The sequence below is a fragment of the Nicotiana tabacum genome, chromosome 9 (genome assembly GCF_000715075.1).
Source record: "Nicotiana tabacum cultivar K326 chromosome 9, ASM71507v2, whole genome shotgun sequence".
In the NCBI taxonomy this organism is placed as follows: domain Eukaryota; kingdom Viridiplantae; phylum Streptophyta; class Magnoliopsida; order Solanales; family Solanaceae; genus Nicotiana; species Nicotiana tabacum.
Window position 1 is genome coordinate 91,296,073 of NC_134088.1, and position 72,089 is coordinate 91,368,161.

The 72,089-nt window shown below is 34.9% G+C and overlaps 6 protein-coding genes and 1 long non-coding RNA gene across 9 annotated transcripts; 2 read left to right on the forward strand and 5 right to left on the reverse strand.

Moving 5' to 3' along the window:
• Positions 1 to 5,542: 5,542 nt before the first annotated feature.
• LOC142164024 (uncharacterized) lies at positions 5,543 to 8,937 on the reverse strand. Its single transcript, XM_075221187.1, has 3 exons — positions 8,791 to 8,937; positions 8,222 to 8,590; positions 5,543 to 5,581 (listed from the first exon to the last, which is right to left on the reverse strand). The coding sequence occupies exons 1-3, from the start codon at positions 8,935 to 8,937 to the stop codon at positions 5,543 to 5,545; spliced, it is 555 nt and encodes a 184-aa protein (XP_075077288.1).
• Positions 8,938 to 9,285: 348 nt separating this feature from the next.
• Positions 9,286 to 9,773, reverse strand: LOC142164025 (uncharacterized). The gene is made up of 2 exons (XM_075221188.1): positions 9,452 to 9,773; positions 9,286 to 9,341 (listed from the first exon to the last, which is right to left on the reverse strand). The coding sequence occupies exons 1-2, from the start codon at positions 9,771 to 9,773 to the stop codon at positions 9,286 to 9,288; spliced, it is 378 nt and encodes a 125-aa protein (XP_075077289.1).
• Positions 9,774 to 12,283: 2,510 nt separating this feature from the next.
• LOC107812114 (cytokinin hydroxylase) lies at positions 12,284 to 16,395 on the forward strand. The gene is made up of 4 exons (XM_016637145.2): positions 12,284 to 12,640; positions 13,137 to 13,366; positions 14,836 to 15,462; positions 15,718 to 16,395. The coding sequence occupies exons 1-4, from the start codon at positions 12,355 to 12,357 to the stop codon at positions 16,144 to 16,146; spliced, it is 1,572 nt and encodes a 523-aa protein (XP_016492631.1). The 5' UTR covers positions 12,284 to 12,354; the 3' UTR covers positions 16,147 to 16,395.
• Positions 16,396 to 16,715: 320 nt separating this feature from the next.
• Positions 16,716 to 23,877, reverse strand: LOC107812113 (uncharacterized). 3 transcript variants are annotated; one of them, XM_016637142.2, is made up of 15 exons: positions 23,709 to 23,877; positions 23,519 to 23,618; positions 23,307 to 23,417; positions 22,901 to 22,998; positions 22,369 to 22,452; positions 21,826 to 21,959; positions 21,646 to 21,718; positions 21,513 to 21,558; positions 21,273 to 21,382; positions 21,056 to 21,163; positions 20,929 to 20,988; positions 19,945 to 20,006; positions 18,626 to 18,941; positions 17,193 to 17,679; positions 16,716 to 17,061 (listed from the first exon to the last, which is right to left on the reverse strand). In XM_016637142.2, the coding sequence occupies exons 1-14, from the start codon at positions 23,787 to 23,789 to the stop codon at positions 17,479 to 17,481; spliced, it is 1,584 nt and encodes a 527-aa protein (XP_016492628.1). In that variant the 5' UTR covers positions 23,790 to 23,877; the 3' UTR covers positions 16,716 to 17,061; positions 17,193 to 17,478. The 3 variants fall into 3 exon arrangements, with proteins under 3 accessions (XP_016492628.1, XP_075077947.1, XP_016492630.1); XM_075221846.1 differs by having other exon boundaries at positions 16,716 to 17,088; positions 17,173 to 17,679; XM_016637144.2 differs by lacking the exon at positions 21,056 to 21,163.
• A 3,263-nt stretch (positions 23,878 to 27,140) lies between these two features.
• Positions 27,141 to 27,695, reverse strand: LOC107812111 (uncharacterized). Its single transcript, XM_016637141.1, has one exon. It carries the CDS (start codon positions 27,693 to 27,695, stop codon positions 27,141 to 27,143), a length of 555 nt encoding a protein of 184 aa, XP_016492627.1.
• A 15,249-nt stretch (positions 27,696 to 42,944) lies between these two features.
• On the forward strand, positions 42,945 to 46,227 carry LOC107812112 (uncharacterized). The gene is made up of 5 exons (XR_001654072.1): positions 42,945 to 43,179; positions 43,287 to 43,412; positions 43,770 to 43,864; positions 45,045 to 45,164; positions 45,918 to 46,227. It is a non-coding gene; the product is annotated as an uncharacterized LOC107812112 (long non-coding RNA).
• Positions 46,228 to 56,145: 9,918 nt separating this feature from the next.
• Positions 56,146 to 65,045, reverse strand: LOC107827282 (uncharacterized). The gene is made up of 4 exons (XM_075221847.1): positions 63,833 to 65,045; positions 63,653 to 63,703; positions 63,444 to 63,516; positions 56,146 to 56,689 (listed from the first exon to the last, which is right to left on the reverse strand). The coding sequence occupies exons 1-4, from the start codon at positions 64,603 to 64,605 to the stop codon at positions 56,537 to 56,539; spliced, it is 1,050 nt and encodes a 349-aa protein (XP_075077948.1). The 5' UTR covers positions 64,606 to 65,045; the 3' UTR covers positions 56,146 to 56,536.
• Between the last annotated feature and the right edge of the window lie 7,044 nt (positions 65,046 to 72,089).

The following is a 72,089-nucleotide window of genomic DNA, read 5'->3' on the forward strand; positions in this document are numbered from 1 at the left end:
AAAAATGTGTTACTGACCCTATTAACATTCAGTGGTTGGTCGGTGAGATACCCTAGCAAAAAGAGGGATCACTGTATGAAAAAATTATTTTTTCTTCTATCTATTTAACAGATTTTATTTTACAATGAATGCTTAATCTTTTCCCTTAATTATTTTGCAGTGACTGTGGTGTATACGTGGCTGCATTTGCAGAATATGTCAGCATTGGAGAGCTAGCAGTTTCAAAGGAAGACCTTTGTGATATTGATCAACATTGTAAACGCTATGGAGCGCTACTTTGGGATTATGCTAGGAAGAAGCAAGATACTGGTGTAATTAGTGAGAGCGAGGTGACTGGAAGATTAGGAAGAATAAAAGGTGCACCAGTTGTGAACGAGAGAACACAAGTCCAGAAAAAGAAGAATTAGTTGCCATTTTCTGTAGAAAAATTATAGTTAGATTGTTTAGTTGTAGCTGTTTTGTAGTAAAGTTGTAGACAAATTGTTATCTAAGAACAAGTTAGTTGAAGTTTATTTGTAGCAGATTTGTGCTACAATTGTTTTACCCTATGCTTTGTTATTTTATCTAGGATACTACTACTTAGAATAGGAAACATCTGTTATTTTATTTTTTTGATTGAAAGTTGTTAGTACTTGATATCGTTATTGTTAGCATATAATTTCTTTACAATTTAACTATAATTATGTATTATACATACAAAAAATACATAATCCAATCAAGTTATGAAAGGCTGAAATTAATACACTCAGTAATTAAACAAAACAAATACAAACCAACTGCATTAAGAGCTGAAAATATTTCATTATAGGAGACAGTCTTTATTCAATTTATCAACACAATTACACCTCAACTATAATTCTCCAGAACACCTCAACACAATTTATCAAAAAACTCTTGTGACTTTATCAAATTTTATTTTCTCTTGGGAGCATTCTTACAAGATCTTATATTATGCCCTTCTAGTCCGCAGTTGTCACATGAAATGTCACGACCCAAAATCTCACATGTCGTGATGGCGCCTATCTCAATACTAAGCAAGCCAAAAATCCCAATAAACCACCATTTCTTTAAATTTAAAAACAAAATAATTAAATTCAGCAGAAAAAATCTCAAAATTTTAAATATATCACTCTCAAACCCGATGTCACTAAGTAGATGAGCATCTAATATGAATACAATATCTGACTAATAAAAACCACTGTCTAAAAATATAGAACAGTATAATAACTGAAGGAAAGAGAAACAAGGTCAGTGGACGCCAAGCAGCTACCTTAAAAGTCTTCAACTGATAGTACTCTGAAATCTAACAATCTCCGTGTCCGAAAGCACCTGGATCTGCACACGAGGTGTAGAGTGTAGTATGAGTACAACTAACTCAATAAGTAACAAGACTAACCTCTGGACTGAAAGCAATGACGAGCTCCGCAGATACAATCCAGTATAAATAATGGTATAAAACGTAGATATGCTTTCAAATTTAACAATTAAACTCAGTACAAATGAAATAAATCAATACTGCATGATATGAAGAATATGACATCTTTGTATCTACATGCCAATGTACATACTGTATGTGGTGCACCTTAGTGAAAACTCCATATACTCATAATCTAAAATACTCAATTACTCAGTGCTGTATATGACCAATCCAGCCCAGGGAAGATCCATCCCAAATATATATATATATATGTATATCCATCAACTGACATTCAGTCAATCAGTATTGTATAAGGCCAATCCAGCCCATGGAAGATCCATCTCAAATATATATATGTATATCCATCAACTGACAGTCAGTCACTCAGTACTGTATAAGGCCAATCTAACCCAGGGAAGATCCATCCCAAATATATATGTATATCCATCAACTGACAGTCAGTCACTCAGTACTGTATAAGGCCAATCCAGCCCAGGGGAAGATCCATCCCCAAATATCAATGATTCGGACAAGATCCATGTCCAGGGAAAATCCATCCCTCAATATAAATGCTTCGGGTAAGATCCATACCCAGGGAAGATCCATCCCTCAATATAAATGCTTCGGGCAAGATCCATACCCAAGAAAGATCCATCTCTCAATATATATAATCATTCGTGCTCACTATGGGTGTGTGCATACCCTAAACCATTCTTAATGCACCTCATACATATATTATCATGATCAATTGCTATCACTCAAATTACCAGTCTTGTTCATACCCGAATTGATATAATTAGCACCCACCAATCTTCTTAATGGTCTTAAAATACTTTAAAAAAATTCTGGGGTGTTACATTCTCCCCCACTTAAGAACATCCGTCCTCGAATGTTGTACAAGTAATTATTAGGCACAATATTATCCTTCTTTCACATTAACCATCATCTTTACTCATTCTTGACTCCATATAGATCTTAGATATTCTTCCAACATTTCAACTTCCTTAAGTCCCCAAAATTTGGCTAACTCCTAAATTTTTCAGAAATTTCGGCAGAGTGTCCTCTGCAATTGGGCCTAACCACCTGCCAGAGAATCACCAAAACCAGTCCTAACAACATATACATGAACCAACGATGCAACGTAACATTAAAACAATGTTAATCTTGGCCTTACGAGCAGTATACTGCCAAAAAGGAACACCTTTAACATCAACTATACAATTGATACATAATTCATAGAAGGTAACTCTTAGCATTTTCGTATATCACCACTTTATAAATACATGACTATTCAAACAAATGAGGGTACTTCTTCTTCATTTCTTCCTCGACTTCCCAATATACCGTAATAAAAATCTGATAGTACCCATTCTAGGTCCAATGACCATATATTATTAAACACAACTATCCCACAAGCATGCCACACCAATCTAATTCAAGCCGCAAACTGCGCAATCCGTATACTCTAAAATAAAAAAAAATTCAAAGAAGAGAACCGTTTTCGCAAGTTCAACAAGCACTTCTACAACTAAAATGCTATGAGCTCACCATACATGGTAAAACCAAGACATACGAATCTAATAACGGTAACCAGCTCTCCTAGAGTTCACATTAAGATCAACCCGCACGGACATCTCACGTGCCATCGTATCTATATCTGGACCCTCACGGGTAACTCACGTGCCAATAATATCAGTATATGGATCCGCACGGACAACTCACGTGCCAATAACATAATCCTCCTGGCATGGTCACAGGCCTTCAGTCCAATCATATCATGGAGGAGCAATCAAATAAGTACACATGTATATGATAAATGAAATAAGATTCAAATGCTCCTGGACTGGTATAAATAACACGTCATAGCGTAAGCATGTGCAAAGTCTGTTATCAACCTTCAAATTGGCAAATTAACACAAAAATAGTAACTACCCCATTTATTCAGGAGAATTAGCCTCTTTGTAACCTGAAATGTAGCCCAGAAGTTTTCAACAAAGGTACGAACATGAGAAACGTTATAACTTTACGCTTAACAGTCAACTCTAGGTATATCATAGCCTAAGCATTCTTTCGAGTATGAGTACTTGCCCCTATGCCCACACATTGGATCAAGCCTCAAATATATACACACTTATAGCGCGTAGCTATCACAAATAATTAACGCAACTAGTGCCTCCACTGAGTTAAAATAAAATACTCACCTCAAACAGGCCGCAACCCGAAACAATATACTTCTGAGAACTCCCAGTTTCCAAAATCATCAAACACATGAATCAAGCAATTAGAACTAAATTCCTCTAACTCGACCAAACCATGTAGTCACCAAAATCTAAGAATATTGCCACCAAAACATCTGTAGAGTCTCACCACATCATAATTACCCCTATAAATACCACAACTGAATCACCCACTCTGAAAATACCTTATTTGAGTCTAAGACCGTTTCATTCACCTTCCATAATGATATATAAAAATTCCACAAGTCTCGACACCATCCAAGTTAAATCTCAGATTTTAGCCATAAACAAATCCACCAAAAATTCGCAATTGTTACATTTTAATCTCGAATCCATTAGAACTTTCTCGAGAGTCATCCCCTTTGTTCAAATCCACATTACACCGCCCAAATGGGCCAAAATCCACGTGCCCCATTAGTACAACAACACTCAAAGAAGTAACCCTGCCTTAATACTACCAATCAAATTCATACTTCGTGTGCACTACATCTTTTAAATAACAACTTAATCATTCCATAATTTTTTTATATATACTCATAAAGTGCAATATAACTTGTATTCGGGAATTTCTTTACCCGAGTCATCCTCGATCTCAATCTCTGCAAGTCATAACCGATTCACATGTATGCCTCAAACTGAAACCAGTACAACACATAATCATGAAATCAAATCATCAATAGTAGGCTCCCCCACTTGGCTCAAAGCCATAGAACAAAATATTTCATAACTCACAATATCCATACTCTATTACTGCCATAATATTGCAGCCAGTTCAACGAATCTTCTTCATAAGCTCAGGTAACACAAACCATAAAATACCCCAATCATCCGCTAAGTTCGCATTCATTCTCTTGACACTCAAGTCAACCTTCTCAACCAGATTCAAATTCAAATCTCAACACATACACTCCACTGGTAGAAAAGAAACTCTCCACTCAACATTATAATGAGCACACCTACGTAGATTACTCTGTAAGAGATAACCCACTTGCTTAGCCTCAAATTGGCATCTCGTTATACCCTTTTCGTAGCTGCAATTACTACGCAATCACTTAATCTTTATGAGTCCAAACTCATTAACAAGACATGAGAATTTAATTTGTCCCACAATTTAACTGAAAGATCCTTCAAATCATTCATACTCGAGATTGTACGTCACATCAAAACGAAAATCAAGCACCTAATAGCCCTTTTTACATTTCAAGGAAATACTTCTCATCACATTCAAATCATCTTAAAATATTCCGCAGTCACATCATACTCATCACAAAGCCATTCCACCACTCATCGAGCCACAAATTCCACCCGTAGAGACATTATCGGACATATGAGACCAAATGTACACATTACAACTGAAGCTACTGAGCTTAAGCCGCAGTCTAACCCTGGCCTCAAGTCCTCCAGACTGGCCCAAAACCAAAATACAGAATACACATCTCGAACCTCGTTCATGGAATCACAAGCCAGTGATGCACAGCTGATACTGAGCGCTCATATGCGCACACGAATGCGTGGAAGGAATTCAAAAAGTTATGTTTCAAGCCGAATCAATTCCGCACGATAGAATACTTGAAAGTGAAATTTTTCCTAAGGGTTCGGCAGCCTCTCGAATATAAGTACAAACGCCTCCGTACCGATCCGCAAGACTCTACTAAACCTGCTCATGACTCGTGAGACCTATGTTACCTAGAGCTCTGATACCAACTTGTCACGACTCAAAATCTCACCTATCATGATGGCGCCTATCTCAATACTAGGCAAGCCAAAATTCCCAATAAACCACCATTTCTTTTAAATTTAAAAACAAAATAATTAAATTCAGCAGAAGACATCTCAAAATTTCAAATATATCACTCTCAAAATCCGGTGTCACTAAGTAGATGAGCATCTAATATGAATATAATGTCTGACTAATAAAAATCACTGTCTGAAAATATAGAACAGTACAATAACTGAAGGAAAGAGAAACAAGGTCAGTGGACGCCAAACAGCTACCTTGATAGTCTTCAACTGATAGTACTCTGAAATCTAACAATCTCCGTGTCCGAAAGCACCTGGATCTGCACACGAGGTGCAGAGTGTAGTATGAGTACAACTAACTCAATAAGTAACAAGACTAACCTCTGGACTGAAAGCAATGACGAGCTCCGCAGATACAATCCAGTATAAATAATGGTATAAAATGTAGATATACTTTCAAATTTAACAATTAAACTCAGTACAAATGAAATAAATCAATACTGCATGATATGAAGAATATGACATATTTGTATCTACATGCCAATGTACATACTGTATGTGGTGCACCTTAGTGAAAACTCCATATACTCATAATCTAAAATACTCAATTACTCAGTGCTGTATATGACCAATCCAGCCCAGGGAAGATCCATCCCAAATATATATATGTATATCCATCAACTGACACTCAGTCAATCAGTATTGTATAAGGCCAATCCAGCCCATGGAAGATCCATCTCAAATATATATGTATATCCATCAACTGACAGTCAGTCACTCAGTACTGTATAAGGCCAATCTAACCCAGGGAAGATCCATCCCAAATATATATGTATATCCATCAACTGACAGTCAGTCACTCAGTACTGTATAAGGCCAATCCAGCCCAGGGGAAGATCCATCCCCAAATATCAATGATTCGGACAAGATCCATGTCCAGGAAAAATTCATCCCTCAATATAAATGCTTCGGGCAAGATCCATACCCAGGGAAGATCCATCCCTCAATATAAAGGCTTCGGATAAGATCCATACCCGAGGAAGATCCATCCCTCAATATATATATAATCATTCGTTCTCACTGGGGGTGTGTGCAGACTCCGCAGGGGCTTCTTCAGCCCAAGCGTCGTATATCAACCGCGCTCACTAGGGGTGTGTGCAGACTCTCGGAGGGGCTCCTTCATCCCAAGCGCTATATAAAGGCTGATATGGCCTACTACAGGCGGGCAGTCCCGATCTGTATAATAATAAAGCATATAAGGCGTGTTGCAGGCAGTCAGCCCCGATCCATATAATACTAATGTATAAAGCCAATATGGCTTGCTGCGTCGCGCAACTCAATCCCATAAATATCCTCACAATGGACAAATATTACTGAGTGTGAAAAGTATATTTTTGAAATAATTAATTCAACAGCAACACGACCCCATGGGTCACAAAATATTGGCACATAGCCTAAACACGATAATTAATAAGAGTCTCAGCTCAATTTCCTAACATGAGGAGAATATTTGGATATTAACATGATTCATTAATTTTACAACTGCATAGGATTTATTCAAGACACGATTTATATGGTGCACGTCTACATGCTCATCACCTATCGTATGTGTCACCTCCAAACAATTTATATCATACCAAATTTCGGGGATTCATACCCTCAGAACCAAGTTTAGAAGTGTTACTTACCTCAATCCGAGCAATTCTTTATTTCAAAAAGCTTTTTCCTCGCGATTCGGCCTCCGAACGCCTCGAATCTTAGTCAAAATAATTCGATACAATCAACACGAGGTATAGGAATCAATTCCATATGAAAATGCTAAATTTCACAATAAAAATTTGAAATTAACTCAAAATTCAATAGTGGAGCCCTCGTCTCGGAACCCGACAAAAGTTACAAAATATGAATGCCCATCCAACCACGAGTCCAACCATAGAAATTTCACCAAATTCCGACATCAACTCGGCCCTCAAATCTTCAATTAAAGTCTATGAAGATTTCTACCATTTTCAACCCAATCTTTACCCATTTGAACTCAATAATCTTTCCATAAACCTTATTGGTATATGTATGTATATATAATACTCTAACACTCAAGAATCATACTTTTAATTATCCATTTTTACTCCAAACCCGAAATTGAAGAATTGGGGAAAGAAATTCTTACCTCTTTGAAGCCCTAGCAAGATCCTTGTGAAATCTTCAAACCTTGAACAAGAATTGATGGATAAATGACTAAGTCTTCACTTTCTCTCTCTAAAATGCTCTCGCCTCTCTCTATAATGTCAGATTTTAGCTCAAAATGATTTAACCCTTCTCCCTACCCGACCTTGGGGTATTAAATGAGCTCCTACGTGCACGGTCACGCATTGGCCGTGCACCTGAGGCAGAAACTCTCAAATATGCGCGGCCGTGCATCTGGGCGCGCATATGACGCAGGTCCAGTAAAATGGCCATAACCTTCTGTATACATATCCAAATAATGAACGGTTTGATGCGTTGCAAACTAGACTCAAAGGGCATTAATTTTATAGGTTATACACCGTATAAAGCTTCATATATTGAGAGTTATGCTTGTTTGAAAGTAAATCCTGTGCAAACTCACTTGAAACTTTATCCCATCATATAATTTTCAACTTGACTTAGCCTTAGGGATCTTCTTAGACCCTAAACCATTATTAATGCACCTCATACATATATTATCATGATCAATTGATATTATTATATTACCAGTCTTGTTCATACTCGAATTGATATAATTAGCACCCGCCAATCTTCTTAATGGTCTTAAAATACTTAGAAATATTTTCGGGGTGTTACATGAAACCTTGTATTTCTTTGCATTTACTTCATCATATGGTTTGTATATTTGTTTTTGAGGTCTTCCTGGCTGTCTTTTCCCGGTAGGTGGCATTACAACTTCTTCAGCTATATGTTGTGGCACATTCCATTTGCTTTCATCAGGCAACGAGTCTACTGGTATTTCATAAGTATGCAAGAGGCTCTCCCTCGTGTAATAAGGAGAACAATAGTTTTCATAAGACTCATTCCTATGCGTTAAAGCCACCAAAGCATGTGCACAAGGAAGTTCATCAAGCTGGAATTGTCCACAACTACATCTCTTGTTTTGAAGACAAACAATATAGCGCTTCACACCATCTATCACTGTATGGATGTGATCTGTTGAAGCCCTCACCTACAATTTCATTACAAACACACAACAACTTGTCAGAAACATATACAAAATAACTACAATTATTCAACATTTTATCTACAATGACTGTATGTATTTAGTTTGATGGAATAATTGATCCGATGTTATTGGATATAGCTTACTCTCAGCTTCTACGATAATGTCATGTTGTCCTCCAACTCTTTGTTGTATTTTTTTCCAACGTATGTGAATGTACCCTTTGCTTTCAATAACTTTTCATTAATCCAATGTTCAAGAAGAGTCCTCATGTACTCTAATAGTTCTACTATCGGCAGCTCTCTTGCATCTCTTGTTACCGTATTCAATGACTCTGCAATGTTTGATGACATCGTCCAAGTTTTGTTCACCGTAGCATGTACTCGAGACCATCTGTGATAGCCAATATCGTATAGGTATGCTTTAACACATGTGTCGATTTTTTCAATCTTTGACATTCTTTCATTAAATTCATCAAGCGTGTATCATCGTGTTGTGGCAAAGTACAATTCGCTTAACTTTAGATGACCTTTCTTGAACTTTGACCTTATATTTGTCCAAATATTCCACATACAAGCATAATGTGGCATGACGGTATAAATAATAGATGTTGTCTACAATATACTCTCATTCCGGTCTGAAACAACACACATATTTGGTTTTTCACCATATGCATGTTTGAATTGCTCAAAAACCAACTCTCATGATGCGTCATTTTCTAAATCAACAACAGTGTATGCTAGTGGTAATATGATACCTATCATATGTGGCAAAAAACATTCAATTTCCATAATAAAATTGTAGAGGAAAAAAAATACATACAAAAAACAAATTTACAATAATATTTCTACAATAAATCTACAATACCTGCTGCATCCATTGTGCTAGATGTTAGCATTATTCCCCTATATGCCGACTTCAAGAAGGTCCCATCAACTACTACAACTGGCCTACAATATTTCAAACCCTTGATTGACATACTAAGCGCAACAAATGCGTACAAGAAACAGTCATCGTCAGTCTTCTGCAATTTAACTACTGACCCCGGATAAGTCTTCTCCAGAATATACAAATAACTAGGCAATTGACTGTAGGAGTCAACAGGATGACCTCTCAAAAATTTCAAAGCCTTTTTCTTTGCTCTCCAAGCTTGCATGTATGTTAAGTTCACGTCGTGTTCAGACAACATATCAGTTTATATGTTTTTTAGTGTGTAAATTATCTTAGGATCCGCATATTTTGGTATAACCATGCTATCAACTATCATGGCAGTAGGTTTGCGTTGTATGTATGTATTGTCCATCAAAGAGCATGTGTGCAAGCTGTTGAATTTTTGAACCTTGAACAATGCTGAATCATTTATGCTAGTGGACTTGAAGTGCCATGTACAATTGTCCCTAACACATACCAGGCAGTAGCTACAGAATAAAAACAATCTAAAGAATGTTATGAAAAATGTAGCTATAAAAAATAGGTTGTTTAACCATAAAAATCTTATATTTAACAATTTATATACAAAAAAACTACAAATTATCTACAATTTGTATACATTGATATTTCAAACTATAGAAAAAAATACAAATAAACTACAAATTAAACAAAGATATGATTTTTGACCATTGAATTGTTCCTATCTTCTAGCACTAGACCTTTTCACCCTAAATTGGAACTTGCTCATGACAGAATAATGCGTCATTGCACTGGCAATTGTTTGCATGTCTTTTTATACTTGGCCTACTTCAATAACACTTGGCGTATGTTCTGTTATGATGATACTTTCATATTCCACTATCGCCGGAAATGTTGGCATATCAATCAACTTCAGTGTTCCAGATGAACCTGCAATCAATTAAAGCTAACTACAGTTCTGACATATATTGTAGATAGTTTGTAGTAAAATTGTAGAACACGTGAAATTCAATACTTCTATATTTATAACAGTTGAACTACACTTGTTATATAATTTTTTTGTAGCAATATTGTAGAAAAAGTGAAGAATGCATGAAATATAAACAAACATCACCACTGATATAATAGAGCAAACCTGCAATTGTGTTCGAATTAGAGATATTGCATTCCAAATTGAAATCACGCATTGTTATACATAGCGGATACATTCCTAAACTTTTGTTTTTCTTTTTCGTCTCCATGTATACTCGAATTCCCATATCGTTCCGAATTTTCATTGGAGGACAATGGTCGTTGACAATGTATTTGATTTCGATGATTTTTTCTGATGTATCGATCATTAGATGCTCTGCGATTGCAGAATTCAATTTACTATAATTTAAATCTTCGCTGACTACAATTCCGTCAACATTAAAATCTCTGTATCTCCCAAAGCTATCCCAATTATCATTTAGCTAAAGTATAATAGTTATTTTCGACATTATTTCGCGAAATTCAATACAATTGTAGATAATTGATTCGCTTATGGTTGTGAAACCAGAATAGACAGAGAAAAGCAGAGTATTGGAATAGTGAGAAAAACGGCTTAATTGCAAGCTTAATTCATTGCGATTATTGCGTTGCAAAAATCTCGGTAGAATCCTACGCTATCCCAAAATCCCGCTTCTAAAAAAGGAATGCTACTGCAGAAAGGATTCTAGTTTAAATAATTGTATAGAATTTTTAGGCAAAACGTGTTTGGGCCGGGTAATTAAGTAAAGATGAATATTTTTGATAATAAAGTTTCATATAGTGTATAGGAATGAAAAAATCCCAATTTCAAAATCCGTCACACTACAGTTCAATTTGTGACATGATAATTATTCAGCCCAAATTGCAACGAGTCGAATCCTCCCTTTTGTTGCTGGCTCAAGAGTCTCAAGACCATTCACATTTCACCAACGTAACATACATAAATATTAAACCCACTTATTATATACTTCCTTAGCTTCATATTATGTTTAAATTTATTTGAATAAACGCAAAATTTAAGAATAAAAAAAATTAAAACTTATGATCTTAAACATGATTACAGTAATTTTATAGTGCGAGGACATATCATTAAGAATAACAAAATATAGAAATATGTTTCTGATCGACTAAAAAGAAAATAGTATCACAAAAATAAAAATAAAGGAAGTATGTGTTTTCAAGGTATTTGTTTAATTGAAATTTTTATATAGAACTATTGTATGTGGGTTATACCTATATTAATATGGTAAAATCTGATTCAAATGATTCTTATATATTCTGGAAAACTTTGATCAATTCAATTGATATGTGTACCCGAATATCGATTAAATAATAAACAAGAAAAGAAATAGAAAAGGGGTTCCTCATCTTTTAACTTTTTTATACGTATCGCCGCAATATTTGATAGGACAAATATATTCACAAATTAATCGAAAAAAGCATGTAACAGTGCTTGTAAAATATCTTTATAGTAACATATTTTAAGTTATAAACATAGTCAGAGATAAAAAAGAAAAAACTACACTCAGTTCACCCCCAAGTATATCTAAAATGAGCCTCCTTAATATCAATTGTGTGAAAAGATGACAAAGTCAATAGAGAATGTGATCCTCCTTTTGAAGCGCAAAGTTATATCAAGGACAAGCGTATAACGTATAATTACACATGTTCAAAAACATTATGAGTGGCAAAGTTCTTTTGTAAGTCAACTGTTCACACCGCTGAGATTCTTGTGGGCTCTTCAAACTACCCCTTCTATAAATACCCATCAAATTTCTCCGTAATCCATAAAAGGAAAGTTCTATAAATAATTCACCAAACTTAATAACTGAGAGAGAGGGAGAGAGAGAATGGAATTCGTCCAGTTTTCTCAAGTTCTTAGCTTGATAAGCATGGCTGCCATTCTTTTGTTTATGCTAGGGAAAGTAATATATTCTTGTTGGATTTTGCCTAAGCTGAGGTATAGAAAGCTTAGGACAAATGGATTTGACGGACCAGCTCCAATTTTCCCTCTTGGAAATATAAATGACATGAAGAAGGAGTTGAAGAAGACAGTTTCTCCTTCTTTGAGCATTAGCAATCATGACATTCATTCATTTGCATTCCCATACTATGCTCGGTGGCAGAAGTTGCATGGTAAGCTTGCATCATTATTCAACACATTATCTTGATAAAGAATACTCCATAAGTTTCATTTTACATATAGGGAGTGTTTGGTACGTAGGAAATAATTTTCAGTTTTTACATGTTTGATTGGCTTAAATAAAATCATTCTCCTCGTGACCTCATTTTTCTTCAATTGGAGAAAAATGTTTACCCAAAACTCTTTTTTAACCAACCTCACTCTATTCCCCATCCCCATCAACCCCTACTACCCCAACCCACCCCTCAAAAACCACCCCATCCCACCCCCACCCCGAACCACTTAACTCCCAACTCCCACGACCCATTCCTACAAGGTAGGAGCAAAGTCTGCGTGCACACTATCCTTTTCATATTCCACTTGTGGAATTATACTGAATTAGTTATTGTTGTTGTTAGTGTTTGAGTGGACGCAGAATCTAAGTTGTATTTTTTATATTTGCACAGTGTATGACATGTAAATGATCCAATATGCCTTTACTTCTTGTAGGTAACGTATTTATCTACTGGCTAGGAACAGAGCCATTTCTGTACATAGCAGATCCTGAATTTATAAAGAAGATGTCAGCGGTTGTAATGGGCAAAAGTTGGGGAAAGCCAAGAGTATTTAAGAGGGATAGAGACCCCTTGTTTGGGAATGGCCTTGTTATGGTGGAAGGGGATAAGTGGGTTAATCACAGGCATGTTATTAATCCTGCTTTTTCCCCTGCCAGCTTGAAGGTATCTATCTCTCCTCTCCATGTCTCTCTCGTGGCACTTCCTTAGATTCTTAATTAAGAAACTAATCAACAACAATAACACCAAGTTCGTCTCAGTCCCAAACAAAGTTAGAGTTAGCGTATAAAATTTTCACTTCTTTTTTAAAGCTAACTCATATTATTATCATGCTAAAATAAAATTAGAGTGATAGCGAAAATAATTTTTTTAAAATAAAAATAGTAACAATATGTAAAAGTTCTCTAATAAATTTAAAGCCAATTTCTAACTACTAAGTATTAATACATGAATCTTTTTTTTTCATTGTGCCCTATCTTTAGTTAAGTCAACATTGATTCCAAGGATTTATAAGTCTTTTGATACAACTTCCTTCCATCTGATTTTAGGTCCACCTTGTCCCCTCTTAACATCGTCACTCACCATAGTTTCATACCTACGTACCAATGCTTCTATAGGGCGATGGAAGAATGACAAAACCATCTCAAACAACCTTCTCTCATTTTATCCTCAATGAGTGCTGCTTGCACCTTCTAAAAAATGTGATTTAATCTTATCTAAATCTTATATGACCGCACACCCATCTTAGTATCCGTATTTCTGCAACGCTAATTTTGTGGGTATGTAAAATTTTAGCAGCCCAAGATTCATTATCATATGTACCGATCTTATTATTGTTTAATAAAACTTACCTTTCACTTATAGACATTCACTAATCAAGTAGGAAAATTTCATCCAAATTAAAGTCAAATATTTTTAAAACTCGAATTGATTGATGTGACCCAGACATAGCAAGAGGACAATATTGAAAGTGGATGATTGAGTCGCGACTCTCGATCGCGAAGAAAGATCAAAGATTTGTATTGTATAGAGAGATAGGGATTTTCTTTTGGTCTTTTGGTTTTTTTCTCTCACCAATACTCGAGATAATACAGAGGGACTTCGATCCAAAGCCATGCGTTTTGCACCACTGCCTCAGCTGATATGTGATCGTAATGCTAATAATTGAAACAAAAACAAAATACAACGACTTAAAATTCCAAGTAAAAGTTTCTTATTTTAACTTATGAGTTCAATTTTTAAGGTATTTAATATTAAATTTATTGTATTTTTAAAAGTGTGATTCAGATCTATTAGTTGTTGCAAGTTTAATAGTAAATTTTGTACATAAATTTACTCGACGCTGAAAGTACTATATTAAATGACTTAACATTCATCTCTGACTACACGGTATGCGTATCACCGTATCAGTACCTTCTGACACCATTCTCAGGTACTCAGGTAGTATGCTCGTGTGAAATATATTAACATAATTCGGTCATTAAAAAAAACATGATAAATTGCACCCAGTTAAATTATATTGTAATGAGCGTGTTCTTTCAAAATCAAAATTTATTATTCATCATCAAAAATAATATTGTTAAAAGACCATAATATTCACTAACAACATAAGCACCACTAAACATGGTTGACAGGGTATGACAAACTTAATGGCGGAGTCGGCCACAAATATGCTAGACCGGTGGGCGGACCTCATATACTCAGGGAAGAAAGAAATCGAGATCGAAGTCGAAAAGGAAATCACAAGCACAGCGGGTGAAATCATTGCGAAAACAACCTTTGGAATCAACTACGAAAACGGGGGGAAAGTGTTTGATAAATTAAGAACACTGCAAATCGCTCTTTTCAAGTCCATACGTTTTGTTGGAGTACCATATGGGAACCTGATATATCATAAAGAGGCGTTGAAAGCCAAGAAACTCGGGAAAGAGATTGACGCTCTCCTTGTGTCGATCATTGAAGCTCGAAAAAAGATGGACAAAAATCAATATTCTCAACATGATCTTCTGAGTCTGTTAATGCTAGATGAGAGTGCTAATGGCATGGATTGCCGACTTGGAAAGACGTTAAGTACAAGGGAATTGGTGGATGAGTGTAAGACGATTTTCATTGGAGGTCATGAGACCTCTGCCTTGGCACTCACCTGGACTATGTTGCTTCTGGCCTTGCATCCTGAATGGCAAACTCAGCTCAGAGAGGAAATCAAACAAGTGTTTGGAGTAGGTGAAATTGATGTTACAAGGCTTAATGCTCTCAGAAAGGTAATCCCATTGTCCTCTTTTTTTCTCTTTTTGAAACTCAAACGAGCAGCTTTAATAAATTGAATCAGACACCAACAAGTTTACAATAAAACTGGGAGCATGGGACTAGGAATGTTTAAAAACCATCATCTTTAAGAGTATTCCTGGTATTTATCATAAACGAATGGAATAAAGACGTTCATAGTTTGCTTGTTTCAATTATGTAACCTATACTGCATCGCTATTGAACTATTGAAATGTTTGTTAATAATGCAGATGGGATGGGTGATGAACGAAGTGCTAAGACTATATTCACCAGCACCAAATGTACAGAGACAAGCTAAAGATGATATTCAAGTGGACAATAATGTAGTCATTCCTAAAGGAACAAATATATGGATTGATGTGGTGTCAATGCACCACGACAAGCAGCTTTGGGGTGAAGACGTTAACGAATTCAAACCAGAAAGGTTTAAAGATGACGTTTATGGTGGATGCAAACACAAAATGGGATTCTTGCCTTTTGGTTTTGGAGGAAGAATGTGCATTGGCAAGAATTTGTTTCTCATGGAGTACAAGATTGTGTTGTCCTTAATCTTGACTAGGTTCTCTTTCTCCATCTCCCCAAACTATAAGCATTGCCCTTCTATCCTGCTTTCTCTTAGGCCCACACATGGATTGCCTCTTATAATCCGACCCCTTTAAATTAATTACTACAATAATTACTCTTTTCATGATTGCTTACCATCAAAGAAAAAAAAAATACTCCTACTAATAGCCAGCTACACTTTAAGATGTTGAGATATGTTTCTCTCTCAATTTTCTTTATGTTCTCATTTGTACTTTCTTTAGTCGTACTCAAATGGAAAAGTGAGGATTCATATAGCCGATCCCAACTTGTTCGGGATTGGGGCGTAATTGTTGTATGCTTCAAGTCATAATCAAATAAATGTATAATTGAAATAAAAGCGTTTTTGAGGAAAGATTGTTTGGAGAAGATATTGCAAATGGATTATGGAGGACGGCATTTCAGAGGTGAATTCCAACGATATGCGAATAGAGTGGACAGAACAGCACTGTAATGTAAGGATTGATGATTGAACAGCTTTGGTTTGTCTATTAAGAAGAGGAAGAAAAGAAGTGCTTAGCTCAGAAGGAGTTTGTTAGAATAACGTCTCGTTCCATACTCTATGTTGACTACCAAGTGGCCTTCCAGTAAGTTATTACTCAGGCACCCACATTCTTGGTATGTCAGCTACAGCTTACAGCATGTCTTTGTTACTCTCTTTTTTCCTTTTATTCCTCAGCGCTAATTTGCAACATAGTAAAATAACATGTAATAATAAGGCCCATTGGTTTATGTTGCACCAAAAGGCTACAAGAATGGTCTATTAGAAGAATTATACCGGTGACAGAAGAACCTGACTTACTTGAATATACAATGGCATGGAATATATCCAGAAGTGCCTGTTTGCCCCAAACCACCTTCGCATATAACAATGGGCGTGCAACTTATCATTGAATATCACAGCATCATCACTAACATCCCTTCCACAATGAAGGGCTTTTGATCTTTACACCAAAACAAGGTTGCAAACCTCCGACTCCATCTCCAAACAGCTGAATACAAATGAAGTTTACAGAATGCTTTGTAAAATAGAAAGACATTATAAATAAAACATGATTGATCTCATTCTGATTCAGCAACTGTATCAACTAAAAACATAATACAAAGCGGGAAGATCAGTTACCTGGTGAAACTTCCTTGACATGATGTACAACACTGCATGACAACTATCTCACTCAAGAATTGACTGGGATTTTATTGCAGCTCAAGGAACTGACTCAGGCTGCCAACTCGTACACTTACACGCCAGTCAGTCATTAACCAGACCAACTTTAGCATAATCACAAAAGGAATATCACTGACATGCCCAACCTCGTGCAACCATACGTGAAGAATAAATTGAACTAAAAAGAAGTTTCTACTTTGGTAACAAGTTCATGCGAACCTACATAAATGCATCTAGAGATACATTAGTCTTTGAGATGAGAAGGAAACATGGTATCAAAAACAACCCTTGCAAAAATATGTCTAATTTCATGCAATTTTCCTAATGCTAGGGACTCATAATCAATTTTACTGCCTCGTTTTCGTCGAAATCCCTTCTCTTTACCCCTTCTAACACACTCAAATATTGCATCAACCTTTTGTGACAGTGCCCATGGGATAAACACCTGCAAATTGAAACGGAAAGGTGAGAAAAAGCAACATGTAACCATGAATAACCCCAAACAGCTGCTTGAACACATAAAATCACATCAATATTTTTGGAACATCAACTTGAAAACAATCTAACTGTCCTGATACTGGTTGCAGAGATGAAAGGAAACAGGTAAAAATACAAAACTACCCAGCTATGGTGCAGAAAAGACGGGGAACTTGTTGCTGTAATCATTCTTCTTTTGCATTAAAGGTTGAGGCTTAGCGTTCAATGAAATGGGTGAAAACATGAGAAATTATGGTTCAAATCCCAGCACAGGGAAAAAAAAATGCTAGGTGCTTTCTTCCCATCAACTTAAGTCTTGATGGGCAGAGTCACTTGATATCTGTGTTGGTGAGACATAGAAGGTATCCGGAGGAATAATTGGAGATGTGAGCAAGCTGGCCCGGGCTCCAACATAATACAAAAAAAATAGGGGGGGGGGGGGAAGTTGAATAAAAGGTGCAACAAACCTAATATAATCACAAAAGTGGGGTCTGGGGAGAAGTGCAACAAAAGCTAAAATATTTTACACCTTAAAGCAGATTAGCTCATTTCCCTACTCAAGCAAAAATGTTCAGATATCTTGTTGGTAGAAGTACGAAAGCCCACACCAAAACCTCCTTGTCATTTACCTTTCTATTTTACTATTTTGATAAAACTCCTTAGTCTTTACCATTTATTTGGATGTGTTAAACAACAAGAGAATCTCTATGAGATAATGCAAGATATACTACAAAAAACCCAGCCATAGATCATGTACAAGATATCCAAGTTCCGAATGCATGAAGCTGGAAGTTGGAGTGAGATAGGTCGCCTGTATAGAATTATGACATATGCAAGGTAGTCCTTGATTATTTATTTGAAGTAACTAAACCAACAAAGAAAGAAGGGTTTTTATGTAGAAATTTCCTACGAACCAGATCCGACTTTGGCGCTTGAGGATACTCTGTCAGAGCTCGGGAAATAAAATGCTCATCAGTCATCTTTCGTAATGCAGCTTCCACATAAGTGGCAAGATCCATCATCTCATCCAACAATGCTTCATCTGACTCTACAATTCGGAAGTCTAAGAGCTCAGAAAACCTTGTATCATGTGGTTGAGAGATCTTTCTCGCTACTCCTAACACATCTGACAAAGATCCACCACAGTGGACAGCAACGCTAAAGGCAGCAACAACCAAAGGATCTCTAGGTCTGTCCACCAGTGCTTTATGGAATGCTAAGATCGCAATCCTAGAGAATCATTTTTAGTGATCACAGAGTCAGAAAAAGAGAAATTTTAATCTTATAAGCAGATGCAGACAACTTCCATGAGATGCAGTAGATCACCATTAAATCTATAGCCCAAAGGACTCATTGCATGGGCACATATATATATATACACACACACACAAACTGTTCCCCATCCCACCCCCCAAAGCCCACCAACAAACCAAAAACAAACCCTTCCATTTTCCACTTCCTTCCAACCAGCAAAGAAAAGAAAAGTTCTCTTTTTCTGTTCTTTTAGTTTGAAGGAGCCGAGACAAGCACAAGTAGCTGTGAGTTATGAATTATGATAGCCAGGTAATAAAAAGGGAATTTCAACACAAAGGGCATTGCTGTCCATTGTCTCTACATAATGCTACAGGAAAATCCCTTACTCAGAATTCTTTATTCCACGACATATAACATTCCATATCTACAGTTTCATAAAAATAAGTCCTCTCATTCACTGCATTATCTTCAATTTCCATTCACCAAGATAAAAGAATGAAGGTTTAACATTTAAGAGCTGCAAAATTTCATTTTAACCACTTATATTATGTGTGGCCAAACAAATTATCCCATGTTGCCTTGGGCTCCTTCATCAGAAACTGATCTAGTACAGCACAAATCCATGCATTCATCAGTAATTCTCTAGAAAAATATCAGTTAGTTTTCCCCAATCAGCTTTTTATGGAAGCTTCTTATTCTCGACACTATTCAACAAAACGTTTACTACATTTTTCTTTTCTCCTTTAGTTTGGAATTAATTGAACTCTTATAAGTATTACACTTGCCCTGTCTCGACAGAACAAAGAAAAGACTACTTCAGGAATGTAAACAAACAAGAAATATTTGCAACATCATTAAGTTTCTTTTATAGTGACTACATTCTAGATTGCTGCTTCAGATTTTAATTCTGTAGATCATATATGGAATCTGGAAATGGAAGAGGCAAGTAACAAGGTCAAAGGCAGATATATTTTCTCACCATAAACTAGAATGGCAAGGCCTGTCGGGAGCCAGAAGGTTGTCCAATGTTGAAAACAAAGTCTGTAGACACCAACATGAAGACGTGATTGAAATGCTATAATAACCACGTAAGCTATACAACTAGAAACTTCAATCTTACTCCTATTTTAACCTAAGTTGCTCGGACACGGGTGCGGGTGTCCGACACGGGTGCGGATCTAGAGGTCGGATCTTTCAAGATGTAAATTTTAAGATTCGGGGATACGAATCCTAGTACGGATACGTGTGCGGGGATCAGGCTAAAAATAATTTAAAAAAATAAAAATCTCTCTAATTTATGAGAAATTTTGTGGAATACTTACGTATAGCTTGTAAAGCGTGGATTTCCTTTTTATTCTCAAGTTGTAGATAAGTAAAAGATTATTTTCCTAGATAAGATATGCTATTTTCTTCAAATTTACCCTTGTTTTAGTTCTGATTTCGGTAATTAAATTGTATCTCGTCTCGAATTTTTCTATCCGTCGTGGTCAAAGTACCCAAAATTGTTTGACCAGATCCGGTACGGATCCCATACCCACACCCATACTAGTGTCGTGTCGACACGGGTGCGGCACCTAAACTGCCATGTCGGAGCAACTTAGATTTTAACAGTGCAACTACAAATAATTTTAACAAAACTACATTTTCTGGGAGACAATCTTTCATCCCCTTGCTTTATCTTAATTAGTCAATTTGAACAAGAATACATATTTGCTGAATGCATATAAGATACATAAAAAAGGGGCAGCCCGGTGCACAAAGCATCCCGCATTCACCCCGGGGAAGGGCCGCATCCCAATGGAGGTGTAATGTAGACAGCCTACCCTAATGCAAACATTAGTGGCTGATTCCACGGCTCGAACCCCTGACCTATAAGTCACACGGAGACAACTTTACCGTTGCTCCAAGGCTCCCCTTCACATATAAGATACATGTAATGATAAAAATATATATTCCTGTTTACCAGAAGCATATTAGATCTCTTGTCACGCCTTCGAAATCCCTGGGAAATGAAGTAAGAAGCCTGCCAAATAGAGCGATACATCACACTTAGTATAAGTAGCATAAACGAAAAAAATTTACTTTCATACTTGGATTGGTAGAAGAATTTCTAGAAGTCCAAATTTCCATAATAATCTCAATGAAGCTTCTGCAGAACCATATGCCAGCATGTAATTCATTTCCATTAAGATCCTTCCCTATATCATGGGGAAAAAAGTATAGGAACTCAAGAAATTCTTTTTGCTGACTAAAAGTAAAAGAATGTAGCTAATATAATGAAAAATCTTAGAAAATGGAAACTCTAACCTTATCAAGTCTTGATATGGAAGATGCTAATTCTTTTACAAAATGAGCTGTTTCTCTAGAAAAACGAAATCCTAAACGGCCTGCTATCCTCACTCCACGCAAAATGCGAGCTGCAAGAAGCCCACCCAAAGTTAATGCAAAGATTAAATTAATAAACCAATTACAACTGACAGATCCCGCAAAATAAGATCCAACAAGAACTATACAAATGACAACAACACAAAGGATAGTCTAGCTTACCGCAGTCCTCGACGAAAGAAGCACTTGCCGGAATCACACATCTCACCTGCAAATGAAGCTAGGCTCAGCACAATTTACGCTATTAAAGGAGGTTAAACAACAATAACGAAAACTGTAAAAGATACATGCACACTTTAGCCCTTCTAATATCTTCCAGTCCACCCAAGTAGTCATAGACTATCCTTGCAAATGGATCAAACATCAATCTACAATTCAAAATTCTTTATTTAGTTTTTCTATATTGAAATACTGAAAAATTGTCTATAGTTTAGCATATGAAATTGATAATTCAGTCTACATCTGCTTTACATACCCATTGATAGTAAAATCTCTTCCCAAGCAATTTTTCCAGCGAATGAAATCAGCCTCATCGCACGTGGCAGGTCTTCGAACAACATTATAGGAATTCCTCCTAAACCTCCTCCCAGTGGTGTTAAAGCTAGAAACCTGCTTTGGACAAATTGAAAGAAGTATATAGTAGGCGTTCGGACATAACTAATACTATTTGCAAATCAATGTTTGTTTTAAATTTTGTCCATTATTTAAACTTCAAATTGGAATAGAGAATTTTGAAGTTGAAAAACTGGGTTGAGGAGTATTTCAAGTAAAATAATGGTTTCAACTCACAAAACTTCAATTTTTTTCCAAGCAAAACTCATATCCAAACACCAACTTCCAAATACTTTTTTCAACTTCAACTTCAAATGTTCGTGTTTTCAAATTCAACCAAATATTTCCCAAATGGGCCCTTCCAAAAAATAACTTCAAACGTTTCACCAGTCTAAGGAGGTCTACTTTACTAAATAAGGAAAAAAATAGATGTCAAACCAAGAAAAAGATGTTGCCCGAGAAAAACCTCCACAATGGTATCATCGACATGCACGTGGCATATAGGGAACCTCCTTCCAACAATTTCACATCGCTGAAATGTTTTCAGTACCTGCAAATGATTGATTGTATGCCAAATTACCAAAAAATGGCTCCATCATTAAATAACAATGTGTTCAAACCTCCAGAAATCAAAACAGTTTCTACTCAGTACCCATAAAAACAAAAATTGGTTAACAACCCTACTATGCTCATAATTAGTGCCTAATAATTTCCTGGAAACAATAAAAGTCCGGGTTGCCATAAAAGTTACATTAAAAAGATGAAGTGAAGTTTCAATTTTAAACAGAACATGAGAGAATTTCATTACTAGTTAGAAGCACTTAAATTTAAGATAGAAGGTTGAGATGTAAGCCATAAGATGTCATACGAGAATTATTTTGTGACCCAAAAAAAAGGGTATCCTTAGCTACCCCAAATTGATAATTTTTCTTTCCTCTTTTTCCTATCTATAGAACAATCTTCACAAAATTAAAAATTAAAAATGTGGTGCAGCTTACCTCTTTAAGTTCAGCTGACGTTATTATATCAAAATCTTTAGGAGTTTTGTTCAATAAAAGATCTCTAACACAACCTCCTACAAGGTAGACCTCAAACCCTGTGAAAAGAGAGTAAAAAGGTGATAGTAGTAAGAAGGCGAAATAAAAATCATCATGCTACAAAGAGCAAGACACAATTTGCAACAAATTACTACATAAATATATTAATTAATTTATTGGTGGGGATTGCACATACCTAAAAAGTCAAAATTCAAAAATTCTCACATCTTTTTCTACCTTGTGCGATTGGACTAACTTTATATCAAAGAATATCATAAAACCCCAACTAAACAAGTATTACCATTTACTATTTCCAAAAATCAAGATTGTAAGGAGATAATCAAATAATCATTTTTTTAGCACATACCCTTTTTCTTTAGCCCATTCAGAACCACTCTTGTAGGCTTTGCAATCATTGAGGTACTAATTCCAAGTTCTTCTGAACTCAATTTCTTCCATTTAGGTGCATTCTCGTCACCTATTTCAATCAAAATTAACACCCCAAAATGTCAATTCGCTATATGTAACTCAAAGAAGAAAAGAAAAAAACTGGAACTTTAATGTCAAGATTTTTTTTACCCTTTACATCTGAAGTATTATGGGATCGATTCTTTAATACTAATACCGGATCCACCAGCGGTGCAACATCTAGTGCAGCAATAGAACTGCTCCTACGGACCTGAAATCAAGTGAAAGTAGAAAACTTGAAGTGCTAAAAATGAAATTTTGGTTTCATAGAGAGACAAAATATGTGAAAAAAAGTAAGGACCTTGTGAAGGCAGAAGATGAGAGGACGATGAAAATTGAGTCGGGTTCTAAAGACAAGAGCTTGAGCTGCAGGTATTGACATTATAATACGGGGAGAAGAGCTCTCTTCCACTTTTAAGCCATTTTAATATCTTTCAAATAGGGCTTCAATGTCTGTCTTTGAGAGGGAAAGGATATGGATAGGGTTTTAGTATTACCTTTCAAAAATTATTACACCAAAGGTCTTTTTTCTTAAATAAATTTTTAAAAAAAAAACTAATTATGTCAGCTAGTATTTATGCTTAACGGTTCGACTTATCAGTTTATAAATATAGTAATCCGCTAGTCAACCAATAAGATATCGGGCGTATAGCGATTATCGAGTGGTTTATCGACCAAATTAAATAGACAATAAAAAAAAGAAGTAGAAAATTAGAGATAAGATAAAATTTAGGTCGAGATTTATTTATATAATATTTTTAATCTACATGACATGCAATATCCAGTACAAGGGAGAGTAAATAAGTATGCGGTATGGATAAAAAATATATATCGACGACTCAATTGAAAGAAAAAATATCTTTTACGAGCAAAATAATTTAGTTAACTAATGCACAAACAAATATCCTTATCTCGTAGAAAAATCCATGTGACATGCAATCCATGTCTGACCAAATCCATGTTTGAACTTTGAAGAGTTTACTGCTGAGGGAGACGATTGTTGCTAGTGTTAAATTGAGAAAATAGGAATTTAGAATTATTTATTTTTAAGCAAATTCACTAGGCAAGGTGCCTATAGGGCTAGTTTTCATATATATCTAAAATGAAAATAAAAACAAATTAGTGTATTGTCTTACAAAGTGTAGCTAATAAAATTTTGACGATTACATATCCCCTAATATCAAAATTGAGTAAAAGATACTCAACCTTGATAGTACATTTTGAACTAACCGAAGACTGGATAAGAGATCTACTTGAGTAATAATATTCATGAGTAAAAACTAGCCCAATGAATGTAATGGATGCATAATCTATCCACACTGCCCAGTAAAGCAATCTAGGCAGCATTCCTCGCTTAGTGTAGGCACCTATTTGCTCTAGCATTATCCAAAATTATAGTGGTAAGTGGCTCGAGAAACCTCGATCAATATGTCCTCCATGTTGTATATAGGTAGTACACAACCATAGTAGCATACTTGGCACCTCGTATTCACACGCCCATAAAGGTTTTTGCATGACACTCCTGTTACATGTAATAGTTGTCCTCCAAACTTCGGAGCTAATCCTTGGTTGTAACCTTGATGTCCCAGCATATACACCAAGGTATGAAGTCTCCAAGTGTAGATGTAGCTGGTAGTTCTCCCCCAAATAAGTCCAGTGTGGCCGCATTCCTCATTGCTTCTAGTGTCCAACAACTGTGCACGTAAGTGAGCCTGCACTGTTTGGTGTGCAAATCGTATGATTTTCTAGCTGATGAATTCTTTGTTTGGCACCATTTCTGGGATGTAGTATTACTGAAATGCATTGAGGATTTACTCCACAATGCAACTCTTGATCCCTTTTTTGTCTACCAAAAGTCTCAGTCACCCGTGAATGTCTCGATCAAAATTCTGGGAAGTCTTCTCTTGCATCTCTAGTATTGTTTGTCCCTTCTTTGTAATTTCATGTGAGAGTTACTTGTATTAGGGACTGGAGCACTAGGGTGGTTACTATTATTTTACACCCTAGTACACTAAAGGTCCTCCTTACTTCCATGCTTGTGTCTACTATCTATACTCCTTCAAGGGAATGAGCATCAATTGCTAATGCCGCCCATTGAATTTGTATGAAATAGTAAGGCATGGATACAGTAACATCTCCTGCAAAAAAAAAAATATGGTTAGTCAAAAAAATTACCTCCATATTCTCCTCCAAAAGGACTTGAATAAGGTGGATAGTAGTGATGCCCCAAGCCTTCTCCTCCTCTTTTGTACTCCTTTTCTCCATGCCCCCTAACTCCTTGCAACTTTGACTCTCAAGTATGGACATGTAATTTATCCACATTCACAATTCTCTCCCAGTTGTGTCAAGATGATGAAACTCATGACACTCAATATCCCCAAAATCCAGTGCATGATTGGCCAAATGATCCGCCAATTTATTCCCTTCTCTAAAGATATGTGAGATCCTACCATTGCACAACTCCAGCATCTTCCTTATTTCCACAATATGTTCTTTAATAATCCAAGGTGGCTTCCAACTTCCATCAATGACATTTTAAGTAACATTGAGTCTGTTTGTATCCAAATATTGGCTAGATCATGATTAATACAATATCTCAAGGCTTCTTGGATTGCCATTGCCTCCGCTACTGTGTTTGTACCCTCATGTATTTCCTTTCCTCGAGCATATATAATATCACCATATTCATCTCTTAGACAGAAACCAAAGGAACTCATGCCTGGATTACTATTTGCTGCCCCATTCGTGTTAATTTTAATCCACCCTCTACTAGAAAATTTCCAGATTACCTTGTCAACCTTTAACCTGGGAGTGTAATTTTCCATTAACTGAAGCATATAGGGGGGACATTACGCAAGCTTGCTTCCTAAGTTTAATGAGATCTTGAAAAGTAATAGACACTTGATATACCACCCTATTGATAAATACCACCTCACCATGTTTATAAATGTTTATCCTCTTCCATAGCTCCTAAACAATTATGCAATGTAGTGCCGATTGGATTCAGTCTAGGAATTACCTGTGCAGTCCAACATTTAACCGCAGCTTGGTGTAAGCTTAAACCCTCCAATGCAAGACCTGCAAACGAGAAGAAATATGACCAAACCCTTTTAGCTGCATATGATGCGAAGAAGACATGAGACATTGATTCTTGATCTGGGTTCACATATCACCAACACTTAGAAGGCATAAAATATCCCATCCTTCTCCACGCATAATCCAATAGTAGCTTACACTTCCATAATTTCAACATGAAAAAGGATATTTTGAAAGGAAGTCCTTTCACCCACATGTTCTTGTATGAAATTGTTGAATCCCTCCTACTCTTAGAAAATCTAGCCTGACTTTACACTAAAATCTCCTCTAGTTTCTAAGCTCCAACATGGCTTATCAAGAACCTCAAGAATAATTGGAGGTTTGATATTCTCCAAAATGTGAGTAGCTAAGTCTTATGGCAGAACTACTCTCAAAATGTCTTCATTCCACTCCCCCTCGTGTACCACATCATAAACATTATGAATAGATTCATCACAAAAGAAGTCTGGGGGTGTAACAAATTACAGTGCACCTAACCCTGTCTAATTGTCAAACCAGAATAGAGATGATCCCATCTTAGGTTGCTACACGATCTGATGTTCAATAAGATCCTTGCATTCCAACATTTTTCTCCATACATGAGAGCCATCTCTCCAAGGTACAATCAAAGCATTGAACTTTTTAGAATATTTTTAGCTCATGAAAGAGCTCCATAATGAAGGTTTAGTACGAAAGTTCCTCCATAGTTTACAGAATAAGGCCTTAGACACACCATGTAAAGACCTAAACCATACACCTTCTTCTTCATATGGCAGGAAAGGTTGGGCCAAGATGCCCAGTGTCTAGCTCTTCCATCAATTGAATTACTCCAGAAAAATCTGGCAAATAGCTTGAGCGGTTTGTTTATCACAAAGGCTGGTGGATTCACTGCTGAGAGAAGATGAATAGTCATACTTTGTAGCACATGAGAGATCAATACTTCTCTTCCTCCCATGGACATCAATTTACCCTTCCAAGACTGTAGTTGATCCAGAATCTTCTTAATAAGCCCTTCATAGTAATTTATCCTTCTTGTTGAGTAAAATATTGGACAACCAAGATAGGTAAAGGGAAAATCTTGTCTTTGAATCCCAGTGATTCTTTGTACCTTCCTCACCGCGTCATCATTAGTAGAAAGGTGCACATATACTGTTGATTTAGACTTGTTTATCAACTGCCCAGAAGCTACCTCATATGCACTCAACACCTCCATAATTAATTGAAGTAAGGTATCATCTAATGATGAAAAAATGATTGTATCATATACATAAGCTAGATGATTGATCTTAGGACTCCACTTAGGTAAACCAAAGACACAAAAATAAATGTTCAAATGAAGATCATTTAAACCCCTTGATAAAGCTTCTACTGCCAGAATGAATAGAGTGGGAGATAATAGATCACCTTTTTAACTCCTCTAGTGGATTTGAAGAACCCATAAGGCTGGCCATTGAGTAGAACAGAATACTAGTTGTTAGATACAATGCCAAACACCAATCCAATAAATCTTTCACAAAATCCCATCTTCCTCAACACCTTGGTTAAGAATAACCATGATAATCTATCATATGCCTTAGTCATGTCAAGTTTTATCACAACATTAGGCCCTGCATTTGTTCTCAGTCGTATATCAGTGATGATTTCTTGTGTAAGTAAAACATTCTTAACAATACTTCTCCCTTTCACAAAACCTGCTTGCGCATCTGAAATAAGGTTAGGAAGAAGACCAACTAACCTCTCATGCATGACTCTGGAGAACACTTTGTTGATGAAGTTGCTAAGACTAATATGTCTCATATCTGAAAATGTTGTCGCCTCTTTCTTTTTAGGAAGTAACACCAAGTTTGTGTGAGTCACATACCTAGGTAATTCCTGCCCATTGAAGAAATTTTTCACCATTTCGATCACATCTCCTCCAATAATATCCCAAAAAGCCTGAAAGAAGCTACCATTGAACCCATCTGGACCTCCAACACTCTCTCAACTCAAGCCAAATATTGCCCGCCTTACCTCTTCTGCAGAAGGTTGTCTTACTAAGTCTTGATTTTGTTCATCCTCTAGCATGCGTGGTATATGATCAATAATACCAAAAGAAGAAGGGACAATGTCTTCTTTGAATTGTGCCTGAAAGAAATTTACAACCTCCTCAGCTATAGAGGCAGTATCTTCTATCCAATTTCCATCACTATCTTGTATCCTTTTCAATTGAAATCTCTTCATCCTTCCATTAACCTGCACATGAAAGAATTTAGTGTTCCTATCTCTATCTTGAAACCAAGTCATGCCAGCCTTCTGCTTCCAAAATTCCTTCTTTAATGCCAAAATTTTGAATAAGTCAGCTTGTATTTTTTGCAGTCTTTTCCTATTTTGCAGCGTAGGTTTTAGTTCAAACTGAGTTTCATGAACCTTCACAACCTCCTCCAAACTTGATATCTTCTGAAAAATATCACCATATGTTGTTTTGCTCCAAGTTGAGAGTACCTTCTTTGCCTTCTTCAGTTTGTAGTTGAAAAGTGTAAATGGATTAGCAAAAATATCTGCATTCCAATTCTCCCTCACTACATCTTTGAAAGACTCATGCCTGACCCAAAAATGTAGAAACCTAAATGATTTCTTTATATGAGCAGCATTAGGGTTGCATGATATCAGCAGTGGACTATGATCTAAGCCTATTTTGGACAAGTGATCTATCTCTAATCCTGGCCACATTTGTTGTAACTCCATATTGCCCAAGCACCTATCTAATCTCTTGAATATGCAATTGTCACGACCCAAACCGTAGGGCCGCGACGGGCACCCGGTGTCTAACTCAACCGAGTACCAACGTAACGTATATTTCTTATCATATTGTCATAGGTAAATGAACCAAAAAGACCGTCAATAGATAACTAGAATTAAACATAAGAGAATACTTGACATGGGATGATCCAACATGATATAGAAGCTTATGCATGCGACATACGGGCCTATAAGGCCGACATGATCATTTGTATGCTCAAAACATAGGTTGACAACGCCATACAAGTATCCATATACATGACATCTGTCTACAATCCTCTACGAGTATATAAATGTCATAAAGTTCGAGATATGGCCCTGCTATACCAATCAATACATGTCCAAATCATACTGACCAGATAGGCAACTCCGGAGCAAGTGGAGTGCACCAACACCTTCCGTTGAGCTGATAGCCTACTAGGAGGACTCTCAATTTGTCTATCGGGACCTGCGGGCATGAAACACAATATCCCCAGGCAAAAAGGACGTTAGTACAAATAAAGTACCGAGTATGCAAGGCATGATAGTAGTATATAAAAGGCATAAAAGAAACATGGAGTAAAGAACTCAACCTGTAATTCTGAATAGCTATGTGAATCATGAAAATTTTATAATGTCATGCATATGCGTATAAATACCATACCATGCATAGGTATATGCGTACATAACATCATCAAGCCTCTGAGGACATCCTATCATATCATCTCAACCATTGTGGGCGAAATCATCGAGTATACCAGTTGATCAAGTAGTGGTCCGTATATAACGCCATAACCTTTTCCCATATCCCATATATATATATATATATATATATATGTATATATATAATATATACGCGAGTATGCAAGGCATGATAGTAGTATATAAAAGGCATAAAAGAAACATGGAGTAAAGAACTCAACCTGTAATTCTGAATAGCTATGTGAATCATGAAAATTTTATAATGTCATGCATATGCGTATAAATACCATACCATGCATAGGTATATGCGTACATAACATCATCAAGCCTCTGAGGACATCCTATCATATCATCTCAACCATTGTGGGCGAAATCATCGAGTATACCAGTTGATCAAGTAGTGGTCCGTATATAACGCCATAACCTTTTCCCATATCCCATATATATATATATATGTATATATATAATATATACGCGAGTATGCAAGGCATGATAGTAGTATATAAAAGGCATAAAAGAAACATGGAGTAAAGAACTCAACCTGTAATTCTGAATAGCTATGTGAATCATGAAAATTTTATAATGTCATGCATATGCGTATAAATACCATACCATGCATAGGTATATGCGTACATAACATCATCAAGCCTCTGAGGACATCCTATCATATCATCTCAACCATTGTGGGCGAAATCATCGAGTATACCAGTTGATCAAGTAGTGGTCCGTATATAACGCCATAACCTTTTCCCATATCCCGTATATATATATATATATATATATATATATATATATATATATATATATATATATATATATATATATATATATACGCGTATATAATGCCATCTGGTCATGGGTCAATGTACATGTATAAATGAATGAATGCAATGCATAATGAAGTAAGTCAATAAGATTTATCGAAATGTCAATAAGATCAATATACCTTCGGATAAACTTTAGAAACTTACTTATTTTTCTAATACCCATGAACAGAAGATATAATAATAGGACACATGGGGAATCAAGAACATAGGCACCCCTAGTACTTCTATGAATAAAGTCATTTATGAAAGTTCTGTATTTGCATGTTTCGTTTTTATCATATGGATCATGCCAAAAGGAAAGAATGCATATCCTTAACATACCTTAACTCCATTGAGTCCTTAACACCTTCCAAGCAATTCTTCAAACAACACAACTCAATCTACCATAGCATAAGGAGATTCAAAATCAGTGTCGAGTAAAGGCTAAGTCCGCAACTTAAACTAGCAGCTCGTTTATGTAAATTTGGCAGCATCTCCCCTGTAACAAGAGTCTTCTCCAATACCATATACCAACAACAATGACCAGAGAAATCCATTAATACATAATTATCAATAACAAGACACCATATAACAACAACAAGTCACCACTACTTCACTACTAGCTACAAGCCCTATTGGAATCTGTATACCCCATATCAGCCCTTATAGACTTCTTACTTTAACTTACTAGTATCATTAACATGATAATAAAGTCATTCATCAATGATTCTAGCCTTATACCATATATTTATAACAAAGAAAATAATCCACAACTCCAATTATCCTTAATTAGCAACTATATTCACTAATTCATGTCTAGTCCATCCATTTAACTTAATCAATGTCAAGATAACCTTAAGCACATGCAAGAACAAAATATAAATACCTCCTACAGTAGCTTCAAGTCGAAATCTAGGTTATATTTAGCTTACAACAGCCCTCAATGGCAATACAACACCATAGAAGTGACGTACGCTAATCTTCACTTCCAATCTCAAGTTTCGTATGATTCTTTCACCAATTCACTTAATAAACATATAGACATGCATAAAAATAGAAACCATATCATAATCAAGTTATTTTCCCCATTTTCCAGTCATTTATAGTTCATGGAAATAACCTTTCCAAAACAGCCCATTAAAACCCATAACATCTCAAACTATTTCAAGTCTCCTCTTGTAGTATTTTGCTCAAATAATGCAACCAACACACAAACAACTTCAAGTACATGTAGTAGGATTTTATACTCACCTTAAACAGTAGAAACAACATGAAATTTCATCCAATCACAGCCCACAATTATCCCCAATAATACTGCAACACTATAAGTGTTGTATTCTCTTCTTGAATCAACTTTTGGTGTTCAAGTTGATGTGTAAACACTTGTAGTTCGCCTTGAAAATATAATATATATGAAGGAGGGAGTGATTATTACCTTAATTAACAAGAACAACACGAAATCTGAGGTTACTTGCCTTTGAAGAACCCTCCAAAACAGTCAAGAGACGAAGAACTATGATCTAGTAAGCACCGCGGGATTTCTAGCGTTGGATTCATATTTTCATCTTAGGTTCTCACCCTAGAATCACAGAGGAACCATTGGAGAGTGAGTATTTAGGAACTGTTTTGGACCATAAAAATGAGTTAAAACGACGGAGAATTGACTTAAATACAAGCTGGAATTGTTTCCTGACTTTGTGGGTCCCATGGGTACTGCTTGTGCAGTCTCGCAAAAACGTGAATATCTCTCTACTCTGATATCATATCGACTAACGGTTAAATGATTTAGAAACTATACTCAAAGACCTTAAATGTTGTATATAATATGTCTCAAAAAGATATCATAAAGCTTACGAAATGTATTTCTCAAAAAAAGCTTTATTACAAGGCAAATCATTGGTCTGTTTTTCCGCAACTTAAATCTAATTTTCCCAAACTTTATATTTCATATCCAAACATCGTATAGAGTCATATCATGACTTTAAACTCATTTAAATCATTATTAACAAGTCTCATATTCATCTTAACTTACTTAAGACTTCGGTAAACCTTTCTTATCCTTGTAGAAGGATTTTGTCCTTTTTGAGCTTACATTAGATAATCATATAATGACAGTGACGTCTGAAATACGGGGTGTAACAACATGTCCCCTTAGAAATATTTCTCCCCAAATGATAACTCTTAAAGGCCTGCAAAAATGGGACGTAACATCATTAAATCACGTTATATACTTTCAAAGAGGATCTCATTTTCAAGCTTACACCAACTGACTTACGACGTACTTTCACGTTCAAAAACATGGGGTGTAACAGCAATCCTCTTCTGATCTCTCATTCCTCTAAGTATAAATGCTCCCCTTGAATCCAAGATCAAAGATATTATATGTGTTGACATAATGTCTAAAGTCATCAACTTCATTGATATGAACAGGCAGACCCCCAAATTTTTCCTCTCATCCCAAATTACATTGAAGTCTCCACCAACGAGCCATGGTAATGACATCTCTACAGCCAGTACATAGAGGTTATCCCACAACTCAATTCTCTTAATCGCATCACATTTAGCATACACCAAAGTAAGGATGAACTCCTTATGATCTTCAGTATTATATAGCCTCAAAGTTAATTGTTGATCCGTGTCCATCAATATTGTAATATCAAACTTTCATCCACAAATGCCCAGATTTTATTGGAAACATTGAAGATTTCCTGCACAAAACCAATCTTTCTCTTATATTTCTCCAACTTCCTCGATTGTTGCATTGGTTCCATCAAGCGAATAAACTAGAAATTATGTTGTCTATGCATTGAGATGAGCCTCTAAAAAGCTCTTTTAGTATTAACTGATATGGCATTCCAAATCAAGGCATTCATCATTAATTGGTAGATTTGGAAATAGTCCTCCTTGTTTGAACCCCAGTTGTTTGAACTGCTGGGATTTCCTTAGTCTGCTTCTTCCTTCCCCTACCAGTTGATTTGACCTTTTCAATATGCCTAGGAGATAGATCACCTTGTCGTGCAACATTCATAAAGTTCTGGGCATTTGACTCCTCATCTAAATCTCTTCCTCTTCCCAGCTGATTCTCCTCCTCTTCGTTGTGTTGCTCCTGCACTATCATATGGTTTTTGGTAGGCTTAGGGATCATGTTTTTACTTGTATTCTCTATCACACCTTGTCCGGCTACATCAACTGGGCTCTTAGCAGCTCGAACAACACCTCCAGCCTTCTCCATGAACCCTAACTCTCCTTTGTTAACTGGAGGGCTAAGAGGTAACAAGTGCTATTTTTTCTTGACCATTTCATTCATTGTATTATTGGGAAGATCGTTATTAGGTTGTATTCCTCCTACAACATCTCCTGGATCAACCAAATCAATATTAGGTCTTTGAGTAATTGTTGTAGGTGAGCTAGGGTTCACTGTAGCTCTTTGTACATCTTGGCTAGGTTTAGGGCTTTGAATTATAGGATCGACTGGTAGATCATTCTGACTTGGAACATCACTATTATTGGCATCTTTTATCATCTCTAGTTTTTCATTCTTGTCATGAACACTTTGATCTTCCTCACCCTTTTTTTCCTCCTCAGATTCTTCATCATCATTCTCATTATCATCATGGAAATCTCCTTCATCTGAATCATCTTCTATCTGATAACTCCATAACTTACCACCAGAAAAATTCAAATTTTCCTTCAAATTTTCCTGCTCAGCTATGGTCGTTGTATCTAAAGATTGATATGGAACTTCTTGGCACGATTAGTTAGTAGTAACATTACCAACAAAAGTACGATTAACCCACTGTCAGTACATTCCTTCAAGGATGTTTGATTATTATCTTTGCCATTACCTTCACCACCTGCATTAGTAATATCCTTGGTTGCCCTAGTCCTAGGAAAATTGGGCTTTGTAAGGACTCGTACAAATTTTAACCAAAAACTCGGGGTTTTGTGGTGCCAAGATAGATTCCTGCGTTATTCGCGGTTTCAGACTTTTTGGATTGAACAGTACCCTACGGACTGAGAGGAAAATGTTTCACAGAAGAACGTGTTTCTGCGGCCTATTATGCGGCCGTATAATCACTCTGTGGACCACATAATGGCCACAGAGTGAAGCATAAAGTTTGGCCAATTTGAGGTCAGTTTTGCGACCGATTATGCGACCGCATAATCGATATACAGACCGCATATCGGTCGCATAATCCCTCTTGAGTTTTTGCAGAGGGAGTTCTGCGGTGCATTATGCGACTGCAAAATAAGTATGCAGACCGCATACTGGTCGCATACCTAGGCCGAAAGTTCAGTCCCCTGAGGGCTATTTCTGCGGTCACTTTGCGGACCGCATAACGAGCACCCATTTTCTTAATTTAAAACCCGACCCCCATTCCGTTAAAACACCCCTTTAGTCTATTTTGAAGTTCATTTATGATATTTCTAGAGTGGGAGAGAGAGGGTTCTAGAGGGAGGGCCTAATTTTCATCAATTAATCTTCAACCATCACTCAAAGCTTGGAAATATTCAAGTAGAGCACCAAATTCTTCATCTAAAAAGGTAAGACTTCATCACCCCAACTCTTAATTTCAAACATAGCTATAATGTGGTATTAATATGATACTTCATGGGTATGATGGTAGTTCATCTTGCATGCATGTGATAAAGAGTGTGGGAAAAATAAAAAGTGAACTAGAACCATGAATGTTTTCCTAATTTTGGGTTCAATTTGTCTATTGCTAAAATAGATTGAGGTTGCTAAGGGTTCCGAATAATTGTAGAGTCTAAAAAGGTGTTATTGAGGTTTGTATGGCTAACTTTCTTCTTCCTAGAATCGAACTCCTGGTGTCCGAATAATGGGTATAAGTTCCAACTTGATCATACTAGAATTGTTTGCCTTAGTGTATTGTATTGAAAGATTCATGTTCCCTAATTGTTTTAGATTGTTACCATGTCATTATGCTATTTGAGAACGTAATTATGATTTTTCCAAGCTCCTTCCCTTATGTGTGGAATGCCTTATGTGATGGTACTTTTTGACATGAATGATGATGTTATTTGAACGAATAAAAAAGGGAAAGACTCGAATTGTAAAATATTTCCAAGTGCCAAGAACTACTTAATAAATGAGGTTGTTTGTGTCATGTAACGAAAGATGGGAAAGAAATGTAAATTGAGTGAACAATTAAAAGAGGTTATGTCTCAAGTGAGATGGCTTAGCCGATCGAGCCGAGATCGGACACCATGCTGTACACATGGTGGCATTTGTGTTGGAATTATTGATTTATATTGTAGATATGGATATGTCTCACTTGAGATGGCTTAGCCGATCGGGCCGAGACCGAACTCCGTATAAAAATACGGTGGCATTGTGAGTTGTGGCTTTGGCACTAAAGACTATTAATCTAAAAAGATGGAAAGATTGAATTGGAAACTATGTGATTCTTACTTGGTGTTTCTTTGTATTTCTATGAAGTACTTATTGATTATTATGATTGCCTTCTCTTTGTTTCACTGCTCATTCTACTAAGATTGGTGTTTGCCTTACATACTAGTACTATTCGACAGTACTAACGTCCCTTTTGCCGGGGGCACTACATCTTTGAATGGATATAGGTGGTTCCATCGCAGATAGTGCCGATCACAGATAGTGGTGCTGTCTTTCTCTCCTCACAGTAGTCTTGGTGAGTCCCATTTCTCCCAGGGGTCATGTAGTCCTTCTTTTGTATAAATTTTCATATTTTGAGGTATAGTCGGAGCCTTGTTGCCGGCATTGTCATGTTGCTCTTTTGTATCCTTAGAGGCTCTGTAGACATTTATGTGGGTCGTGTATGGGTATCGGAGTGGTCGTTGGATCTAGTTGTATTTTGAAAACTCAACTATGGCATAATGTATATAGGGAAAAATGAACTAGCAACGTTTATATATTTATATAACTGATCTCTCCATTGTTTTACAAATGGTGATGCGTTCCCTTTTGGATTATGAATGAGTCGGATAGGAAAGGTTTAATAGGCTTGCTCGACCGGTTCACTTGGTTGAGCACCAGTCGCACTCCCCGAGGTTGGGCGTGACAGGATTATACACTAGCGCAGCTATATTCAATGATTTCCTAGTAGGAGTTGGATTAGGTCTAGGGCTGAGATGATATGTATTTTGTTCCACCAAAGCTAGTTGATTGTCTTCCTCCTTCTCACCATCTTCCACTTCCAATGCTGCAAATTTAATAGCTGTTTGGACAGTTGTATTCACATCATCGACTAGAACAATCTCTTTTTCAGCTTGTCCTCGATCATCTTCCAGTTGGGGAGTCTTCTTAACACGATTATCACGAACTTCTTTCCATTTTTCAGAAGCATTCCATACCACTTTCCCACTTGTTAAGATCATCAATGGACCTTTGATTTTCTCCTTGTCAGCATCATTATCCTCTACACCTTACTTGTCTTTGTTGTGCACCATTAATTCTAGATGCAATTTACAACAGTCAGTCTCATCATGCCCTTGAAGCTTACAAACCTTACAATACTTAGGTAGGAAATCATATTGGATCTTCACCCACCCCGTCATTATTTCCCAGTAGCCTCATTCTCAATGTACATATACACCTTCTTAGGCAAGTCAGATAAGAGATCAACTAGTACCTTAAGCCTTGCACAACCAGGTCGTGTTTTATTGATTGTAGCCATGTCTAGGTGCAAAGGTTTCCCAACAGCTGAAGCTAATGAAAACAACACATCCTTCACAAAGAAAGTAGGTAACAGACTTGGAAAAGAAATCCAAGCCATCGACATTGGAGTTTCTTCTCCAACTTTAAACTTTGCATCATAGATTAATGGTCGCAATTGATACTCATACCCATCCTTAGCTTTAACATAGTAGGCACTCTTTGACGTAAAATTAATAAAATCTTCCCATAGAGTCAGTCGAATTAGAACATGCATGTCTTTAAGCAGACCTATATTACATTCACCCTTGATTCCATATTGCGCATGAATAATTCTACGAAGTTCTTGCAAGTCTGACCATCCATATGAGAACTTTCCCACGACTGCATATTGTAAACCTTCAATCACGTTCATCATATCGACCTCTGCTTCTGTAAACTTAACGAGGAACTGCCCATGTAAGAAAGTAGCACGACGAATAGGTATGGGTTCAACAGTAGCGGCTAAACTAGGTTTAGCATGCATGGCAATATTTAATATGCTAGGTTTTTGAACTTTTGAATAATCCAACGTCTGGGGAGTGTTTGGATTAGGGTTAATTGATGAGGTAGGGTTAGGAGAAGGCAAAGCGTGGCCATGGGAGCTCTCTCGCGATGAATCGCCTCAGAATCGCCTCCTTTTTGTCAGAGCTTCTCTCTGTAAAATTATAAATATAAATTTTTTTAATGGGTTAACAATTTATCCGATAAGTAAATTGAGTAATACACCCCAAACCATAAAGTCGTTAATTATAAATTTCTATTTGTTCACCAACTATTACCCCGATAACCCGATACCATTAAGCCTATACGCCAATTTTGCGGTTCGATTAACGGTTCAGTTTTGAACAGTCCTAGTTATTACTTAATTATTGTTACTACTCCCTTAATTCCAAATAAAAAAAATTAATAATCATCCTATGAAGCAAACACATTAAATAGAAAAATCGTAAATTTGATTGTCAACTTGAAAGACATGCAATTTTTGGGATTGTTACATAAATTACTTTACTGATGAGCAATTTCATCTTAGAAATTTTATTAACTTCAATTGAAATTCCCAAAAGGTTTTTTAAAATCTCTTGCTTCAGGTTTTGTAATGATCCAACCAGTCGTTTTGAGTATTTGCATTCAGTTTGGCAGTTTGAGGTTATAAGTAGCTTCGTATGGTATATTATGACTTGCGTGTATTGTCGGTTTCGGTTTTCGAGTGGTTTGGGATTGATTTAGAAGGATGATTCTCACTTGAGATGTTTGAAGTTGAAAGAGTTGACCAAATTTGACTTTTGGTATATTTGACCTCGGATAAGAGTTTTGATGGTTCAAGGTCATGTTTTTCTTCTTGTTTGTTATATCCACATCTATGCCATTTCTCATTAGTTGCACCTTCGTATAAGCCTTCTACCATGTTAGTTATTCATGCCTTCTATTTTGTTTAGCTTATAAAGATCATATTTTTATTCTTGTTTGATATATCTACATCTATGCCATTTCTCATTTATTGCACTATTGTATAAGCCTTCCACCAATGTTAGTTAGTGAAATTTATGTTCTTCTATCTTATTTGTTATCATTACTTATATGCCTCACACCTAGTCTGTTGCCGTTGTCCATATGTATTGACTTGTTCGTTATTGATAGTTGTGTATTTCTCACTCTGTCATTACTGTAATTGGAATTTCTTTTACCTGGTTGGTATTATTATACGTATATTTCATAAGGATGAGATAAATGCATGAAGGGTGTTGTCGTGCCATTTGATTGGATATCTTGAGTACACTTCTCATACTATGAAAGCTATGGATTTTCTATCATGGTTTGATGGTCATCGCTTTAAGAAATGGATTGGTTGTGATATTGAGAGATATTGACCTTAATTTCTTATTGTAATCATTTACTACTTCGCATAATTGTTCTCGTACTCTTCTCTGTTATGTTTTAGTATTGTTTTTATTGAAATTCTACTACACATGTTATACTAGTGAGTATATTTTAACTAAAGACCCCCGTCACTACTTTACCGAGGTTAGTCAAAATACTTACTGGGTACGTAGGGTTGGTTGTACTCATACTACACTTCTACACCTTGCGTGTAGATCTTGGAGCTGATGTTGCTGTGTACGACGGGAGCTGGCGTTGAAGACATACCTGCGTTCCGATTATAGCTACCACTTGCCCTTGGTAGCTTTAGATTTGCAAATCTATGTATATTCCGAACAGATGATGTATCTATGTCATACCAGCTTTGTAAATTCTAAACCTTAAAAGCTCATGATTTATACTACTAGCCATTGGGTTATTGTATGGAATTCAGTTATATTATTTATTGATCACTTTTATTTATTAGAACTGTGTTGACTGTTATTGGACTTATCTAACGGGTTGGGTTAGGTGCCATCACGACTAGTTAAATTTTAGGTCGTGACAAGTTAGTATCAGACCACTAGGTTCGTAGGTTCTACGAGTCATGAGCAAGTGTCTAGTAGAGTCTTGTGAATCGGTATGATGACGTCCATACCTATCTTCGAGAAACTACAGGGCATCTAGAAAACTTCACTTCTTTCTTTCCTCATCGTGCAACTTTGTTTCAGCTTGGCGCCTATATCTTTGATTTCTTCCTATTCATTGTATTCGATGTTGCACACTCAATATCAGCTATGCGCCAACGATTTGTGATGTTGTGAATGGATTACACAGGGCTATGGATGCTTGATTATCGTCATGATGTACTGTCTAGTCTTGGGAACAGATGTTGTGATATATCTTTCAATCGTTCATTTGTGGTACGAAGCAGATTCTTATATCTGATTGGTAAGCAGGGACTTAGGAAGACTGATGGTGGCCTTTTATTGTGATTATGTTGGGTTCATGGTAAGGTGTTGATTTAAGTACAACTGGGGTTATATCTTGCGTGATGAGTTTGGATCTTGTGTTTCGTATGAGGTTTCCATTCGGTGGAATGCATATATTATCATTTCAGAGCATTTGGGAGAAATTTGCCTTACTATTGCAAGGATGGGTGTGCACTTGGCAGAGTTTTCGGAGTGTTCTATAACCAGTATTAACCTGAGCTTATGAAGTATTAAGTTGATTTGCGGTGCAGGATCGGGGCAACTATGAAGTTACAGTACTATGGATCACCGACGATGTGTTTTATGGCTTCGAGCTAAGTGGAAGAGTCTACAATCGACGATCGGATTGTAGGATCATAAGTTGTATCAATTTCCAGGCTGAAGGATTGCCTGGTTTTTTCTTTGAATAGTCATGTGCTGGTGAAGCGCGGGTTGCTCGGTACGTATTGGCTATGTATTGGTGATCAGAGTAAGGTGAAAGGCTAACGAGAAAATTTTGATGAGTTCCAGATCATATGTGGCATCTAAGGACTCTTGAATTTGTGTGTAGATAGGGCTTGAGATCGGTAGTGAATGGTGATCGGATCTGTGGTATTTCTACATCGAGAATGATTCTACATAGCAATATTAGAGAGATGCAGGAAACGACTTCAGATTCGCAGAAGGTTCCTTCAGAGCGAGCATATCAGATTGAGTTACTTTTGGGTTGGCAGTCTGCGTGACTCGGTTGGGTTAGATGATATCCGTTATGATGACTTGATTATATTTTAAGGAGTTCCAAAGAATTCACCATGGTTATGGCCACAACCCGGAGTTGATGTTTTCTACAGGTATAAAAGGTATATTGTGTGTGGTGATGTCCTCTTGTACTAGGTTAAATGGAAGTTATCGGTTGATGAGGTGTTCATCCTATTTCTGATTCAGAGTTGATTATGAGATTTTCGTACCTTTCTCGAGTTAGCATGATAGTTGTGGTTCGTCGTGTGGGGTTAAAAGTTGCGAGCACAAGATTGTGGTTTAGTTTCGAAGGGAAGGTCAAGAGTTGTAGACGGCATGGATGATTTCAGGTGTTTAAGAAAGTATTGGCACTATTGGGTATCGCTTGGGAAGGGTGTGCATTTCAGAAGGCACCTTGTATTTTGACTTGCATGTGCTTGACTAGTATTATGATAATCACTTGGTTTTGGGCTGCTAAGGTTCATGTTTTGCTACATGGAGCAAAAGATTTTTGTGGGTATCCTCCGCGAGATGATTGTGCATGAGTGATGTGTTGGCCAATTGAGTAGTAGAGTTAGGATCGAATATGGTGATTTCGTTATTCTAGAGATTTAAAAATTGGACGTTCTCGCTGGTAGACTATTTCTTGGTTATGAATTGTGAAGATATGTTAAGAATTGGATTACTGATGATATGTGTTATGGATAGGTTGTGGACTTTTGGAAGGTTATTTACCTGTTTTGGAGACGATTGGAATTTGGCTTGGGGGCTATTTGTTGGCCTAATGAGAATGTGTATTTTATATCGGATCGGATTTGCTTGCTCTTATGCAATTATTACTACATGTATATCATCGGGAAGAATGGATGTTATTCGCCATGATCTATGTTGTGTGTTTCTCTTTTATGCTATGACGGGTTGTGAGGATTACATGATTATTCGCACGCATATTGTAATTTCGTTTAGACCTTATGGCATTATGGGCGAGATGAACCTCGTGATGTTGATTTGCTTATTGCACCATAGTTGTGCTTGTCTTTTTAAGTATTGCTTGTTGCACCATAGTTGTGCTTGTCTTTCTAAGTATTGCCTATTGCCTAATCATCTTTCCACAGTTATATTTGTGCAGTCTATCGTGCTTGATGTTGACACATATGTGATTAGTGAGCTCGAGCATTATGGCATGATGGGTATCCCTATATGGATTGATATGATTGGATTGGATTGCGCGTCGCAATGGTAGTGTATGGGATCGGGTTGCACGCCACAACAGTACAGTAATGAGATGTAATTCCTTATGCTTATTTTGTGTGTTTTGCTTTTACTTTATGGAAAATAGTTCATAAGAAGATGTTAATATTACCCCGCATGCTTAACTTGCTTGGTAGCCTTCTTATTTAACCTTCTTACTGTTATCGTCATATCTGAATTATTACTTGTTTGGTGTACGGATAGCGTAGTGTGGGGCTCTATATGGCTTTTGGTGTGGCTTGTCGATTGGGTTGCTTGTTGTCACGACCCCAATTTTTCATCTTAGGATGTCGTGATGACATCTAGTCTCTAAAATTAGGTAAGCCTAATATTTAATAATAGCTTAATAGAAATAACCAAATTGAGATACTAAAATAAAACCGATAAGTTCATATTAATTCCCAAATAGAATACCAACATAATTCCCAAAACTAGTGAAACTGAGTCATAAGAATACTCTAAAGCCTCTACTACAATACACATAACGTAGTATTTAACAGTAATATATATATATATATATATATATATATATATATATATATATATATATATATATATATATATTTGATTCAACTTAAGTCCGGTTACGTGGCATGCCTCAATGCACGGGGATTGCCTTTTTCTTTTCTCTCAATTGTTTTTGTGCTTCCTCCTATTTTTTCCCTTTTATATTTGAAAAAGTCAACGGTTAAATTATTTGGGAAACCCAAACGTTTCCTCTTATAATGGTTTCCAACCGTTTCTAACAAACCCTTTATTCTGCTGCTACTCTCTCTTCCATGGGAAAAAAATTATTACTCTTTCCTTTCTTTGCAATTTGGACAACCCTAGCCAATGTCAAAATTGCATCACATGTGGTGATCTGAATTGAGATCCAATAGATGCCATTCAAGTTGGTAATTTAAGCGACAAAAAGGGCTGGTAAATATTTTTGCTTTTTTTAAAATATATCAAAAACTGAAAGTGTATTTTTCAGATTGTTCTTCATTTTTTTTAATTGAAAAAACAATTTTTGATTGTGATTTCAGTAGATGTTGTCACGACAGTTTCAAGCTTTTCGTCACCTGGCCTCACTGTTTTGGTGCTTCAATCACAAAGGACAAAAGAGAAGTATTTTTTTTCAGTAAAAGATCAACCACTATTATCATTATTTGGTAATGTTTTCCTTATCCCCTTTCTCTTGTAAGTTAATTTTTGCACCAAGATCTATTTCTATTTAATTACTGTGTCTACTGCCCGAATTTGCTTCACTTAGATACTAACGTAAACTTGCGAGTAATAGTAGCTATTTTAATGATACATATTTTATCGTTCCCACCCGATGTTTATATCAACGCAAAGAACATCTAATATGTTTCTTTACATAATCTGTTAGCGCTTACTTATATTCGATCAAAATGAATTTTTAGATGGAAAGTAGACAAATGCATATTAATTTTGCTAATTCTTTTGCCGATCTTATTTTATTTGATTTTTGTGATAAATGACAAATGGTGTTGATTTTGTGACAGACAAATAGTGTTGATTTGTGACAAAGTTTAACATTGGAAGCACAAGGTAGACTGGTGGTAGTGATGGTGGCTCTATCCCTACTTCTTCCATTGAGGTTTGTCATTTGGGTAATTTCATAATAAATGATATTTCTGTATTTTCTACTTTTCTTGAATTTATTGGTTGATACTTTTTGGTAGGATTGTATAAGGATCATGTTTTATTTAGGATACCCATTAGAAATAAGCCTTCTGGAGTGTTTTACCTTTCTGAGCAGCTTAATTTTGATAATAATGATTGAAAAACCTGAAACTTTACTTTAAGTGCAGTAAATTGGTTGATATGTCGTTTGTATATACAAATTTTGGAGCCAAATGAAGATACATTATGTACTACTCAAATGGAAATACATTCTCCGCTTATTTATCATCATTTAAAATCTTTCAAGGATCTATTTATCTTTCTTCTTAATTATTTTGCCTTTGTTCTATTTTCTAGATATATTAATTTATTATTTAAAAGAAAAAAACTAATTTGATATATGTCTTCTGTATACGTGTCCAATTTAATAAGTAACCTCTACATGTGATCCTTCCTCCATTTAAACTCATTATTTCATAACTTAATTACTTCCATATTTATCCGTTTTGATTGCTCATTATTTTGATTCGCTTCTAATGTGTTCCTTTATTGTTCAAGTCTACTGCTTGACTTTTGAGATTTTGGTTCTCATATCCGCGCTTCAAAAGATTTATTTTTTGGATTGACATTGCTGCATTCATTGATATGGATTTAGAAGTTTCACTTTTTTTATCACTTTTCAACATGATCAAAGGGCCATGAGCCCATGAGAGTCTCGTAAGGTTTAATTGATACAACCTTTTATTTTCCTTATTGGTTGGTATGTATATATTTTGCTGCTTCCTGTATTTCTTTGTTAGTTTACACCAGCCAATCATTACAAATTTGTGAATGGATATTTTCTAAGATCTCTACACAGAGTTTTTTGCTCTTTAGTTATCCTAATTATGAGTTTATGTTTTGATGTTAAACAATAATTTAGATTTCATCTTTGGTATGACTTTGCGTTTATCTGATTTTCTTTTTGGTTGTTTATTTTTTGTATTTATAGTTTAAGTTGCGTAACTGTGTAGGAATGTGTGTTTTATGCACATTAGAATTGGATATATTCATCATTATGCTATTCAAATTTGGACCAAATTTTTGCACTTCAATTGGTGTTTTATCTCATGTGTCTCTGTATTAAATTTCTTCTTTTTCACTTTTTATATCAGGTTTTGAGAGAGTATGAGTCGCTAGGGGTACTCCGGTGAAATGTTTTACTCTTTATCATTTTTCATTCCATTTGGATTTCACAGTGTTCGTCTTCAAATTAGATATTTGGTTTTGGCAAGGTATGAGTTTAAGCATATGGATTTGGGTGAAACTTTTATATCTTCTTCTTCTTCTTCTTCTTCCTCCTAACCATTTGGATGTCACAATATTTTTTTGAGAGTGATTTGTAAGAGACAAAGATTGAAAAAAGGAAAACTGAGATAATTATGTTACGTTGTATGATTGTTGAAAAGATAGAAAGTACAATCAATAAGAATTATCACTCTCTTCACCTTTCCTTCTTAAGGTAATAATCTAAATAATGACTAACTATAAAAAAAAAAATTGGATAAAGAAAGGACAAATGAAAGAAAGATATGAAGTGGCGGGGAGGGGAGAGGGGGTGGGTGCAAAAGGATCCAAATAAGGTTTCAAAGACAATAGATTGGATACTTAAAGTGGAAAAATACGTAGGTTTCTTATGATGTTTAGCAGTAGTACATAAGCCTTGATAGGAACGTAGCAAAACACATTTTTCAGTCTATTTCTCAAAACATTTCACTAACATCAAATAACCAATAATTTATTTATTATATCTTTTGGATTTGCATTGTATATGGTTTTATTCTCATCTCGGTGTATGTTTCCTCCCTTGGTATTTCGAGCTTATTTTGACAGTAGCGAGGACGGTGTTGATATCTCTATTTTTAGCCTATCAATTTAATAGCATGTAAGCTTTTTTTCTAATCATAGATATCATGGGTTGCATGTTAGTTTCCTCGAACATACTTTTAGATCTCTGTCACTTATATAGCTCTCTACTTTGTTCGCAGCGAGTGAAAAAAATTATTAGTAGCTCCATTTCATGTTTAAGGTCTAGAAATTCAAATGATCATTTCATTGGTGCCTCGTCTAATGGGTTGGAGTTCAGACTTATATTGCTTCCATGCTAAAAGTGAGAGTTGAATCCAAAGGTTTAAAGGATTTCAAGGGATCAAAAAGCTCGAGTACCTTATAGCTCCATGATTCCTTGCTCTTTTCTTTTTGTTCAATATTGTACAATACTTGATAATTAATATTATTCAAGTATAAAAGGTAAACCTTTAATATTCTGACAAGATATTCCCTAAATTAGATGTGCTGATCGAGAACTCTTCATGTTACCTTCTCCATGTTTTATTAATCTTGAAGTTGAATGTTCTGCACTGAGTATTAAAGTAGAGAGGATCTCTTGATTTTTTGCTCGATATTTCGTAACATAGAGCATATTTATATTGCAGTCTTACTTGGATGATGTTACTGCAACTTAGTAACGAAATAAGTACTCTTTTTATGCAGGGCAACAACTGAACATTCAAATAATTACCCTCAAAGCAATAACAAACTGTGAGACACTCGAGAAATGGGAAATAGTCGTGTAGTAAATATTACAAAGACCATAAACAGCTTACAAAAAGTCTAACAAGAAATAATGAAGTCTTGTAACTTTTGTTGAAAGAAAATGCATATATTACCATTGAAACAAACTTAAATTATCAAGTTAGTACTAAAGTGAGGAAGATGTTTCGAGAAAAGCTTATAATCATCACATAATCCAAGCAAATATGTATCATTATTTTTTTGATCAGTGATTGTATATTATTCTTTAGTTAACATGCCCAGAAAGAATATGCAGTTTCATGATTTCTATATAAACTCAACATTGAACTCATATGGCAAAAGGTGAATTTTGTTGCTCTTATATTCATTTCAAATGCATTACCTCCAATTGTCACTTTTATTACAAAGATGTTGAGAGATCAAAGCATTTAGTAGGCCTTCTAACGCATTAAAATATCTTTTATGCTACACTTGATTCTTCAGTGTGTATTTCATCAGATGATATGTTAGTGACTAATTTAATTTTCAAAGTCACAATTTTAGTTGTAGTTTCAAGTGGATGTTCAATTGGTTTAACGATAGTTGTATTTATCATTCTGCTGAAAAATTTATATCTTCAATCTCCACTGTTAAAGGTAAATGATATATTTCGAAATTTAAAAAGGTATTTTACTATCGCGCGAAGCGCGGACAAATTATCTAGTGAGAAGATAAAGGAAGGTGACTTTGAGGCTTGCGAACTTCGGACAGATATACCTTGAAGTCTTCTGTTACAACGGAATGATCACTAGCGCCCGACACGAGCAGATATACCTGGATCTGCACAAAAATATGCAGAAACGTACTATGAGTACACCACAACGATACCCAGTAAGTATCAAGCCTAACTTCGATAAAGTAGTGACAAGGCCAGGTCAAGAAACCTACTAGGATAAAAGAAACTGAACAAGATATGGTACAGTCAAACAATGTAGAATGAAGAAATAAATGACAAATAAGTAGTTCATTAATGAAAGCTAGCAACGGTATCTAAAGCAATAAAGGTAACAAGGGATGAATACATGTTAAGAACATCAAGAAATCAATGCGGACAAATACAGGTAAAACAAATAAGGAAATAACAAAACTTGTTCAACCAACAAGCCTTTTTAACATAGAGTGTGCAACAAAAATCACAATCGAGGTACCGCCTCGATTCCACATTTCACAATTTCAATCACAATCTTTCCTTATTTCACCGCGTGAGCCTTATATTTAGTTTTGAAAATTATTTTTTCCGAAATAGCTACACGGGTTTTAGTCCACCTTATCTCACCGCGTGGCTTCAAGTAGTTCCCCTACTAGCAACACACGTATCAAGCCTACCTTATCTTATCGCATGTGTATCAATCCCTAGTCTTATATCACCGTATGTGTATCAATATCACAACACGATCACAACTCGTACCGCAAGTGCCCATATGCTACAACTTGCCAAAAAGTCAAAAATATCAATATTTTCACAATAAATAGCCCATGGCTCAATCACAATGTGTACAACAATCTCAACAATAACAATACGAATGAAAATTTTCTCAACAAGGAAAAGTATCTCAACAATTAACAACTTCACCACAATATGATAATGGCTTTTACAACTTCAACACCAATAACTCAACAAGGAGATATTTAATGAAATAACAACTTCAAGTAAAAGTAATTCAACAATTAAAGAGGTAACAAGACAATAAGGAAGGCAATAACTTCAATTAAAGCATATAAGAGCAAAATAACAAGTAAGAGGTAGAACAAGTGTTAACAACGTCAAATAAAATATGTAAGTGTAGATTAACACATGTAAGAGTAGACTCAATACCAATATAGCCTGTGTACACACTCGTCACCACGTGTACACGTCTTCCACATAAACACAAACAACACAAAAATCCAAATCTTAAGGGGTAGTCCCCCCCCCCCCAACAAAGTTAGGCAAGATGCTTACTTCAACCAGGCCAACTCAATGCTCGAAAATAGCTTTTCCCCTAAAATTTGCCTCCACACAGCTCAAATATAACCAAAATTGACTTAATAACATCAAACAATGCAAGATAAACCAATTACAATAGATAAAGGCATAAAGTTGTGATCTTTACACTTTTTCCAAAAAGTCAACAAAAGTCAACTCCAGGCCCGCCCGGTCAAAATCGGGTCCAAGGGTAGATTCCAACTACTCATAACCCCACGAGTCTATATATGTGTTTTGTTTTCAATTCCGAGTCCAAATCGACCCTCAAAACTCAATTCTTCATTTTTCAAAAACTTGACAAAATTTTCCAATTTTTTTGTTTGATTCTCATAAATTTGATGTTAAATCTAAGATATAATCATGAAATATAGTTATACATTTATTAGAATCACTTATCCAAAGTTTGTAGATGAAAATCCTTTCTCCAAATCACCTCCTACTGAGCCTAGGGTTCTAAAATATGATAAAATAATATGAAATCCTGGCTTTCTAACCTTTTGTTCAGTTGCAGATGTTATAATTGTGACACCGGGTTTGCAATTACAAATAATTTCTCGTAATTGCGGCACTGACAAACCAAGGGAAGCATCGCAAATGAGACAGTGGGATCGCAAATGCGAACCATGTTCCCATCGCAAATGTGATAGTAATCATCGCAAATGCGAACTATCCTACCCAACCCAAACTTTGCAATTGCAAACCACGTATCGCAATTGCGACACCTGATCCCCCTGGCTATGTTCGCAATGCGAGGATGGTGCTCGCAATTGCGACATCAGAGCACTAACACACCATGAAGTTCAACTTCAGTTCAAAACATTCTGAATCATGTCTGAAACTCATCCGAGCCCTCAGGACTCCAAACTAAACATCCACACAAGTCTAAAAACTCATACGAACTCACTTGAGTGATTCAAACACAAAAATAACATCTAGAACTATGTATCGGACATCAAAACACATGAATTTCGAAGTAAAGTTCAAAATCTCTAGAATTGCAACCAAGCGTCTGAATCCTATCAAATCAACTCAAATGACACCAAATTTTGCAGACAAGTTCTAAATAGCATAATGGACCGATTCCCAATCCCAAAATAAAATTTTGAACTCGATAGCCGAAAGTCAACCTATGATCAAACTTCTAACCTCAAATTGCCAATTTTCGGCAAAATAATACAAATCAACCTACGGACCTCCGAATTCGATTCTAGGCATACGACCAAGTCTAAAATCAAGATACGAAGCTACCAGAGCCATCAAAATACCATTCCAGGATCATTTTCACAAAAGTCAAAGTTTTATCAACATTTCTAACTTAGGCTTCTAAGCCAAGAACCATATGGTTTAGATCAACCCCAAATCTTTCTGGAATAAAATCAATCAACCCCGTAAGTCATAAAGCCAAAATTACACATGTGTGAAGCATCAAAAAGGAAAATGGGGTATAATAACACAAAATGACTGGTCGGGTCGTTACACATGTATTGGCTAAGATAAGGTTTCTAGACTTGAGATTTGCACTATCATATTGGGATGAGGAATATTAGGAATAATGATACCATATTTCTGCTCAAAATTGGGCACTGGTCCTTGTCAGATAAGAGAGCTTCTTGAATTGTTGATGTCATGTGTGTGGTTTTAAGTTTCTGCATTTTTCTTTTATCACTAGTAGTATTGCGAAGGTCCAAAATGAGGTTTTATTTGATATGAAGTGTATTACCGGTACTGAGATTGTTGTCGGGCAGTTATAGTGGTCGAAAGTTATTGCTACATGGTATCTGAGTTATGTGGAGTATCACGTGATCACACCTTGGGTTAAGGTTGTGGCTTGATTCAGCCTGGTCATGCTTGTACATTGTATTAATGCACCATTCAGGTCTTATGATGAGTTTCAGATGTTGATGATTGGGTTATAAGGTTTATGAGTTAAGAATGAAGTAAAATCTTCAGTTAAGTTATGTTGTCAGGCTTACATGGATTGGGGTGATGTGGGATCACCCACGGGTATGTGTATGGTGAGCTCATGCAGTGATTTGATGGCTTTGGAATGACTATTGACACGTTCGAGGACGAATGTATATTTAAATGGGGGAGAATATAATGACCCGACCGGTCATTTTGAGCATTTGCATTGAGTTCGGCAGTTAGAGCCTTTGAGGTCATGAGTAGCTTCGTATGATATATTATGACTTGCATGTATCGTCAGTATCTATTTTCGACTGGTTCGGGATTGATTTAGAAGGATGATTCTCACTTGAGATGCTTGAAGTTGAAAGAGTTGACCAAGTTTGACTTTTGGTGTATTTGACCTCATATCAGAGTTTTGATGGTTTCGGAGGTACGGATGGTGATTTTGGGCTTGGGCGTATACTCAAATATGCATTTGTATATTTTTAGAAAGTTTTAGCACTATTTGAAGGTTTGGATATTCATAAGTTTGATCGGGAGTTGACTTTGATGCTATCAGGTTCAGATTTTTGTTCAGGGAGTTGGAATAGCTTTGTTATGTCATTTGGAACTTGTGTGCAAAATTTGAGGTCATTCCGAGTTGATTTGATATGGTTCAGTACGAGTTTTGGAAGTTGAAAGTTCAAAAGTTCATTAAGTTTGATTTGAGGTGCGATTCGTAGTTTTGATACTGTTATGTGTGATTTGAGGCCTCAAGTAGGTCCGTATATATTTTTGGACTTGTTGGTATGTTCGGATGGGGTCCCGAGGGGCTCGGGTGAGTTCGGAGTAGTTTTAAATCATTTCTAATTGGCTTGGAGTTGCTGGTTTCTGTTGTTTGCTGACGTCTCCGTTGTTCTTCGCGATCGCGAAGATGTTGTCGTGATCGCGTAGTGATTCATGGAACTGGGGGATTTTCTTCAATGCATTCGCAACAAGTCGACCGCGCTCGGGTAGAGTTTGGGGTATATCTTCTTCGCGTTCGCGTCTGCTTTTACGTGCTCGTGTAGTGTTGGGCTGGACTGGCAGGTCGGAGGTTCCTCTTCACGTTCGCGTAGGTCTGTCTGTTGTGTGCATCGCGTTCGCAAGGCTTGTGCCGTGAACGCATAGAGTTAATTGAGGCAGTGTCATTTTTGTTTATCATGAACGCGAGGGTTTTCCCGCGTTCGCGAAGAGTTCACCTGGGCAGTGTTTATAAAGTACTCTATTTCGAAAGTTTTGGTCATTTTATCATATTTTGAGTTATGGAGCTCGGATTTGGGCGATGTTGAAGGCGATTTTTACCACATAGATTGGGGTAAGTATTTTTGACTCGGTTTTGATTATATTTCATGATTCCATATTTGATTTTGGCATTTTATTGATGATTTCAAAAGAGAAATTTGGGGGATTGGTGTCTAAACTTTCCTAAAGTGATTAGTTGAGTTTTTAACATCGATTCGTAGTCGTATTTGAGTAAAATTAGTGTGGTTGGACTCGTAGTCGAATGGGTTGTCGGAATTTGTGAGTTTTGTTGGATTCCGAGGTGCGGGGCCAAATTTGACTTTTTGGTTGATTTTGAGTATTTGAATAAAGATTCGACCTTTATCATTTGGGATTGCTTCCTATGACATTATTTGATGATTTCGAATTGCTTTTGGCTAGTTTCGAGTCGTTCGGAGGTCGATTTGAGCGGGATGACGCTTCTAGTGTATCGATTTGGCTTGTCTGAGGTAAGTGTCTTGTCTAACTTTGTTGGGAGCATTTTTTCTACTAATTAATATTATTTCTACTTGCGGGGGTGATGCATATATGAGGTGATGAGCATATATGCATGTGTCAGGGTTAATCATACTTGGAGGTAGATTATACGATTATTTGTTGCCTTGTTGGAATATGTGACCTTCTTGCTTCATGTCTTACTTGTCTTCTAGATTAATATGAATATGAAGTTAAATACTAGAAATCATGATTTAGCTTATTATAACCTAACTAAAATTTGACTAACTTTTTGCGAAACTATTGATGTGCTAAATTCGACCATCACTATACTTAACCACAAATACATTGCTACGACCGCTATTCTTGAGATAATTGGATTCTATACTTGAGTTGATGATCGCTTTTGAGATTTGTTGAGATACTTAAACAATAAGGTTCTTGAGGTTCATTGAATTATTATTAGCTTGAAAACTGTGATTGATGTTCATTTGGAGTATCTTCTTAATCACTCTTCTTGATGTTATTCATGCTTCCTACCTTGCTTGTTATTGATATACATATGCTTGAAGAGGAAGAGTGTAAAGTACGAAGGGTGATGTTATGCCATTGCATATACATTATCATGTGAGGACGAGTGTAAAGCACGAAGGGTGATGCCGTGTCATTTCATATACATTATCATGTGAGGAAGAAAGTAAAGAATGAAGGGTGATGCCGTGCCATTGTATTTTTATTATCATGTGAGGACGCGAGTAAAAGCTCAAATGGTGATACCATTATTTTTATATTATCATGTGTCCATGGCACGAAAGGTGTTTCCGTGCAGGCGAGGACGAGAGACATACATTATATTGTGATGTATTTACCTTGTGTTATGTGTATACATTTATGCCTTTATTTTTAATTGTTCTCGTACTCTTCTCTGTTATGTTTTAGTATTGTTTCTATTACAATTCTAATGCACACGTTATATCAGTGAGTATCTTTTAACTAAAAGTCTCGTCACTACTTCACCGAGGTTAGTCAAGATACTTACTGGGTACATGAGATCGGTTGTACTCATACTACACTTCTGCACCTTGCGTGCAGATCTTTGAGTTGATGTTGTTGTGTACAGTAGGAGCTGGCGTTGAAGACGTACCTGCATTCCGGTTATAGCTGCCACTTGCCCTTGGTAGCTTTAGATTTGCAAATGTGTTTATGTATATTCCGAACATATGATGTATCTATTTCGTACCATCTTTGTAAATTCTAAATCTTAGAAACTCATAATTTGTACTACCAGTCCTTGAGTTATTATATGGAATTCAGTTATATCATTTGTTGATCATTTTTATTTTTATTGTTCATCTTCCACTACTTGAGGCCTCCAGAAAGAAGGCGTTCTCTTGCATTGCACTTCTTCATGTCTTGGTTCACCGTCATTCAGAATAAATCAGATAGTTGATCGAGAAAGCACCGCCCAAAGGTGCTCATTGAGCCGGTCCCCAGTGGCTAAAATCATCTCAAAGCTGAAGTGAAGAAAAACGACAAGTTATTGCAAAACAACAAAATTAAATTTTATAAGGTAGGGATTTAGTTTTTCAGTAGAAGCTCAGCCTAGAGTTGATCGACAGGTTAACTCCGAAATGAGTTGATCGACCGGTTACCCCCGAAATTGACCCTTAAGCTCGGGGGAATCGAAAACTATTGTATCTTTTCTAAAACGACACTCTCCTTGATTTCCACAATAATGTTTGCTTATGAAATCTTTTTTCACGTGGTTCTGGTCTCTTTTCGATTGCTTGACAAAGGGGAACAAAAAGAAAAACTTTATACACCAAAAGTAAAAAGGGGAAATCCCTTGATCAGGTCTTGGATGAGACCGAAGGTAAAGAGACCCCCCCTCCCCCCCATGAAAAAGGGGCTATAAAAAAAGAACGAACTAATTTCGTATTTAAAGATATGGGTTTTTGGGTTTAGAAATTACATCCCCGAAAACCAGGGCTGGAGTATTAACTTGTTCTGCTTCGATAGAGTACTGTAACAGTAAGTGAAATAACAATCATTCGGCAGATTGCTCTTACTCTCATCCTTGGCTTGGGGAGTGCTCTCGTTGGGCTTACCTAACGGGTGAGGTTAGGTGCCATTACGACTAGTTGAATTTTGGGTCGTGACAAGTTTGAGCACATATCAATTAAAAAGTTGAATAGAACAGCATTGTAGCTAGCTAGCTTATTCTTCTGGCGTACTGGACCCTTTTAAAATGCGGTCCTTCCCCGGATTTTACGTGAACACGAGAAGTTTTGTGTATCAGACTGTCTTTTTCTTTACCGGACCCTGTTGCAACTCCCCCATGCTACAACAAGAAGATCACACAAAATTGAAGATTAAGTATTTGATTGGGGTATACACACAAATATTTTGTGTGTAATAAATTAATATTACGTATTACATCATCAACACAAAAAAAATTGTGTTTGTTTGGGGTATATAAATGGGTTAATACATTAATCCTGTTTTATTAAGTAAATTAGTTGATTGGAGTGCCACGGTCAGCTTTTGAGTGTGATTTTGAACAATTCAGCCAACTTTATTTTTTAGTTAACCAGAGCATAATAGCGCATCACATAATACAGCCTTCCAATTGCAAAATAGATTAAATGCTTAATTATAAGTCATACTGAGAGCTCTGAAAGTAAAGTCAAAACATCTCTTTTTCCTACATTTGACTAGTAGGACTAATAAACAACTGTTTGTTCGTTTGTATATTGTCTGTGTGTATACTCGGGTGTGAGTGCATGAAGAGAAGATGCTGTAGATAGATGACCTCTCATGCGATATTCAAAACTTTTTATTTATTTTTTCCCATTCAAAATTATTTATTGATGGTGGGATGAAAACGTAATCTAAAGTTAAAAAATTTGTCAATTCTTATTATATATTGTCGCACGGTGTCAATTTCCCGTTTGTTTAATGGCACTTTCATTGCTATTCGAAATTGAGCTGGACTAATTTGGTGGATGTTTGAACTCCATAATCTTTTTTCCCTGGCCCAGCCTTTTTTTTCCTGGTCCCTTATTTTACACCTAGAAGTAATTGGACATGGATGAAATTTAAAAATTGTCAGATTTACAAGTTTAATTGAAAAATAGTCAGAGTTTTAAAAGTAAACGAAATTTAGTCACTTTTTATGTAAAGATAATCTGAACGAAAATACTGTTCAAAATCCGAAAAATATTCCAGCATAATATACTGGAGTTCCAACATAATATACTGGTCCAGCATTATATAGGTGCTCCAATCTCCAGTATATTATGCTGGAACTTTCTGTGTGTCGGAGTTCCAGCATAATATGCATGAAGTTCATACACAGGTGCACCAATCTCCAGTATATTATGATGGAATTTCCGTGTTGCAGCAAAATACTGACTATTTTTCAATGACTTTACAAACGCTGACTATTTTTTAATTATCAGTTCGAAAACTAGCTAGCCGGTGCTATTTTTACATTCCACATTGCTCTCGTGCATTGAGCTCCCAGTTATGCTGATTGTTGTTTGAAACTTCTACCACCCCACTTCCCCTTCTCCCTTTAATTCTTTCCTCTGGGATTGTCTAATGTCTATCATGCACTGTAACACAAAACATACTCTGTTAGTTCTTTAGCCAAAAGGCCGAGAAATGTATCATGGAAATATATGCGTTGTTCAGTTATCTTCTCTTGCTTAACCATGATTAATTGATATGCATTCTCAACTCATTAATTCATTTAGTTATGATAAATTCATATGATTGGTGTAAGCATGGAGTGCGAGTAAAATTTCACGTCAATTGAGGTGAGGTCTGTAGGAGGGATGGTTTTTGTAACTAATGGATAAAGTGTATTAAGTTTCCAATATATATTTATAAGCACTTATCCTTGCGACAAATTAAATGCCTTTTTTGTTTCCTGAAAAAGAATCTCCATCATGAACAGCATGAAAATAAGGAAAAGAAAAATTGGGGAACAATATACACGATAAAGTAAATCGACTAACTAATTGGTAATGAAGAAAAAAACGTCGTTAACTCCACACCCTTATGTGTTTAGGTATAAGTAATACAATCTGGTTAAGCTGTCAGCCCAAAACTTTATACACGTGTGTTTTGGGGTAAAAAAAAAAACATCTTGAAACTATATTTTCCTTTTCTTCATCTAATAAGAGAAGAAAGTTGATCCCCACACTTTCCCCCCAAAGAGGAAAAACAAGTTCCAAAAGAAGGAAAAAAACTACTCTTTGTTGGTGACAAAGATAATAAACAAACATTAGCGAATAGCGATAATTAAAGGTGAGTAAGGAAGTGAAGAAAAGTGGATGGAGTAACAATAGTTTAACAATAATACCATGATAAAAAAAATGAAATAATTTAAAAAGGGGAAATTGATTGGCAGTTAATTTAAGGAGCAATTCTTCTACCATAATGTAGAACCATGACATGATTAGAAGGTGTTGTGTTGTCAGCAGCATCAGTAGTACTCCATATATGATCTCTTACATGTTGCAATGTCAAGAAAGGCTGTAGCTGTTGGCCTCTACATGTTATCTCTATCTGAAATTACGTACAGAGTCATTCCCATTCCATGCAAAAGCCATCACCACCACCAAATTTTTACATGCATCAACTCAACTCTATTAGTGAAATTAAAAAACTTTGAATACAAGTGCAAACAAAACATGTAAATCAATTACAGAGCATAAGATACATATAATTAATCAAGCAATAGTGATTATGATTCATGATTAACTATAAACTGTGTTAGATGTGTGTATCTTATGCTTTGCATCTTTCTTCTGGATTTTATGGTGTTATTATTTTTCCTATGATTGATGTGGTGATACTATTATTGTCTCCTTTTGTCCTTTTGTCTTTTTTTGTCTTGAGCCGAGGGTCTTTCGAAAACAACCTCTCTATTCTTTCGAAGTAGGGGTAAGGTCTGCGTACACACTACTCTCCCCATACCCAATTAGTGAGATTTTACTGGGTTGTTGTTGTTGTTGTTGTTGTGTTAGATGTGTGTAATTCGGTATTAATTAAGTAGGGATATTTAACTTTTGCTTAAGTTCAGGGACTTTTGAGACATCCTCATGAAATACTCACACCTATGATACACTCGTTAAATGTGGGAATTTTAAAGCAAATGAAAGATCAATATAAGCAAAAAAATAAAAATAAAAATGAAGATTAAGCAATTCAAACACTTCTTTCTTTGCTTCAACATGAACATTGCACATTAGATGTGCAATTGGTGATTTAAAATATACATGTAGACATACAAAAGCATAAAATGGACGAGGAAGATGTAATCTATGTTGTTTTTATCAAAAGTAAGATTAGTGGCATGAATTGTCACAAACCTACTGCCTTTATAACCATTTATTCTATTTTCTCTGTTCCATAATACATATGCAGTGCCTGCTTTACCTATCAATTTTCTCCTTTGCTTTACTTTCTTTGCATAACATTTTCGCAAAAGCTTAACATCTATTCAGTAATAGTGCAATTTTCTTATACAATCATGTAATCTAACAGGTTATAACTAAATGCAACTGCCAATAATAAGTAAAACTAATAACTTGAAAAATATATCAATAACAAATTATAATATAGTAGTATTAAATTAGACTGATAATGGAATCTTTTTTACACTGTATATGATATATACTAGTGAAATCAACATGCAACTTATAGATTATAAATAAAGGAAAGAAATAAAGCAAGTGAGAAAGAGAGGTCAGCCATGAAAACCGACCAAATGGGTCGGAGCTGGGGCGGCCCACCCACTCCCACGGTTGAAAACTTCCCCAACTTTAATCATGTTAGAGGCCATTTTAGACTTTGCTCTTTATCCAGAATGATTATACCTTAGACTTCTTCAAATGAATATGTACTCCCTGATTATGATGCAAAGATTTCCCATATTTTATTAATTCCGAGAATATTTATTTATCTTGACATTGACAGATAAATAATTTAGGGGAAAAAACAAAAGACAAAGAAAAGGTGAAGGGTCCAAAAAGTACGGCGAGGAATCGGCGTTTATCTCTATATTTTTCCATACTTAATACTCCAGTAGTCCAGTTATCAAAATCATATACCTAACTATAAAAAACAAAAAATAAAGAAAAGAAAACTCTACATGACTTGTACTACATATCGGTTACTTTATTATCCTATATTCATGCACGTCTCATTCACGTTAACCTTATAATAAACCAATAAAGGAAAAAGAACATAAAAATGTGAAATGAAGGTCAATATTCCTTCATGATTCATGAGGTGACTCTCTCCCTTTTTTAAAATCAATTTATGCATAAAACTTGGTTTCATTATTTCTTAAAAAAATTCTATATTAGGGGGAACTAAATATTTATTGATTGGTACATTTATTCCTTGTCTTAATCTGTAGACAACTTATTTATATTAGTCTCTTCGTACTTTTGTCTCTTCTGAATCATTCGTAATGATACTGCTGTAGACTAAATAGCTCATGCATTGCTTTCCTCCGACGTGTTCTTTTTTTTTTTAATTTATTTTATTTTCCTTATGGCTTGTTTTTTTTTTAAATGGACAAATGGTTGGTCGTGGATGAGATGATGGGATCTTTTTGATTATATCAAAGTGCAGCACTTAGAGGAAAAAGAGAGGAAGAAAAGAAACGTTTTATTGAATATTAATCCAAAAATAAGAGGGAGTTGGGTCCTACAATTCCGCCATGGGAGAGCTGAGTTGAAACAAGCGAAAGCATGACGAAACTCATAGGCATATATAGAGTCATAATATTGATAACAGATAAGGGCATGCAAATTTGGGTTATTGAGAAGGACACGTGGAGGAAAAAGGATAGGATCCACGTGTGTTTTTCGTGACCCTACGATATGATTTCATGGCTTGTTAACATCAAACTTCTTACCTATGATTTGTTTACATACAATATAATTAAATAATTAAAATAAATTTCTTATCGACTAAATTTTTAGATGAAATAATGAACCTACGATATGATTTCATGGCTTGTTAACATCAAACTTCTTACCTATGGCTTGTTTACATACAATATAATTAAATAATTAAAAATAAATTTCTTTTCGACTAAATTTTTAGATGAAATGATGACATACTTCAACGTGATATTATAATATACAAAGGTCATGTCCTACATGTTTGGTAGGCATATTGAGACATAATATAATTAGTTAATTAAAAGTAAACTCTTTTTAGCATTTTATGCTATTTGATAAAATGATCATATAATTTTACACTATTAATATATTTGAACACATTTTTATTTAATTACTTCCTATCATATGCACACTTAATTTTTTCATGAGTCAAGTACTTAGAAATTATTCTTGATAATGGGTGATATTAAAACCGTCCAAACAAAGATAAATTGAACATGTTCACTTTCTCTTTCCCTTCTTAAAAGTCAATGCACATTTGCGCTCAACAAAATCATTATTAAGCGCAAAACAGACCGTAGAAAAGGGAGAGAAAAGCGACCTACCAATCTTAATTTTGACATTTACTCTCTCTCATACAATTTTCATTGCTTAAGACTATTATCCTTAATATCAAAATGCTCCATACATTGTGCTAATGATAATTACGAGACATAAAAATACGCACATGATATATATAAAAGTACATACACACCCACAAAACATTATAGTGATTAGTATGAGAATAAGTAATCCTAAGCAACCAAATCATTCTTAAGATTCTTTAAGCTACTTTTTTCCTCTTTAAGCTATTTGCATGTCTGTCTTTCTATGTGAAAAATTTAAACCCTACGTCTCTTCCATGCTTAATTCTAAATACAGAAAGAAGGGTATATGTGAGTTATATAATTAGGTCCAATTCGTGATATGGTTATATGCATCATGTCAATGGTCCTAACCGCTTAGATGTAACCAATAGTGGGTTAGGTTAGGTTAAGGGAGAAGAGATAGAATTGTGCAAAGGAAAGAGAAAGATAATATTACAACATGAATTATCATTGATACCCTATTCCCTACCACTTAAAACTTTAATCATTGGTCACTTAGTTGCCATGACGTGTGGATTTATGGAAGTTTGAGTAACATAGACATGATAACCATGTCCATATATGATACCAAAACTGAAGTCAACTTGGGTAGGACATAAAAGAAGGGGCAAATAACATTAAGACGGCAAGGATGTAGCCGTTCGTGAATACTAAGAAGCAACATTAAATAAGTAAAAGCTACATTCTACGAAGGAGGCCACAATTAAATAAATAAAAGCTACATTCTACGAAGGAGGCCACAATTACATAATAGGAATGCTTACGAATAAATATATATGCAGCGAGTAACACATAGAAGTAGAATTGGTTCTTTCTTATTTACTTGGTCAATAGTTTACGTAAAGAAATATTTTCGTTGAGTTTAGATAGAGATTGTTGTAGATGCATATATTTAGGTGCTTTATTTGCGCTAAAGAACAAGGGTTGACCTCGTGGATACATATAATAAGTCCTAATTAACAAGTAACTAATAAGTAGGATGGAATGTTTAGGAAAAAGAATGTTATGTGTCATACATCCTAACAACCTAACATTAATGTATACAAGGTCTTATTTTTTAGTATGCGCTTTAGAGTTTAGATAAAACCCTAATACCAGTTATTTCAGGTAGGTGGAGGAAAAATTAATTTTTATTCCGTAGAAGTAACTTGGAAAAGAGAATGAAAGGTTAGCTAATTATTTATTAAAAATATATATATATATATATATATATATATATATATATATATATATATATATATATATATATATATATATATATATATATATATATATATATATATGGATTCTCATTCTACAAGTTGTTTCCAGATAATATTATCATTTAATTAATATGGAATGAATCTTAACGATATTCCTAACATCAAAATAAAAAATTTGAAGAAGAACAACAACTAAATGAGTGACGGTTTATTTTGTCTACATGCATGCAAATCACTAAGGTCAAAGGAGGAGAAAGAGAAAAAGTAATAGCATCTTCATTCATCAGATGGTATTTTTATAAGTAATTAAAAAACAGTTAGCCTTGAGGGCAAGTAACAAACTTTCATATAACAAATTGATTTCCTATTTATATTATTAATCTTTTATCTTTAGATTATCAAGAGAAGTTGGCGAGATGTTGAGACAATAAGCGGTAAATATAGCTTCCTTTACATGGCTCATTTTGGCTAACTAACTAATAAAACGCATTAATTATTTTCATCGGCAAATAGACACAACATCATATGCATCTACAACACCATATATAACAAAATTAGAAATCATTAATTTCCCATTGATGTACTAAAATGACAAATATAGCCATCTTCCGTTCTATTCTTCTAGCATTTAAGTCATTAATTAAATGCAATTCTTTTGAAAGGGGAAGTGAAAAAAAGAGTCATTGAGGAAGTATAGCTGAAAATCTAACACTCGACAAGAACCAAGAGTAGAAAATTTTCCATTGTTCTAACTAAGGTAAATGCAATAACGGATATTGAAATTATTGAGAATGATAGATGATATAATTTGGAGACATTTCGTAATGCTAGCATGCACTATATCCAGTATTCATCTACCTATAATTTAACTATTATCCTACAACTTAAGCTTGGCCTTCTCCTCCGATCTCCTAACTTGAAAATAACCTAATCTTTTCAGGATAAGCATATTTGGTAAGCAAAAAGAGAACAAATTCTTTTTAAAAAATCATTTCTGACCAGTATGATCAGGGAAAGAGTAGAAGAAAATTTGCAAGTCTAAAGGAGAAAGAACGCATATACAAGTACTGAATTATATTATCTTTTGAAGGAAAACAAAAGTTCTCATTAGCATATTGTTTACCTGTAATTGCTAAGTTTTTCTTTTCTAATTAGAACTTTATTGCTTTCTTCACTAAGGAGAAGAAAAGGAAAAGGTGACCGATCACTATACGAATTCTAGAGACTCTTGAAAACTCTACGCGATCAACTTGTTTGGTCTAATGAGGAAAAGGAACTTGAGAGGGAAAAAGAAGGTTTCATCTAAATAGATCTCTAATGTGCTAAGCATCCATATTCCCTTTGAGCACCTCATCAAAATGGAAAAAAGAGCATATAGGTTTGAGCCATGGATGAAAAGGAAAGGTGGCGAGTAATTATGAGATGTCATGAGTGAAAAGAACTATTCTCCAAAAGAAACATAGCCATGATTCACAGAAGATTACAAAAAAAAAGAGTTTTAAGTTCAGATAATGCATTGTTTCTTTCTCGTTCGTGATGCATTTCTTTGATATATATAAGATTATTTCCAGCTCGCTTTTCTCTATACTTAAACAAGTAGTTATGTGCTTAACAATAGACACACTTAATTAACGCCATGCCCCCCTACTTGTTTCTAACGGAAGTCTTGCTACTAACCTTAGCGGCTTCATTTGCTAACTCTATACCAGGCCGGCGAATGCAGGATCTAGAGTTAGTGAGTATAGATTGATTATGATCTTATATATGTATATATTTTAAATGTTTTTTATATGTATACATAGTTTGAACGGAAAATAATTGATTTAGTTGAACCCACAGAACCTGTTCTCTATCTGGTTATGAGTTTGTATATCGGCTGCTTAGAATCCCAAAGGACTAAGTTCTCAAAGCTATCGGAGGAAAATGGCAGATGTCATTCCAGAAAGATTGGAACATTACTTTCTTGGAAGTAAGAACGAAGCGAACCGTGAAAGTCATCAAAAGAAATGTGTTAAGGCTTATTCCTATTGTTATGTAATTTGAGTGATTTTGGGGCTGATAAGGTAGTATGTAGTTTTCTCCTGCGTTTCTTACTTTAGCCATACTCTAAAATCATTCAGCAATAGAATAATAAGCATGGAGCTAATGATCCCTATATAATTTTTAGATATGCATTTCCTTAAGATGGAACAAGTTAAGATCGACCTTAAGCTAATAATACAAAAAGAGAAGAATTAATGTAGATGGCTACCTAGAAATGTACTTCCCACCTAATTATGAAGTTCTCTTAATCCATAAATATTACCCAAAATAAACCATTAATTAGTTCTGCTGTTTCTTTCATGTTTTTTGATCCCCACCAACCGTTGTAACATGTTATGGATTTACTGGTCCAAACATTTTGGTCTTAGTTCTACTTGGAGTCTTACAGTTAACGGTTTTCGAGACAAATATAAGGCATTTATACTAACACCATAAGGAAAATATCAAACGATAGAGTAAAATGAAAATAAATAAAGGAGCAGCTGTAGAGCAAAAATGGTACTTTACATACCTCTGATTCGTTTTCCAATTGGAGCTTATTGACCAAATACTTCAACACCAATCGTATCGTCATCCTCCCATCTCTTGAACAATTAGGAACCAACCAGATTAAAAGAAAAGTTGAGTCAAAATGAAAGAAATATGAAGTCCAAAAAAGAAACCAAAAAAATAGAAAAAAAGAAAAGGAAAACTTCAAAGTAGATGGATTATATTTCTTACTTGATTCTAAGGTAGCTCTTGGATATCTGTGGCAAAAGGGGTTCTTTTGCTCTGCATCATAAAGCAAAGTAGACAAATTAGTCATGCATACTTTGAAGTAAAATAGAATTAAGAGAGTAAATAAGCAAGAAAAAAGACAATGGAAAAAAAAAAGAAGCAACATTTTTGTTTTACACTTACTGGTTTAAGGATGCTTGTAGGGAAAACCATAACCCAGAATGTGGTCTTTTTGGAGGATCAATGACCCTGAAATCTATATTAGTACTTGGTCCAGGAACTCCTATGCCGGCATGAAGTACTGGAAATGGCCGAGGGCTAAAATATGATCCTGCTGCTGAAAGTAGAGGCATAAAATTAGGATCAATATTTTGTTGGATTTGCATAGGTCTAAAACCCCAGTTAATCTCTTGGTGATGTTGTGGAAACATTGTAGAAGAACTCGTAATTCCTGGATTTTGCAAAAACAATGATGTACTAGTAGTCATAACAAGCTGCTGTTTGGGAGGTGGTGGTGCTCTAAATTCAGGAATATTATGATGTTGAAATATGGATTTTCCTTGTAATTCAGAACTACTTAGTTGCAATAGATCAAGTTCCACTGGTCCTCTTTCTGGCTTGTTCTTCTCATTGTTTGTGGCTGTGCCAATACTCAGCTGAAGCCACCCTTCATCTTCCTCCTTGTCTTTAGCCTTTTCTTGAATATTGTTAATATCGTTGTTATCTTTGGAAGTAGAACCGGTTTCGTTAATACTGCCGGTTCTTGATTCATCTTCAGCCATTGGTTCAATCAGTGCTAGATCAGATCCTAATAAACAATCTCCTGCACGTTGGCTATAATATTCATATCCTTCTTCTGCTAATTGGCTCATACGACTAAAACTCTCGTAATAACCATAAACACTGCTCTGATGATTCTGTTTAGAAAGGTTTTGAGAAGGATTAATCATGGTCATATTGAAATCCCCACAAAGTAATTACCAAAACCCAAAAAGGAGAAGAAGGCGCTGTTGTTGAAAGTTTCCTTGATCTCTCTAATGTAAGCCATGAATAAATGAGAACTCAAGAATATTCTTAATCTTCTTGTTTAACTCTACAAATTGGAAAAAGGAGGAAAGATCTGCTTTAGAGGTTCTGGGCAGAAAAACCATGCTTTCTTGGTATTATGGAGATAGAGATACCCATTGACTAGCAGAGGATAAACTGTGTCTAAAGTTGTTTCTTTTATAATATGTGCTGTTTTTATCCTCGACAAAACATCAACGGAAAAGTAGGAGAATAATACCTGCAAATCTCACTTTCCATTAATTCTCTTTGTTTGGAAGCTTGTAAGGGATGAAATAGTTTTTTCCGCAGAGAGGTAAAAATAGACGGTGGTTAGTCACTTCTTCTTGCACATCTCTCTATATAAAATATAACATATACTCTCTCCGTCCAATTTATATAATGGTATTTCTTTTGTAATCTATACCAAAAAAGGTATATTTTTATATTTAAAAATATTTTTATTTTAAATATTTTATTTTATCTTTGATGAGATAAAATAATTTATAACTACATAAATATTTACGGCTTATTTATTTAGACTGTAAATTTTTAAAAAATTAAATTTTGTATCCAGTCAAATTCTATCACATAAATTGAGACAAATGAAGAATTACTAACTAATAAGCAAGCCCTCCTTTCACTTTACTTGTCCACAATGGACTTGACACACCCCTTAATAAATAATAAATAAAGTATATATTTTACAATAACACATATAACAATAATAACATTTTAAGACGTCTTGGAAATAATTTAGGGAATGAGTAGTTAATGATGTGAGTAAAATATTTTTTTTAAATTTTTTCTTTATTTGCTAAAATTGACAAATAAAAGTAATTATATATTTTTAGTATAACGGACAAGTAAAAATTTGACATTGTAAAACTTTGTCTATTATATCTATCTTTTATTTTTTTTGAAGGTCTATACCAATATTGATCTTTTGACTTAATTAATGAAAGAAATACATGTTCCACCTTTATAAAAGTGCAGTAGCCCCCCCCCCCCCGGGGGGAGGGGGTGGAGAGAGAGAATGTCAGCCCCAAATTATCACAAAAGTTATCTCTTTCTCCAGATATCACATAAAGGTCCTTTTTAGCTTTTAATCCATGTCTTTTGGGCATCTAAGCCTTGCTTGGAATTCGCAATTCTTTTTTGCACTCAATTCATGTTTGATTAGAAATCTAATCTTACTAATTAATTTTCCATTCCGTGTAAGCAGATTACAGATCAATGAAGCTTTTTAGACAAAACGGTAACTTCATTTTCATTAAAGATTTTCTAAGACAAGTATTTGTTAATTCAAACAAGCTTATATATGCCCGGTAATCTAGTGTTCGAGTTTGTAAAAACATAAAATAGACACAAAAAAGTAACTAATATTTTCTTTATCTTTTTGCTGCTTTTCTTTTTTGTACTAGTGCGTTCAGTAAAATATATGTACACAAAAGAAATGTAAATTGCCTTTTAAAATATGTGTCTAGAGTCAATTAGTAAAGAACATGCAAAGAATTTTAAAATGACTACACTAAGTTAATATTAAACAACAAGTAACTTAATAAATAAAAATATATAAGAAGTTGTCATTTGTTAAAGTGAGTACGAAAAGAAAATTAATGACAATCCACTTAGTATTATTTTAATTTGTTTTATTCTTATTGCATAAAGTTAGAATTTGCACCAATTTGGCTTTTAATACTATATTATACAGATTTATATGATAAATTTTAAAAAAGATGACTGTTTTTTTTTTTTTTTTTGCAAATTAATTAATTTACAGATTTTTTTTGTTAAATTGATTCAAGGACTTAATAACTTGTTCTAAACATTAATGAAAATAAATTGTTGTTGTTGATTCAAATCTTAATATTAGCTCATCCTAAGTTTAAGTGTATGTTTGTAATTATAATTATTATTCAATAAGAATTTTATGCTCAAAAGAATTTAAAAAATCATGGCATTTCACTTTTGGTTCTTTACTTGAGTAGTATCATTAGTGTTATTGACTTTTACCAACAATTCTTTTTATTTTATATTCTTAAAATTAAAATATTCTTAGTTAAGCTTGATACATAAATTTTAGAAATTTGAAATCAATGAATTTTGAGATTACTCTTAAGCATGGTTTAATAACCAAAACTTTATTTAATTTTAAAATTCTAAAACATAAGAAAAATAATTAAATGACTATTTATTATTTACAAAAATACTCATAAACCTTTAAAAAAGAACTCCTAAAATTGGAAAAAGAAAAGAAAAAATAAGGACTCCTAAGAAAGAAAAGAAAAACAAGGATTACAAAACTAATAGTCGGAAACATTAAAACAAGACACCTAAACTGCTACATCCAAATGTAGTTAATGATATGAATGACCCCTAAAATTGGAAGGAAATTGAAAGTACTGGAATTAAATGATATAATTTTTCATAGCAAAATTTTAAATATTAGAGAAATAATTAAATAATTATTTCAAATATTAGAAAAAGGAATTAAATGACTATTCCCACATATTAAAAAAATAACTTAAATTACTATTTTATCTAATATAAAAACTTCTTTTACAAGATAAAAAAGATGATTCTTACCTCAACACATACCAGATAGGAATATGTAACTTCTAAACTTCTTCAGAAATCATGATCTTTCTTCATAGAAATTTTTGGCATGTCTTAACTGTTAACATTAATTATGACAGAATAAGCAAAAAGGAACTAAAATCGTAGAATAAAACAACTCTCACTTACTTAATTTTCATACTATGACTGTCTTTGCTCCAAATACTCAAATTGAGTAGCACCAGAGAGAAGGACCACTCTCGAGTTCATCACCGACGAACTCATGGCAAATAAATAACTTGATGATAGGAACAACCGATATGTATCTTTGGCCAAAACAATGAAATAATTCTAAAATTTAATATTTATTCACTTCTCCTTATTCGAAAATCTAAATTATGTTGATGAATACATTAACCAACCATAATATAAACCCTGGTGTTCATAGAGAATACAGAGTTATTAACCTCTTTAATAACGATATTAAATAGTAATAAGTCTCCTACCAATTTTTACGTATTCTTTTTTCCTTTTGAAACCACACAATTTTAACTTCTCTTTCATAGGGATATATTATATAATAAGTTTCCTGTTATAATATCCTACATATTTTTTCCCCTTTTTTTAACCTACAGCCAATCTTTCTTTGTATGGGACTAATTATTTGAGGAACGTTTCCCACTTCTTTCTTTTTCTTTTGTCTTATGACAATTTATTTTTTGCTATAAATATTTTTATATTAAATAGTAATAAGCTTCCTACCAATTTTCTCGTATTCTTTTTTCCTTTTGAAACCACACAATTTTAACTTCTCTTTCATAGGGATATATTATATAATAAGTTTCCTGTTATAATATCCTATATTTTTTCCCCCTTTTTTTAACCTACAGCCAATCTTTCTTCGTATGGGACTAATTACTTGAGGAACGTTTCCCACTTCTTTCTTTTCCTTTTGTCTTATGACAATTTATTTTTTGCTATAAATATTTTTATTTGTATTTACAATTCTATCCCATTTAGAGTACACCTAACGAAGGGTAAAAATGACGAACGACATTTCACTAAGGCATTCGTGCTTTTAATATAACTAGCTTTAGTGTATGTGCGTTGCACTTGAATTTTACATATGTCAATAAAAGTATATAGAATATAGATTTAAAAAGAATTATGAATATAAACTTGAACTTATAATAAGGATCAAACAAGATTAGAAAAATTTAATCTTTAACTCTCTGACTAAAATAAAATAATAACTAAATTGCTTTCAATTACTGTAAACCGCGTTCATAAGCTAAATATTCAGTAGTATTTTTCTATAATTTATAAATATTTATTAACCTTGCTTGATGGTCTAATAACTATGGAGAAAATTACAAATGTCATAATGCACTTCAAAGTATCTATAACTAACATTTACATTTTTAAGTTTCTTTATTATATTTATATTTACGTTAACTTCTCTTCAAATATATACATCATAAAGAGTCTTAGCAAGAAAATCATTGTTATTTGGTAAACCCTTAATTTAAATAATAATTGACTTCTTAAAATAAATTTAAAGCGACAATGATGTTCTACGAGTTCATACATAGAAGGAAATGGGTTCAAATATTATTTAAAAGAAATAATTCTAGTTAAAATAAGGAAAAAATTAATAAGTACTAAAATTTTAGTTGATTTCAAAGTACTATATTTTAGGAAAATAATTAAATGACTATTCATCATTATTAGGGAACTAATTAAATAATTAATCCTACATATTAGAAAAAGCGTGAACTCTATTTTTAAAGGAATAAAAAAGTCGAATGATATTTCGCTAAGGGCTTTCGTGCTTTTAATATAGTATATATATATATATATATATATATATATATATATATATATATATTTTTTTTTTTTTTTTTTCCTCGCAGTACGTGCTTCGTAGGAAGATCAAAGACTTTAGCTGGAGAAAGATACTCATAACCAAGAAATTGAGGCTTTCCGAAATCTTCAAGAAAAAGTTCACCTTTTTGCAAAAATTTCCCAACAAGTTAATCGTTTTGTTTGTCCAATATAATTTGTACAGAAAACTATAGTCTAGGGTTGATAAATTTGGATTAATAATCTTAGAATTATTTAATAAGTACTTATGATTTGTTTGATTTATTGAATTAAAAAGTGATATGCGTACGAGATATAATCTAAAATGTTTTTGGTCTTAACTAGATAGATTTAGATAAATTTTTGTTTTCAATTATAACCTTAATATTTTTTTATCTTAAACTGGATAGATTTAGACAAATTTTTGCTTCCAATTTTAACCTTGATCCTCTTAAGAATAAATCTGGCAGAAGGGCGATTTTGTCATTGTACTTACTTAATCCATGTATGGCTTATCCTTGAACTGTTATCACAATCCATGTATAACCGGTATAAGATTATAACAAGATTCAACGACAACAATTATACCTCAATCCTACATGAGTATTTAATATCATAAATGTGTTGTTTGAGTCCATCATATTCCAATACTCCGTATTACATATTATTTCGCAGTAAGAATTCTCTAATATACTGTAGTGGTTATATTTTTAATCAGCTAAGAAAATTGGAATCACTTATAGGGATGTTCAACTTCCATTATTTTCTATCTTATACTAAATCTGTCTGGATTCTGAGATTCTTTTCGAGCTAACTTCTTGCTATATGATTATTTACATACTCCCCGTGACCAACGAGCCCTTAGATTTTTTCTAGCCGACTGATAAAAACTCAACAATATAGGCTACATGATTTCTATGTCCACCAATAATAATCAAAGGTGATCCTGTCAATCCTTTTTACTTGGCATTTAATATATATTTTGGCACATTTATCACGAAAAGAACATTTTTCTGTTCATTGATAGAATAATTGTTTTCCTTTATTTTTCTTTTAGATTAAAGTGACACGTGGAAGGTGAGTTTTGTCGTAACTGGTAAAGTTGCTGTCATGTGATCAGGAGGTACGGATTCGAGTCGTGAAAATAATCAAGTTTACAATAGACCCTTGTGATCCAACCCTTCCCTGAACCCCGCACATAGCGGAAGCTTAGTGCACCCGGCGACCATTTTTAGATTAAAGTGACCTGTATATAACAATTATCAGTGGAATGACGTAAAGACATATAATTAGTCTATATACATTGGGTTATAGTATAGTAGTTAGTACTAAGTAATAGTATATACACTGCCCATATATGAGTGCAATGAAAGGCTCAAATTACTAAGTGTGCAATTATAAAGAAATGAATGACATAAAAAGAAAAGAAAAACATAAAAAAGGGAGGGTTTTGGAAAACATGATGGCGTTTTCTCAAAACACTAAACTGCAGAAGACATTCCCTTCTTCCTCTGAGTTTTCTCCTTCACCCAATGCTTTACATTCAGAAGCATGGAGCATGTGCTTCCCACTCTCCCTGCAAACCAACTGTACATTTTTAATGACTTGTCTAACTATTTAAACTATTTCTGCAATTTTGTTGTACTAAAGTTATTGTTCAAAAACTCAAATGCTTGTACTTGAGAATTTATTTTTAATGAGTGATATCAGAAATGGAAGCCATTGCTGGTCTTTGCTGCCTCTCTTGCTAAAAAGCTGAATCTTATTCTTTTCCAGCTAACCCCATATATATAATACTGCCAACTTCTCTTTCTTAATTAGCTTGGGGTCATTAGGTCACACGGATTTGTGGTTATCCTGATATAAAATTCGGGATTAAATTTGTGCAGTGTTTAGTTTTGAAAATTAATTAAAATCAGAATCAAAATTTAAGCAAAAATCTCGAAATTATCATTTCATATAGAAGGTGAATTTCTGGATAATTTTATCTTGAATTAACTAACCGATACCTTTAGCACTTTCTTTCTTTTGTATGTGTGCGCTAGAGCGTTGGTCTCTCAGCATATAAGTAGGTTGTTCTCATAAACTAAACATTTATACCTTAAGAGATAGAAACTTATTTCTAATAATAAATGATGTCATTGGAAAATTGTTGTGGACATCAAGTTAGGCATAAGTTAACTGCCGCAAAAAATAAAATAAAATTGGAAATATAGCAGTATACAACAATAAAAAGAAAAAAAGTTGAGGCAAGGAGCTAGGGTCGGAAGGAGCCGGGTTTTATTGTCCTATTTCCCCTTTGTAAGAAAAATTTAATTGATAGCAAGAGAGATGAACTGTCAATATTCCTCATGATTTTACCTTTTGTCTGCGAACAAATACATACTTTAGGATTAGCGAATGAAGTTTCTTAGACTGACGTTAGTATGAAGTTGAGGCACATAAACAAGCAAGTGTTATATCGGGTAACCTAAAGTGAAGTTACACTACACCGGGCGGGTTCAAAATTATAAGAAGATGAGTGCACTGTTACATGAGTATGGATTGATTTTGTCATACCCTTTAAACTCATCCAGCTTTGGAATTCTAGTTCAACCATCGAGGAGTGTCGTTAACGAGGGATATCGAATTTAAGCCCTACAAATGAAAAACTTTTTGAAGAGGAATATTTGACACTTTTATTGCGGAAGATTATGGATCAACTAGCATATAATTACACAAAGCAAATAGAGAAGAAAAAATTACAAAAATTTAATAAGGTTTAATTAAGCCTAATTCTCCGGGTAGAAGCAGAAAACAGTTTTAATAGACCTATTTGATCGACACAGATCTAAATTAATGAGTTTCAAATATTGAATGATTTAAAAGAAAAAAGGACTCTAGTTCAAAAAGATCCCTTTCGGGGACCCGTTTGTGTTTTCCTTTCCATTAGAGCAAGTGGTAATGGCTTTTCTTTTTGTTTGTTTAGTAAAAT

Coding starts and splice junctions, on each gene's coding strand:
- LOC107827282 (XM_075221847.1), bottom strand. CDS start 64,605: ATGACCATGATTAATCCTTCTCAAAACCTTTCTAAACAGAATCATCAG. Junction 63,517..63,652: donor AAGAGCTACCTTAGAATCAA/GTAAGAAATATA, acceptor TAATTGTTCAAG/AGATGGGAGGATGACGATAC. Junction 56,690..63,443: donor AATTGGAAAACGAATCAGAG/GTATGTAAAGTA, acceptor ACGTAATTTCAG/ATAGAGATAACATGTAGAGG.
- LOC107812111 (XM_016637141.1), bottom strand. CDS start 27,695: ATGGAGGTGTTGAGTGCATATGAGGTAGCTTCTGGGCAGTTGATAAAC.
- LOC142164024 (XM_075221187.1), bottom strand. CDS start 8,937: ATGTCATCAAACATTGCAGAGTCATTGAATACGGTAACAAGAGATGCA. Junction 8,591..8,790: donor CAAAGGGTACATTCACATAC/GTTGGAAAAAAA, acceptor ATGAAATTGTAG/GTGAGGGCTTCAACAGATCA. Junction 5,582..8,221: donor TAAATGCAAAGAAATACAAG/GTTTCATGTAAC, acceptor CTATATTTTCAG/ACAGTGATTTTTATTAGTCA.
- LOC142164025 (XM_075221188.1), bottom strand. CDS start 9,773: ATGTTGTCTGAACACGACGTGAACTTAACATACATGCAAGCTTGGAGA. Junction 9,342..9,451: donor TAGCACAATGGATGCAGCAG/GTATTGTAGATT, acceptor CACATATGATAG/GTATCATATTACCACTAGCA.
- LOC107812113 (XM_016637142.2), bottom strand. CDS start 23,789: ATGTCAATACCTGCAGCTCAAGCTCTTGTCTTTAGAACCCGACTCAAT. Junction 20,989..21,055: donor AAATTCTTCTACCAATCCAA/GTATGAAAGTAA, acceptor TCTATTTGGCAG/GCTTCTTACTTCATTTCCCA. Junction 17,680..18,625: donor AAGCGCCAAAGTCGGATCTG/GTTCGTAGGAAA, acceptor TTCAATTTGCAG/GTGTTTATCCCATGGGCACT.
- LOC107812114 (XM_016637145.2), top strand. CDS start 12,355: ATGGAATTCGTCCAGTTTTCTCAAGTTCTTAGCTTGATAAGCATGGCT. Junction 12,641..13,136: donor TCGGTGGCAGAAGTTGCATG/GTAAGCTTGCAT, acceptor TACTTCTTGTAG/GTAACGTATTTATCTACTGG. Junction 13,367..14,835: donor TTTCCCCTGCCAGCTTGAAG/GTATCTATCTCT, acceptor CATGGTTGACAG/GGTATGACAAACTTAATGGC.